Here is a 72,089-nt window from a genome sequence, read left to right on the forward strand (position 1 = left end):
ATGTTGAGTTTAATCCTGTATGTCCCATTCTTAATCTAGATATCATTACTTATTTTCTATATCTTCCAAAAAACTGTACTTTTTCCCCTACTGATTTCTCAATACTATAAAACCACCTACCTGTTCTGCTATTTTCCCATCTTTGTTGCCATTCTTGTATTAATTTCCTATTAATCTCAGATTTTATTTCACTTCTACCCAAAGGGACTTTAACTTCCACCATGTTTTTCTTTAATGCCTCTTTTGCTAATTTATCAGCTATTTCATTCCCTATTATCCCGATATGTGCTGGTACCCAAAAAAAATATACAGTTATACCTTCCATTTTCAATCTGTAAAATAAAGTATAAATTTCCATTAACAAATCTTCTCTATTACTTTTTGTAGACTTTATACTTTTAAGAGCTGATGAAGAATCTGAGCAAATTAAAATCCTGTTTGGCCTAACCTGTTCAACCCATTGTAGTCCTACTATAATTGCAGTTAGCTCAGTAGAGTACACAGACAGTTTGTTACTTAGCCTCAAGCTTATTTCTGTCTTAAAATTTGGAATATACACTCCTATGCCCACTTTTTGCTCAATTGGATCCTTAGATCCATCTGTATAAATCTGCACAAAAGAATTAAAGTTTTCTCTCATAAAAACATTAACTCTATAACTATTACTGCATATTTCGTCTGCTTTTTCCCGAGCCTCCAATAATCTCATTTCAACAACAGGTTCAGTAATATTCCACACTGCCACACCACTTAATGGCATGTTAGGACAAATTGCTTCATCCTCTATACCATAATCCTTGACCCACTGTCCATATTTCCAGCCAAAGCTATTTCCTCCATTCTTTTTGTATTTCCAACAGTCATTTAATATTACGCGTGTACAATGATTCTTCTTACCACCTTTTAAGTTAGCCCAATACATCATTGCAAGCTTTTCTCTTCTCAGGTCTAATGGCATTTCCCCCATTTCAACCCTGACAGCATCTAGAGGAGTTGATCTTATAGCTCCACAGCAGATTCTAAGTGCTCTAGATTGTATGTTCTCCAGTTTCTTTAACTGAGATTTAGCTGCATCACCATATACTGCACATCCGTAATCTATGCTAGAACATACTAGGGCTTGATATATACATAACATTGCACTTTTCCTTGCTCCCCATTCATATTTAGTTATTGAGGTCATACAATTTATTACTCTTTTGCATTTATTTTCAATTTTCTTAATATGTTGTTTCCAAGTCATCTTCTCATCAAAGATTAAACCAAGATACTTAAACTCTATCACTCTTTCTAACAGTTGATCATATAATTTCAATGTGATCTGTTCAATTTTCTTTTTCCTTGAGAAAACCATATATTGAGTTTTTGATACTGAAAACTTCATTCCCCAGTCTACTGACCATCTTTCAACTTCATTTATAGTTTCTTGTACTCCTTTAATTACATTTCCTATATTCCTACCTCTTTTCCATATAGCACCATCATCCACATACAATGCCTTCCCAATGCTTGGTTTAACTTTTTCAAATATATCATTGATCATTAAATTAAATAAAATTGGGCTAATCATGCTTCCTTGTGGGGTACCATTCAGGATACAATATGATGCTGATGTTTCTTCACCTATTCTTACCTGAAATGTACATTCAAATAAAAAATCTAATATCCAGTTGTACATTCTCCCACCTACACCAATTCTATCTAACTTAATTAACAGTCCTTCCCTCCATAGAGTGTCATACGCTTTTTCAATATCAAAGAAAACTGCGACAAGAAACGTACTCGGTTACTAGCGTAACCTCGGTTCCCTGAGATGAGGGAACGAGTACTGCGTAAGCTAGCTTACGCTATGGGAAAAGGTCCCCTTTTCTCGAGAATATGAAGCCAAAAATTATCCTTAATTTTTAAATAATGTAAAACGCAATGCTGCAGCACAGCAGACCCAAGCGAAGCGGCTCGCGCGCTTATTGGCTGTGCTGCGGCAACTGCAGCAACCTATGGTGAGGCGGCGGAGAGGAACGAACCAATGCTCTTTGAAAAATATATTGGGCAATGAGCGTTGTCTTCTGAGGCGAAGAGGTCGACCTCTGCCCTGCCGAAGATGCTCGACATCAACTGAACCGTTTGTGGGTGAAGAGACCACTCCCCAGGGGGAACATTCGCCCTGGAAAGCATGTCCGGGCCCCGGTTCAGGATGCCAGGTACATGCGCTGCCTTTAGCGAGCGCAGATTGTAATGTGCCCATGTCAGAAGACGTTCGGTCAGGGTGTGCAAGGTTTCTGACCTGACACCACCCTGGCGATTTATGTAGGCCACCACTGACATGCTCCACCACTGACATGCTGACATCTCCAGACAGTTTATGTGTAACAGTCGCTCCGGGCTCGACCAGAGGCCGGAGGCAGACCTGCCCTCGTACAGGGCGCCCCAACCGAGGTTGGATGCATCTGTCGAGACTACTTTCCATTTCGAGACAGCGCCCGTGCTTACGCCTAACTGATACCAGTTGGCTATTTTCCAAGGGGCCAGAGCTGTGATGCAGCCGTGGGTCACCCTGATGCGCGCGCGGCCGGAAATCCAGGCGCGCGCTGGAACACGGTCTCTCAGCCAGCGCTGTAGTGGGCGCATGCGCAGCAGGCCCAGTTTGAGAACCGCAGAGGCTGATGCCATCAGACCTAGCATTTCCTGAAATCGTTTGAGCGGGTAAAGAGACCCGGCTTTGAACGACACGGCTAGATGCTGAATAGTGAGAGCGCGCTGTGACGTCAGACGCGCTGTACATGTCACAGAGTCTATGTCTATCCCCAAAAAGGAAATCCTCTGGCTGGGAGACAGAGCGCTCTTGACAGTGTTGATCGTGAGACCCAGGCATTCTAAATGGCTGAGGATCCAGGATCTGTGTGTCGTCAGTAGTTCCTCGGAATGGGCTAAAACTAGCCAGTCGTCGAGGTAGTTCAATACTCGCACTCCCCGCATTCTCAGGGGTGCGAGAGCGGCATCCATGCACCGTGTAAACGTACGGGGCGCTACGGAGAGGCCGAATGGAAGAACCATGTACTGATAAGTCTGCCCCTCGAAGGCGAATCTCAAGAATGGCCTGTGATGGGGTGCTATTTGAATGTGAAAGTAAGCGTCTTTCAGATCCACTGAGAAAAACCAATCCCTCGGGCGAATTTGCGCGAGTATTTGTTTGGTAGTTAACATTTTGAACGATCGCGTCATAAGCGCTTTGTTCAAACGTCTGAGATCTAGGATGGGTCTGAGACCGCCATCCTTTTTTGGTACGAGGAAGTAGCGGCTGTAAAAGCCTGACTCGCGCTGCGCAGGGGGGACAGTTTCTATCGCCCCTTTTGCAAGAAGGTTTATCAGTTCCGCGAAGGACGTGTGTCATTTCGCTTTTCACTTTCGTTTCGACCACGGCGCGAAAGCGCGGCGGTCTGCGAGCGAACTGGAGCGAGTAGCCTCGTTTTATTATATTCAAAACCCAATTTGATATGCCGGGGATGGCCTGCCATGCAGCGGCTCGTGCGGCTATGGGTTGAATGTGCTTCGGGCACTGGCCGCCTGTTATGAGGGGACCAGTAGCTCGAGTATGCTGTGCTTGTGACACTGTGGTGACAGCGCTTATTTGTAGGGTTGCGCACTGAGAAGTGGGCACGCGCGCTACATTTAGAGCACCTCCGGCGCGAGCGGGAAGGTGGGCATGAAAGGAGACCCGAGTGTGTCTTTGTGACACTTGGGGGAGTGTGTATACATGTAGGGGTGCGTACTGTGTAGTGGGCACACTGCCTACATAGAAAAAGCTCTTTTTGTGCTCTATTGAGGTCGCCGTGAAAACGGCGTTTGTGTGCAGGCGTGCGTGCATTGTAACAGGCTCGTTTACTGCAGTATAGACATCTCCAACCGCCTTTAGTGAGGGGATTGGAGGAAGCATGTGAGGTTTCTTGTGTGGTGGTCCGGGCTGCAGCGGGATTTAACCACGGTCTTTTCAGCCCGAAGGTCAGGAGGGCTTCGGAGGCTCGGGGTTCAGCACAATCCTGGGCCGAGGTCCCCGTCTCTCTGGCGGTTTGCGGCTCGTAGAGCGAGAGCGGTGCTGGGTTTTGGTCGCTGGGCGAGACTGTAAGTCTGGCTGCGATGGCTTCGAGGTCTGAGGGGGCGGCGCATTTCTACGGCGTCCCACAGCAGAGCTAGAGCGTTTCGGCAGGAAGTGTCTCATTGCCTGTGACGTTTTCTGAGCCTCAGTGAAGCGTTCAGCGAAACCCTTAACCGACTGGCCAAAGAGGCCGGAAGGCGAGATAGGAGAGTCAAGAAAGGCGGATTTGTCGGCGTCTTTCATCTCCGTGAGCGTGAGCCAGAGGTGTCGCTCTAAAACAGCGAGGCTTGCCATGCTTCGGCCGATCGCTTGTGCTGTGGTCTTTGTCGCACGCAGGGCTAGATCAGTAGCGCTGCGGAGATCTTTAAAGTCATAGGTATCTGGGGCAAACTCGTCCAGGTTACGGAGAAGTCTGGCCTGAAAAACCTGCAGCACAGCCATGGTGTGTAGAGCCGAAGCAGCTTGACCAGCGGAGGTGTAAGCTCGGCCAGCGAGAGCTGAGGTGGTGCGGCACGGCTTGGATGGATGCACAGGCTTCGACCGCCATCCTGCGGCTGAGGGCGGGCAGAGGTGTGCAGCAATAGCCTCCTCGAGAGGGGGGAGGCTCTCGTAACCGTGGTCTCGGGCGCCGACGACAGAGGAGAGCGCTGACGAGACAGAAGTCTTCAAGCGTGCGGAGAATGGGGCTTTCCACGACTTCGTGAGTTCATCGTGAACTTCCGGGAAGAAGGGGGCGTTTCTTTGCGGAGGGGCCGAAGGGCGCCCCTGCAAGAACCATTCGTCCAGCCTGCTTTTAGCGGGCTCGTCTGGAGGAGACCAGTCGAGCTGAAGGTCGCTGACAGCCCTTGTAAGCACGCGAGTAAGCTCCGCGTCGATATCAGCGCGTTGTCCGGTGCAGCTGGGTGCTGTAGAGGGGGGGGGGGTCCGCAATGGAGCCCGACCATTCCTCACTACTGGACGCGGCGAGAGAAAGGCTGTCGTGTCTGTCCTCTTCCGCCTCAGGCGCTCCGAAGGAGAAGGGGGCGCTGGTGAGCAGGGACTGGCGCTGCTCGTCCACGAAGAGGACAGGCGAAGGAGAGAGAGCGGGCGAGGCACGCGGGGAGTGTTCCGGCGTGAGCTCGCGTGTAGCAGTGTGCTCAGGCATTCTCTGATCGCGGCGTTTCTTACGCGGCACTTGAGAGAGAAGAGGCGGAGCGGGTGGAGCATCGTGGCTGGTTTGAGCTAATCGAGCCCGCAGGGTCGATATAGCCATGTTGTCGCACTCAGGGCAGCCGCCCTTGGAGAGTGCGCTCTCAGCATGCTCGCGGCCCAGGCAGGAGACACAGATGATGTGGCGGTCCTCGCTGGGCAGAGGGCCTCGGCAGGAAGCGCAGGCCCGAGGCATTTGAAACAACGCCTCGAATTCTGGGGAAAAAAGTGTGATGTAGCGGCAAACACACTAGCTTTGTAAAGGATATAGTCACGCCAGATGGCGCAGCAGGAAGCGAGTGCTGAAGGCGGCGTCGAGATGAAGCACGAGCCGGAGTCCTCAGATCTGCGTTGCAGTGCTATCCCGCTGAGAGGCTTTTCGACGGCGTGTAGAGGCTTCTCCGGAGAAGACAGCGAAGTGCAGGTGAGATCGCTGAAGGAGATGAAATCTGATCCCTATGGTGAAGCGGTGGCTTATATAGTTCCAGCCACGCCTATTTTGGCGCGCTCTGACGTCCAATGGGCGCGAAGCGTCCCCATTGGTTCGTTCCTCTCCGCCGCCTCACCATAGGTTGCTGCAGTTGCCGCAGCACAGCCAATAAGCGCGCGAGCCGCTTCGCTTGGGTCTGCTGTGCTGCAGCACTGCGTTTTACATTATTTAAAAATTAAGGATAATTTTTGGCTTCATATTCTCGAGAAAAGGGGACCTTTTCCCATAGCGTAAGCTAGCTTACGCAGTACGAGAGTACTCTCGAAAGGGAACTCCTTCATTATTAGTGCCTTCCTAACCTCATTTTCAAACAATAAAAGAGCATCCATTGTTGTTCTTTTTTTCCTAAAACCACACTGAACTGGTGTACATCGGTTTGCTTCTTCTTCTTATTTGTTTTTAACGGCGGTTGGCAACCAGCTTTTGGTGCATTACCGCCACCTTCTGCTCCGGAGTGTGAATCAGACAATAGGCTTATAATCTAGTTTCCACATATAAAAAGAAAAAAGAAAAAAAAAATTAGACATAATCATTCATTACCCGACACACTTTCCCATATCCCTGTTTATCTTCATAATCTATTAAACAAACCTGTTTCCCTTAAGAAAGTTAACAATATTCTAACCTGTGCTCTGTCACCTATGCTCATCAATCCTATTAAAGTTAATTCCTGAACCCCTAATTCCCTCAAATTATTCTCCATTATCACTCTCTGTTCCTCATACCTCCTACATCTTATAATTATGTGCTCCACTGACTCCTCTTCTTGACACCACTCACACAAGCCTGTCTCGTGTCTTCCTATCATTTTCAGTGATTTGTTTAGCGCACCGTGCCCCAACCTTAATCTTGTCATTACAGTTTCCTCTCTCCTGTACTCCCCACATTTGGTTGTTTTTTTCCCAGATGATACTTTTGGCCTCTGCTTTACTTATATTAATTAGCATTTCTATATTTCCCTTCTTTAAAGCCTTCTTTGCCAATTCATCCACCTGCTCATTCCCTTTCACCCCTACATGTGCTGGAACCCACATAAATTGAACCTGTCCTCCTCGATTTGCTATCCAGGTAACTGATTGAAGGACTTCATATAACACATCCTGATGGCTTTTTGAGTGAAAAGACCTTAAACTCACTAGGACTGAGGATGAATCGGATAATATCAGCACTTTTTCTTGTCTTGTTTTTTCCACCCACCTTAAAGCAACTAATACCGCTACCATTTCCACTGTGTAAACTCCTAAAAAATCTGACGTTCTTCTATTAATTCCTATTCCTTTAGCAGGAATTGCCACCCCATATCCTGTCACTCCTGTCTCAGGTCTTAGAACCATCTGTATATATATGTATGAATTCTTTATAATCTTTACTTATGTGGTGCTTGAATGCACTTACCAAATCTATTTGATCTTTAACTCTAATAAATACCAGTCAATATCAGGCCAAACAAGTACCCAAGGAGCCACCATCGGATATACAACTGCAGGGCTCATCTTCATATCAAATACTCCAAATTCTTTTGCTACCTCATTGCCTACTCGACTAAAATTATCTCCGTTATATCTTGCATTCTCCCATGTCTCCTGCAACACTACTTATGTGGGGTGGAAATCATTATGTCCCTGCAAATTAGCCCAATAGTTTGTCATCAACTGCCTCCTTCTTAATGCTAACGGCATTTCTCCCATTTCTACCTGTAGTGCAGGTACTGGTGAAGTTTTAAAAGCACCACAACACACTCTTAATGTCTGTGCCTGAATCATATCTAGTTTCTTTAATAAAGATTTGGCTGCTGACCCATAAGCTACACTGCCATAATCCAACACAGATCTTATCAGTGCCACATATTGTTTTTAATGCAGAGCAACTAGCTCCCCAAAAATTTGAATGTTCCAACCCTTTCTAATTCTTTCCCATACATATTTAACTTCATCCCTTCCTTAATTTGTTTCCCGGTGAAAAAGACTGTTTGTGTTTTTTCTATTGAGAACTTAAACCCCCAATCATACCCCCACTCCACCACCTCATCAATTGCTCCTTGTACTTTCCTGATTGCATGCTCCATATTCCTTCCCCTTTTCCCCAATACTCCGTCATCCGCAAACAATGACCTCCCTATATCCATTGGCACCTTTGTGAAGACATCATCAATCAAGATGATAAAAAGTAGTGGGCTAATCACACTGCCTTGAGGCGTTCCATTGCCCACAGCGTACTGACTTGACATGTCTGACCCTATTCGTACTTCAATTTTCCTTTCAAACAGAAAATTCTTTATCCAATTAAAAACTCTTCCACCTACACCCATCAAGTGCAACTTTATTAACAATCCTTCCTTCCACATCATGTCATAAGCTTTTTCTATATCAAAAAACGCTGTAATGACTGATTCCTTATTGGCCTGAGCCTTTCTTATTTCATTTTCCAGTCTTATCACCGAATCCATTGTACTCCTTCCTTTCCTAAAACCACTTTGATAATTTGCTAGCTTTCCACTTTTTTCTAGTATATACGATATAACCTTTCTGTTATCATCCTTTCCATAATTTACATACATTTGATGTTAATGCTATTGGCCTATAACTGGAGGGTTTAGAAGGATCCTTGCCTGGTTTCCTTATTGGAACGACTACTGCCTCTTTCCATGCATTCGGTAGTCTTCCCTCCTCCCACACTCTATTATAAAGGTGCAGCAACTTTAAGAGCGCTCCTTTCCCTAGATGTTTTAGCATCACATAGCATATCTGATCTTTTCCTGGAGATGTTGGTTTAGCTCTATTTATTGCTCTCATCAACTCTGCCATATTAAAAGGTTCATCAATTTTATCATCAGTTTTTTTCCCTCCAGTCTAACACACCTGGATGCTGATCCATTGTTCTTTCCTTTCTCACTTTGCATACTTCTGACCAGAGGTGGGTAGTAACGAGTTACATTTACTTCGTTACATTAACTTGAGTAATTTTTTGGGGTAACTAATACTTTTCGGAGTATATTTAAAGATGGGTACTTTATACTCTTACTTGAGTAAATTTTTGGGGAAAAATCTGTACTTTTACTTCGTTACTGTGGGCGACGCTCCTCTCGTTACTTTATCTTAATGCAATAAATGTTATAAATGATTCAGTTTATTCCAAACGCGCCGTCTACTTTTCTCTGGGCAATGAGCGATGCCCATTCGCGAATGATTCATTCTTTTGAGTCAATTCTGTTCAAAGGCTTGATCAAACCAATTGGCAAACGAGTGAATTGGTTCATGAATCAGTTTGAATGAGTCGTTTAGTTCCCTGCCGCACGCGCTGAGCGTCTGAAGTGGTTCACTCGGAGTTGTAACGTTTAAGAACAGAAAGAGCGTTGAAAACGTGGCTGGAACTGCACTGAATTGAAAGCAAATCTGCAAAGGCTATTATTTGCTTGCGATGGAGATCCTTATTAGATGAACACCGCATGTGCTGTCTACTGTTTAACAGGTAATAACTTGGGCTACATTCAATTACAGTACACGATACCACTGTGACATTAGTTTGTTGTACGTGTGTGGCTTATAACAGAGGGGAGTCAAGTTGAATGCAGCTTCCAAAAGACAAAAAATAGCCGATTAAGATTTTATTTATTTTAATACAATCACACCGGTGCGAGTATGTTTAGCAAGTCATATCATCAGCTGCTAAATTCAGATCTGTGATTGCTTGCTGGCGCTGAGCCAGAGATAGATGTGTTTTTACAGCACTGCACATTATAACCAATCACACATGATTCTTTTGAGCTTATTAAAGCATTGGCCAATCAGAGGTGTTCAGATGAGTCATCGCGAAAATGCCGGTGCTTCCTTCACTCACTCACTGACTGAATACCTCTTTCTGGCGAATTCTCTTGTCAGAAACAACAAAGTGCAGATGTGTGTACGAATCTATAATTAAGATATTGATTTCACAGTGTTAACAGTTTCAGTGATTTTAATGGGAGTTTCTGAGAGTGATTGAAATCTAGACTGTCAGTGAAAATGATCTTTAATAATGTAAATGTTATTTGCTCTTTTTCTGAACAATGAAAGATTAGTAGCAATATTTATATCACATTAACTTTCAATGTTAAATTCACATTTAATATAAAGTCAGTCGTATTAAAAATATGTTATGGCATGACACCTATATCTGTTACTTAAGTAAACAGACAGGGTTTTATAATAAATTACATAAATTGGAGTAAAGGCTGATGAAATGTATACATTTATACACACACACATACATTACATACATTTTATCTATATATCTAAATAAAAATAGGCTCAGTATATATGACCCAAAGTAACTAGTAACTAACTACTTGAGTAGATTTTTTTATCCGATACTCTTTTACTCTTACTCAAGTAACTATTCAAGACTAGTACTTTTACTTGAGTAAATATTTCTAGAAGTACTTTTACTTTTACTTGAGTCCAGTTTTTGGGTACTCTACCCACCTCTGCTTCTGACAGGTTATCTGAACTGTGAATTTTTACAAATGCTTTTGCCATTATCTCTGCCTTATCCTTATTGGAGATTGCTATTCCTTCCTCAGTAATTATAGCTGGAATTTCCCATTCCCTCCGTACTCCTCCCATCCTTTTTATCATTCCCCACACCTCTCCCACAGGCGTTGATCTTCCTATTTCATTGCAAAATTTCTTCCAACTTGCCTTTTTTGCTTGACGTACTGTTCTTCTCACACTAGCCTGCGCCTTCTTATACTGAATCAAATGCTGCATGTTATGGGTGTTTTTTACTAGTTTAAATGCCCTATTCCTGTTTTTAACAACCTGACGACACTCTTCTGTCCACCATGGTACCAGTTTTTTATTCCTCCTTTGTTTATTCTTGGGAATAGATCCACCTGCTGCCATGACTATTGCTGATGTTATTTGTTTGTTTATTTCTTCTATATTTCCAGAAATGTCTATCCGTAATAATGATTCCTCACTTAATTGCTGGAATTTTACCCAATCTGCTCTTCTAAAACCCCATTTAGGTATTCCTTCACCTGGTCTTATTTCCACTCGCTCTCCCACTGCGCATGATACTGGGTAGTGATCGCTGCCCACTGTTGTATTGCTCCAAATATGCCAGTTACTTATTCCAGTCAAGGGATTAGACACTAAAGTAATATCTAATGCCGATTCATTTCCAGTTGTTATGTTTATTCTTGTTCCTCTTCCGTCATTCATACACACTAATTCCTTATCATCCATCAAATCTTCTATAACCCTTCCATTTACATCTGTATGTGAACCCCCCCATATTTTACTGTGAGCATTAAAATCTGCACACCATATTACTTTTTGTCTATTATTTCCTTTTATTATAACCACTTCCTCCCCTCTTTCCCACCATACTACCACAATGTATTCTAGATCCTCTCCCTTTTCTAGTACCCTATATGGAATATTTTGCTTAATAAATGTAGCACACCCTCCTCCTCCTCCCCGTCCCCCATTATCTCTGTCATTCCTTATACCTATATATCCCTGAATCACAAATTCTAAATTTGGTTTTAACCAAGTTTCATGGATACATACTACATCTGGATTTACTTTCCTGTCTTTGATGAAATGTTTGAATTCCTGGCCATTGGCCAGTAAGCTTCTAGCATTCCATTGTAAAATAAAAACCATTATTATAAACCAAGACATGTTGCTTCCTGGCTTGACTGATTGGTAAGGTTCTCCCTCACTTCTTCCCATGTCAGTCCCACTAGTCCTAAATGATTTACTGCTGCTTTGACAACCAGCTGAATTGTATCATTTTTTGATTTAACTTCAGCTGTACTGTTTATCACTCCTGCAATAAACGTCACCAAGTCCTTTTTGTCCACATAAACCTTGTCACTTGTACTTTGTTGTTGTTCTTCCACCCCCAATTCTGCTTGTTTTATGGTAATATTATCATGTATTCTTGACACTCTTGCTGCTTCTGCATAAGTGAACCTTTTTTCCACTCTTATTTTCTGGATTTTATTTTCCTGTCTCATCACCTCACACCCTCCATACGCCACATTATGGCTTCCTCCACAATTACAACATTTTGGTTGCACTCCTGTTCCACACTTTGCGTAGTCATGCTCGCCCCCACATCTTGCACATCTCTTCTTCTCTTTACAGTTATTGGCTATATGTCCAAACCTCTGACAATTAAAACACCTCATTGGTTTTGGCACATACAGTCTCACTGGGTAGCTCATATAACCGAGGTATACCTTTTTTGGCATATTCTCCCCCTCAAATTCAATCAAAACCGTTTCACTATCCCTTTTCACTCCTTCTCTTGTCGCTTTTAATCTTTGTGCACTCACTATTTCCCCCCTTTAATATGTCTCTTAAGTTCTTCCATTCCTACATTCATTGGTATCCCTGAGATCACTCCTTTGCATCCTCCACCATTTCGTGCTCCCACCCTCCTTGTGTTTATCACTTTCAGTTTTCCAATCTCTTTTACTTTGAATGCTTTCTCAAATTGAACTTCATTAGCACACTTGACCAACAAATTTCCATCATTTAGGACCTTTGCATATAATATCTCCCCTATCTTACTTGCCAGATGTTTTGTTAATGCAAATGGGTTGATAATTTTCATGTTCTCTTGATCTTTATCATTGAATCTTATTATGACTAAGATTATCATGTATTTCCTTCTTATTTTGCTCTTGTCCTTCTATCTCACTTTCCAACCCCTCATCATTTTCATTTCTTATTCTTTTATTCCCTTTTGCTTGACTGTCTTTCTTTTTTGAAAGCTCTCCCTTTAATTTTCCCTCATTTTCTTCATTTTTCCCTTCACTATAATCCATTTCTTCCCACCTACCTATGTCTGATACATTCACGAAGCAGTCGTGCTCAACCGCTCCCAATTCAGTGTTTGCAATGTTTTTTGAATTTCCCGCTTTCAGTCGATTACTATTTCCTCGATCACGTCCTGCTGATGTCGCCACCATTCTCCTCTCCTGTCTTTCCTGAGAGTCACTTCCGCTTTCACAGCCAATGAACGGAGAGCCCCTCCCATCGGTTTGCTGCTACTTCCGGGAACTATTTAGAGGCTCCACGAGCCGCCATTGCTGTAAAAAAAAAAAAAAAAAAAAGCGTTCCATTGGAGTCAATGGAGTTGTCGCAACTCTCTCTTTATATGGCTCTGGGAGCAGTTCAAGATGCTAGCGACATTTGCAAACCACCGCTCATGTATCAAACTTTTTCTTGTAGCTCTTCAGCAGCAGCAGCCACCTCTAGTACAGTTTGATGCTAACAGTGAAGACAAGGCCCAGTAACGTTACCAAGCTCCAGTCATCAGCCCAACACACCAGAATGGGCAGGTAGGATTGTCATTCAGAAGAAGAACTAATAGTAATGAAGAACCCTGCTCAATGAAAAATGCCCTGAGATAATTAATGATACCTGATGATTCAGCAATACATTAATGAAATCTTAATTTTTTATTTTGTTTTATATATTTATTTTTATTAGATTTTTTTTCTTTATTTCAATGTTTGGATATTTATGAATACTAAATCTTAAAGAAAAGAGATTCTTACACTGTCCTGTTATTTACTGTTCTAATAAATCTTCACTGTGAAAAACTTGGGCTATTGTTTTTGCACTGAATTGGAAATGATGATGTTTTTAAAAATACAATGAATTACAAGGCTGTAGGGAATTATATTCTGAGGTTTTAATTACATTATTTTAATATAGTCAGTTGTAAACTAAAGTGGGCCGGTCTAAGGCATGAAACTCCAGGGCTGAAAATTAGTCCCAATCCGGCCCTGTTCTAAACCTATTGTTTTATTAACATTTTGATAGTCTTGTTAGCGCTTGATGGACATAATTATTATATTTTACTTTAGAAATTATTAGACAGATGAATTAATAGATTATAATTCATATAAAATGTATCATTTATGTTCATCATAAATATATGCATAATAAATAAACATATATGTTGCATAAACTTTGACATTTTAAAAACATAAAAAAATGCTAAATTATTTGGATTTAATGTAGTCCTAATTTAAGAAAATTAATAAAAAAATAAAATTAATCTAATCCAAGTAACAGCTGCAGAACTGTCACACACACACACACACACACACACACACACACACACACACACACACACACACACACACACACACACAAATACTAATAAGAATTGATCATTTACATACATGAGCATGTTTACTCATGGTGTATTGTTGAGCTGTTAGTTATTCACTGATGATTTGTGTCATCAGCTCATTAGTAGAGTTTTTGCTCTAGAGTTAGCACACTTCTGCCTACTTTATCACAGGGATTACTTACTTTAATACCTAAACCTAAAGACATTCTTTTGATTGATAGCTGGCGTCCAATTTGTTTATTAAACTGTGATTATAAGATAGCAGCTTTGTTACTGGCCAAAAGACTTAATATAGCAGATAAACACATTATTATAACTCAATTAGCTGATAATACCACGCTCTTTAAAAAAAAAACTTGCAGGTCCCTATCGCTCTTGATCTTATTAAAGTGTTCTCAAAAGCTTCTGGCCTTTCTTTGAATTTAGATAAATGTGAACTTCTTCCCTTAAAGTCTTGTTCTGCTCCATTCCTGCACAATATTCCTGATAAGTCTCAAGTGAATTATTTGGGTGTTACAATTTGTAAAGATGTCAGTATGAGAGGAAAATTAAACTTTGATCCAGTAATTACTAAAGCTAAGAAAAAACTTAATTCCTGGCTCCAAAGAGATTTGTCTTTACGAGGAAAGGCTCTCCTCACCAAAGTGGAGGGTATTTCTAGATTGACCTACCCCACTCTTTCTTTGCATGTGGATAAATAATTTTCTGTAGAGGTTGACAGAATGCTTTTTTCCAGTGGAGCTATTGCACTTTTGAAAAACTCAGGTGATTCTTTACTCTCTTCTACCTCTTGGTTACATCCTTGTGAGACAGCAATATGGAAGATATGTTTTTTATCTAGTCCCTCTCTAAGGAATAGAAGGATTAGACAACTTTTTCAGAATTATATTATTACTGTCCCTTCTATAATATCATATTGGAGTAATTGTTTTAATGATATTCCTTGAAAGAAAGTGTGGTCTCTATCCAACAAGTATATAATCACTAATAAGGTTAAAGAGCTATCATTCAAGTTGCTATCGATTTTACCCATTCATTTAAAGAAAATTGTTTCCTGAGTACGATCCCCTATGCTCCTTCTGTGGAGTAAGACGAGTCTGTACCTCACCTTTTTTGGGATTGTGTTCATGTAGCTACTTTTTGGAAAGAAAATTGTCTATTTGTACGTGCTTCTTTATTAGTCAGTTTTTCTTTGGGGTTTAAGGATGTGTTATTTTTGAAGCTTTCCTAATTTGTTCCCACACAAATGATTGAAACATATTGACCCAAACAAATTTTGGTGGAAGAGAACAAATATTAACAAAGAGAGATCTAATTGATTGCTACTGCACTTATCATTAATTAAATCAAATTTATCTTTAAAAAAATGTTTGGAGACCTAAGGTCTAATAAATCAATAAATAATTGTGCATACACATATATATATATATATATATATATATATGAGCAGACTCAGACTCGAGCTCAAGTTGTTAACAACCAAATACAGAATGTGCTGTTAGCACTCCAAACGACAAGGGGGCAGTACTACAAAAAAAGAGGAGAATTCAAAACCTCATCACCGTGCGACCGGAAATAGTCACAACAGAAGCGATGGCAGATTCAGGGTGAGTGTTTGGATTCACAGAAAAATCTAAAACAATCTGTGCTTAATATCTGAAAGACTATTTCTTATTTGTCATTTTTTTGTATACATATAATGTTTTTAATATGTTTGAATAATTATTTTTCCGAATAACCGTATATAAACCGTAGTATATGGGGGATTATGTGAGCTTGTTTTCACATGGTGTGAAAAAATGAAAAATAAGAAATAATCTTTCAGATGTTAATCACAGATTGTATACTATACTATATATCTGACCAACAAACACAAAAAAATAGTAAATGTCACTTACTTGTGTACGACATGAATTATTAAAGCAGACGTACTTAGTTAGGGTTACGTCGAAGTAAAGTGAAATCATTATTTTACAAACTTAAGTAGTCAGGTTTGATACAGAATATCTATACATTTATTAAATCTTAATAAAAAATGTGTGCATGTTTGGTTTGGTTTGTTCAGAAATGAAAAGGTTATCAAGCTCGTTCCTGAAAACCTTCTCAAGAAACGGAAGGCATACCTTGCTATCAAAGCTACTCAAGCCAAACTTGCATTACAGCAGAAGAGAAAAGTGAGAATTCTTTCTTAATAACCAGCTTTTATGAATGGTCCAATAATTGTTTCTGAACAAAACTGAAATTGCCTCAACTTGACCAGGTTCAAAAAGGAATTCCCTTGAAGTTTAAGCGGTTGGAGGAGTTTTTGAAAAACAGCAAGAGGAAGAGTCGAGATGAGACACGGCTCACCAGACTAAAACACAGACCTCCACCTCCCATGCCACCAGCAAAGAAAAGCCTGGTCTTTGCTGTCCGCATCAGAGAGTAATGTCCACTTATGCATCATTCACAATGAGATTAAAGGGATGGATGACCCAAAAGTGGAAATTCTGTCATTTAATCACCTTCATGTCATTCTAAACCTGATGGAAAAAGTATATTAGACTCAACTGATATTTATTCCGTTAACAAAAACTATTTTCAAAATACTGTATCTTCTTTTATGAAATGTTTGGCAGTGAGATGAAAGAGTGGAATGATTTTCATTTTTGGTCAAACTATTCCTTTAAGATTCCTTCAAGACTATTGCTTTATTGATTGTTCCAAATCGGTTGGAACTTTTTTTTTAAAAATTTTTTTATTCTCTTTTTTTTTTTTTGCTTTGTAGGATCAAAGGTGTGAGCCACAAAGTGATCAGGGCAATTCAAATGCTAAGGGTAAGGAAGATCTTCAGTGGCACGTTTGTGAAAGTCAGCAAGGCTTCTATAAAAATGCTTAAGACTGTGGAGCCCTATGTTGCTTGGGGGTGAGTACTCATAAAATGTCCATTTTATTAAAAAAAATATCTGAACAGATTTTAAAAACACCAGATCTGCAGATTGGCTTTGACCTTCATCTACTGTTGTTGAGTCTTCCAGACTGTAGATGGGGACAAAAATTCCCATCTAGCATATTCCATCGGTTTAGGTTTATTTGGATTTAAAGGACTGGCAGCTTTTTTTTTTTTTTTTTTGTGAATTTACCTTATTTAATTTATTGATGTGATCTCTTATCAGTTATCCCAACTTGAAATCAGTCCGTGAGCTGATATTGAAAAGAGGTCTGGCAAGAGTTGATAAGAGAAAGATTCCTCTGACTGACAATACACTCATTGAACAGCATCTCGGTAAGTCTTTGACACATTTAATTCAGTGGGAGATTGGGGATTTTGGTGTACCTAACAAAATTTGAAGAATGAGCAGTACCATGTAAAAGGAATTTTGTAATCAGCTTTTTCAAAAAGGGGGCAGTGTAAATTATATTGTACCTGACAATAATCACAATGAATTGGGAAACAGTGACTATAAACGTACAGGTGCTGGTCGTATACATTCATTACACAAAGACTGATATATCAAATGTTTATTTCTTTTAATTTTAATGATTATAACTGACAACTAAGGAAAATTCCAAATTCAGTATGTCAGAAAATTAGAATATTGTGAAAAGGTTCAATATTGAAGACACCTGGTGCCACACTCTAATAAGCTAATTAACTCGAAACACCTGCAAAGTCCTTTAAATGGTCTCTCAGTCTAGTTCTGTAGGCTAGACAATCATGGGGTAGACTGCTGACTTGACAGTTGTCCAAAAGATGGCCATTGACACCTTGCACAAGGAGGGCAAGACACAAAAGGTCATTGCATAAGAGGCTGGCTGTTCACAGAGCTCTGTGTCCAAGCACATTAATAGAGAGGCGAAGGGAAGGAAAAGATGTGGTAGAAAAAAAGTGTACAAGCAATAGGGATAACCACACCCTGGAGAGGATTGAGAAACAAAACCCATTCAAAAATGTGGGGGAGATTCACAAAGAGTGGACTGCAGCTGGAGTCAGTGCTTCAAGAACCACTACGCACAGATGTCTGCAAGACATGGGTTTCAGCTGTCGCATTCCTTGTGTCAAGCCACTCTTGAACAACAGAGAGTGTCAGAAGCATCTCGCTTCAAAAAGGACTGGACTGCTGCTGAGTGGTCCAAAGTTATGTTCTCTGATGAAAGTAAATTTTGCATTTCCTTTGGAAATCAGTGTCCCAGAATCTGGAGGAAGAGAAGAGAGGCACACAATCCACGTTGCTTGAGGTCCAGTGTAAAGTTTCCACAGTCCATGATGGTTTGCGATGCCATGTCATCTGCTGGTGTTGGTCCACTGTGTTTTCTGAGGTCCAAGGTCAACACAGCCGTATACCAAGAAGTTTTAGAGCACTTCATGATTCCCGCTGCTGACCAACTTTATGGAGATGCAGGTTTCATTTTCCAGCAGGACTTGGCACCTGCACACAGTGCCAAAGCTGGAAGGACCATGGTATGCCTGTTCTTAAATGGCCAGAAAATTCGCCTAACCTTAACCCCATAGAAAATCTATGGGGTTATTGGGAAGAGGAAGATGCGATATGCCAGACCCAACAATGCAGAAGAGCTGAAGGCCACTATCAGAGCAACCTGGGATCTCATAACACCTGAGCAGTGCCACAGACTGATCGACTCCATGCCACGCCGCATTGCTGCAGTAATTCAGACAAAAGTAGCCCCCACTAAGTATTGAGTGCTGTGCATGCTCATATTTTCATGTTCATACTTTTCAGTTGGCCAAGATTTCTAAAAATCCTTTTTTTGTATTGGTCTTAAGTAATATTCTTATTTTCTGACATACTGAATTTGGGATTTTCCTTAGTTGTCGGTTATAATCATCAAAATTAAAAGAAATAAACATTTGAAATATATCAGTCTGTATGTAATGAATGAATATAATATACAAGTTTCACTTTTTGAATGGAATTAGTGAAATAAATCAACTTTTTGATGATATTCTAATTATATGACCAACACCTGTAAATGATTTAAACAGACCGTAGCAAAACAAAATCCTAGTAAATTTGTAATGACAATTATCTAATAGGCTTCATATATTTATACTACCGTTTAAAATTAAATGTATAGTCTGAATGGGTTTCTTCTGTTTGTGTCTCAAGGACAATATGGTATCATCTGTTTGGAGGACCTTATCCATGAGATTTATTCTGCTGGAAAGAACTTCAGGTTTGTCAACAACTTCCTGTATCCGTTCCGTTTATCAGTACCACGACATGCTGCTAGAGACAAAGTTGGACTCATGAAAGATATTGGTGATCCTGGACCCAGAGCTGAGGACATAAACACAGTCATCAGGAAACTCAACTGAACCAATGGACCGTTATTTTGTCACCTTTGTCAATGTCCTTTTTTGAGAATAAATGTTTATTCAGAAGCAGTGTTGGGGGTAATGCTTTACAAGTAACTCAAGTTACATAATCAGATTACATTTTTCAAGTAACTAGTAAAGTAACACATTACTTTTTAATTTACAAGATATCAGGGTTATTTTTTCAAATAAGTAACACCAGTTACTTTTTTCAGTCCCACTTTATATTAAGTGTCCCTAATACCCGTGTACTTACGTAGTAACTAGAGGTGTACGTAGTATGTAACCACAGTGTAAGTACACATTGGTACATAGTAGCTACAGCTCTAATGTCTGTGTAACTACACATATGTAACAACCCACTGAATGATTTGTGAAATATAAATGTATAACCGGACATTGGTAAGAAAACTTTTTAGTAATGAAAGTACAAATGTGTAACAGGACTAACAGCACTTTTTGATAAAGTGTTAAACTTTCTATTATACTTATCATGTTATTAATCTGATGTTACACAGCAGCGCCCACTAAGTTGGGCTCTACATATAAATTGTGGTTGGTGTCCAGAATGTTATATTTGATATTAAACCTACCCATCCCCACCCCCCTGGATCCCATTTCCACCCCTAAACCTACCCATCTCCACCCCCTGGATCCTATTTCACCCATATAACTACCCATCTCCACCCACAAATGGTTCCAATTACTCTTATACATATTGTTGTTACAAAATGTAGTTATATATGTCCTTTTAAACATTTGTACTTGCACAAACCGTTCGGAGGGTTGTTACATGTGTAGTTAGAGAAATATTACAGCTGTAGATACTTTGTACCAATGTGTACTTACACTGTGGTTACATACTACCTACACATGTAGTTACGTTGTAAGTACACAGGTATAAGGGACACTTAATATAAAGTGGGACCCTTTTTCCCATTTTTCGATTGAAAGAGCTACTGTTCCCTTGTTGAGGGAAATCAGGATTCTTAATGTAGTTCTAGACTAAATGTGAACATGCATTGATTAATCTCATGTACTCACAAAAAAAATATCAGATTTAGTTAAGTCCTCAAAATTAATAAAAACAAAAGCAATTCAGAATATTACTCAAAGTTTTAATAATTAAATATGTTAAATGATACAAATATCTTGTATATGTGTAAATATATGTAAATATCAAGTTGATTAACCATTTTGCTGCTGACCTTCAATGATCCAATTCAAACAAATTAATAAGCAAAAATTACACAAGATAAAGTAACATTTCTTCTTATATGTATTGCTGAAGTTTGTTGAACTTCTATGTTCTACTGTACAGACGTGAATTTACATTTCCTTCAGCCTGAGACTTTTGGTGTGAAAGGGCTTTTACATTTGCCAAAAATATTACTTTTTATATTAAAAGTAAACAAGCAAGCCCAGCACACGGTCACACACTTTAACTAAAATGTTACAAATTGATATCCATGCTATTTTAAGAGTTAGATTTTATATATATATATATATATATATATATATATATTATATGTGTATATATATATATATATATATATATACACACATACATATATATATATATATATATATACACATACATATATATATATATATATATACACATACATATATATATATATATATATACACATACATATATATGTATATATATATACATATATATATATATGTATATATATATAAATGCAAATTCAACGAGGATGAGAGGAAAATTTCAACATCAGATATTCATGGAGTCAACTATGGAGTTTTTTAGTTTTGTTTTGAGTTATACAGAAAATATAAATTTTTACATAACATCACGTAGTGATAACATTTACAGAGAAAATAGTTTTACATACATTGTGTTTCCTTTGTTACATCACATTATAATTTAGAAAGGATGAGAAATTTGGTTTGCAAAGTGCCCACTGATTCTATTGTATTCCTTTTAATGGAATTAAATCAACTTGATGATATTCTAATTATATGACCAGCGCCTGTATACACACACACCCACACACTCTTAAAAATAGAGGTGCTTTAAAAGGTTCTTCACAGTGATGCCATAGAAGAACCATTTTTGGTTCCACAAAGAACCGTTCAGTCATAGGTTCTTTAAAGAACCATCTTTTTCTTACCTTTTTATAATCTGTAGAAACTTCTTTCGCCACAAAAAACCTCTTGAGAAACAGAAGGGTTCTTCAGATGTTAAATGTTCTTTATGGAACCATTTAGATAAAAATTTTCTTCTATGGCATTGTGAAACACCTTTATTTTAAGAGTGTAGAGAGAGAGACATTATGTTGCACAGGTTTGTTTAAGTTGAATAAATTTTAAACTTTTGAATTTTGTGGATTGAAAAAAAAAACATTAATTTATTTGACCATTGTCTCGGTTCAAGATTAATATGGATGGTTTTAGAAACAATCAGTTTAGGGGAAGTCGTGGCCTAATGGTTAGAGAGTCGGACTCCCAATCGAAAGGTTGTGGGTTCGAGTCCCGGGCCGGCAGGAATTGTGGGTGGGGGGAGTGCATGTACAGTTCTCTCTCCACCTTCAATACCACGACTTAGGTGCCCTTGAGCAAGGCATCGAACCCCCAACTGCTCCCCGGGCGCCGCAGCATAAATGGCTGCCCACTGCTCCGGGTGTGTGCTCACAGTGTGTGTGTGTGTGTGTGTTCACTGCTCTGTGTGTGTGCATTTCGGATGGGTTAAATGCAGAGCACAAATTCTGAGTATGGGTCACCATAATATATTATTGCTTAGACAGTGGCGGTTCTACACGGAGGTCTAGGGAGGCCCGTGCCTCTGTAGACATGTCCCTGGCCACCCCCGTGCTGAAAAAAAAGTAATATGATTTTACATGCGAGCGCCAAAAGCGGAACTAATGTGACGCAACGTTCTACACGGGTAAATTAGTGCAGCGCACCCAAACACTTATGATGTGTCTGAAATCGCTCACTCATTCCCTCATTCACTAATCCCTATATGTATGGCAGTTGAGTTCACTATATCAGGAAGGAGTGAACAAATAAATAAGTGAACGGATTCAGACAGTGACGTATAGCCTACACTGCGCGTGAGACTTGGAGCTGTTGCAAAAACATTGCCATATGTACTTTTATATTACATGTACCTAATTTTAGAAAATAATACTCAAAATTACTTTATATTGCAGTTATACATACCTCCGCATCAGCTTTGTGGTTTCATCGATGGTACATTATTATTATTTTTTTTTTGTAATGCTTTATGTTCATAATCATTAAATGCTATTAAAATAAAGTACTGAGAACAAAAATAAACACACATAAACACGTTCATGTATTTATTATTTTTAGTATCTTGACACTCGCTCAAGCAGCGTTTTGAGCAAGATGGTTGTAGAGCGTCCTCATATCGTCCATTTACAGCAGGATCATGCATGGTAAAAGTCCAATATTATATACTCACATTATAATGCTTGATCTGTAGATAAAAAGGCTGTGGATTTGCATAAAATGACTTTATTTTGTGTATTTGTATTTTATGTCTGTTGCTGTTTTTAAAAGACTCGCTTCTGCCTGTTAGATCACACACGTTTTAAAAGCCGTAAACTTTGAAAATCACTTTGTGAGCTCAGTTTTGAAGCGTTTCATATTATCATGGTTTTGCGCACTGAAAGATTATTAAAAGCTTATTATATTTTTAGCCTGCACAATACATTTAAAATAAGCATAATTTAATTGTATATTATTTCTGTGTAGTGTAGTGTAGTGTAAGCATTATAAATATATACACTTCTGAATTCTTGACATTCATATATAAATATTAAATTGTGAAATGTATGATTGCCTGATTGAATTTTATAAGAGTACTAATAGTAATTTGTTTTTATTAACATGTTAAGATTGTGTACAATTACTGTGTAGGTTTTTTCAATAATTACTTTTTGTATTTATTTGCATTACATTTAAATAAAATATGTTGCCATTTTTAATGTGCCCCTCTGGTTAAACACTGGCCCCTCCTTGGCCCCCCTAGTAAAATTTATCTAGAGCCGCCACTAGAATGTTATAGGCGTTAATAACCTAATGCTCAATAAAGTTGGAAATATTTTTTTAAATGAGAAAAAAAATGGTTTGCAGGCAGATCATTTAATTTTGTGAATGTGAATGGTTACCAATAAAATAGTGATTTTTTTTTTTTTTTTATACATGACCATAGTTACTTGCATATCGACATGTATTACACTTTTCAGTTTTTCCCCCGCTTGGGAAAGGATGAATGATTACTTTATGAAAGTCATGAGTGAGGCGGCGACATTGTGACGTTCCCACAGCGTGACGTCGGAAGCACGTGTATCAACTGTGGAGCAGCAACCTCTATGTGATATCAAGGAGAGTACGTTAGGGGTGGTCTGAACCGAGACTGGTTTAAACCTTTCTCCATTCATTACGCATTTTTCATCGGAATAACTGTAACCAAGGTAAGATAATGACATGATGGCTGGGTAGAATGAATGACAAGGTAGGCTAGCTACAAAGCAGCTTCGTTCATTATAATGGGAGCGTTCTCTTCATTTGCTACACAGCGCGCACGTATTACCGTATGTTCTCGTGGGTAGCGCATATTTCGCTCTGTTGTGATGTAAATTTACATCAGCATTTCATTTCCATTAAGGCATCGTGGTATTCTACGCAGTTATTGCATGCAAGGACAGAAGTCTTCCCCAGGAAACATTAGCGCGAACACGTTGTAGCTGTCAGATGCAGTTCATAGTAGCTGTACATCGGGTTAAACCTTTAACTCATCTAACTATGAAATCAAATTTCAAAGCCGCTCTTGTCTTTCTCTCCCTGTGAGTAGTAAACTATCAATCTATTTCTTCTCGAGCTCGTGGCTCTGTTGCTCGCGAATAGCGCGTGGGCTGAAATAGTAAACCATCTTCGTTTAACTAAACGCCATTTTCTGTGATGTTACGCTCATAAAATGTATTTTTTATTAATATTGTGATGGATAAAAATTCACTTCAAAACAGTTCTGTATCCCTCTATTAAAACGAATTGGAAATATGTCATGGCGTCAGTGTTTGCAGACCGGTAACGTTATTACTTTACCTGTAAGATGTTGCATTTCAACCCTTCAATATTTTTCTTGAAACCATATTGTATTAACATTTCATTTTGGAGTCAGGGTACCTGGACTGGAGTAATGGCTGATGGAAATTCATCTTTGCATCACAGTAATATATATATTTATAAATGTCTGGCCTCAACCGAACACAAACATAGGCCTGAACTTTTGAGGAACATTGAAGCTATAAACTTTGATTAAAACGTGTCCAGGACATGAATTGTCATTCTGTATCAGTATTCCAGTAAGTGGCTGCAATAATTGTGAAGTGTTTGTCAGATCTTGTGTGAACTGATTTTAATCTTTGAACATTAATTTCTGTAGAGAATTACTGGGCAAACATTGATTTAGAAATTCAGGTTGCATAATAGCTGTTGTAAAAAGATTTACAGCTGTGATTTAATGCTTTGTAAGAAGGAGAAGTGAATGACAAGCTGCGAAAATCCACATATCAGCGTCAATTTGCACAGCTTGTCGGTTAACAACAGCTCTGTGTAGTAACAGCTGCTCTGTGTGAAATCATGCACCTGATGGATGGATACCACTAATTAGAAAACTGGCTTTACTGACGAGATAAGCATTAATTATCGGCCGATATTTATTGTGCACCCCTATAATATAGGAACATAATGTCAATTGTTATCAGCAGTTCCCTGTTATGAAAAGCAAGATAAAGATAAAAAAGAATATAGAAATATGTTTTAAGTTGTTATAACATAACATTTAACTGACGGACAGCCTTGTCATGTAGCTAGGGCTAAACATTGAAAGTGGTATTTCAAGGTAGATTTCCTCTGTTGGTAAAAATTGGGTTGGGTTTTAGAATTAATTCCTTTAAATTGGCAGTCCTATTTATAAGATAAATATTGTGCCTATTTAAAAAAAAAAAAATGAAGAAAGGCAAATTAGAGAGGCACCCAAGCTGAAGCAGCATAAATCATGGGACAGTTGGTTTGTTAGTTGATTGGATTGTTATATGGTGTAATACAGTGGGTTCTGATGCTGCTGGTGAGTCATAAGCTGTGTCTGTATGCAGGAGCAGGCCTTGATCTCATAGAGGCTAAAGAAAATCAAACAGACACTTTGCCATGCCGTTACCCCACTGTTTGATCATCAAAAGCCTTGTGACCATAGAAACTATACAAGTTTGTCCTTTTTTGCCCCTTGATAGGCTACATATAATTTGATTTCTTATCATAGATTACTTAGCTATTTTGCAGAGTAATAGGAAAGACATTTTGACAGCGTACAGTGGCTTGACAAATCTTGGCCTGTGTGTTCTTGCATTTTTCTTCACTGTTCTGCAGATAAGAACCGGTCTGTCATTTCTTTTCTTTCAAATAAGAAGTTAGATTAAATTGGTGTGAAACCCTCAATTCCAACCCAAACATATTTTGTGTGGTGTTGTTATCTGAGTTGTAAGAAAACCTTCTAGGTCAGAGTCTTTCACTGTCTTTATCATGTCACACGTGACACTTGCCCTTTAGCATACTAGCCGACACAACAGCTTTGATGACACTAAATTAATCTGATGTTCCACAGCCACAGTTTGAATAAATAAATAAATATATATGTTTGTGTGTGTGTGTATATATATATATATATATATATATATATATATATATATATATATATATATAATGTATTTTAAAGTTACACTCAACTGTTCTTGAACTCAAAATGAACAATATCTTGTTTGCTGTGATACTAAAAGCATATGTTTTCTCATTGTAGGCTGTAAGGCTGTATTGTTCCAGTGAACAGGTCAGGATTGTGTGCAGTAAATTGTGTACATTGCAACTAATTTACAGATATTGCAAGTGTAATCAATAAATGACAATTAGTGAACTCAAACAGTTGCAATAAGCTTTAGTATGATGTTTGACCATTTTACAGGATGTTATGTAACTTGTCTGCTACTAAATGTGTGTACATTAATTAACATTGTATGAAATGAAAGTCCTTTTACTTAAACTTTGCTGTTTGGGGTTGGTAAGATCTTTTAATGTTTTAGTTTTTTGTTCAGTGCATTCTTGCAATCTGTAAGGCAATCTAATGACCCCAGTTTGTCAATGTTCAAGTTTACTACTCAAGTTTACATAGAACCAAGTCTCTGCTCCACATTTATGTATTTATTTTTGATAATCAATTACACGCGTATGCACGTCACCGTATGGAAGATAAAATTTGTTGCTACTTTGGTTTGATTGTGAGTCTTAAGTTATTTTATTTTTAGGTGTATAATAGTGCTAAATTGTGATTTAAAATATATGGTCTTTTTGAGTTGTTTTGCACATATTGCACAATGCATTAGTGTATATGTTTCCTTGCTGCTAGTTTTGAAAATCTGTAAATCTAGACAATCAGTAATTATAATTTGCATATTCAGTTTGCATTTTTGCCTAATCAGCCTTTAATTTTTTTTTATAGCACGTCACCTGCAGTCCTTCATGATTCACTCCACTGACCCTTCACTTACCCTTCACTGATAATCCAGGGGTCACATCACTCTGTGTGCTCCTCCCCATACATCACGGCATTATGGGGGACGTAGTCCTAATGCACTTCAGCACAGTGGATTATGTGATTTTCGTCGTGCTGCTAGTAGCCTCAGCAGGAATCGGCCTTTACTATGCCTTCTCAGGGGGTTGTCAGAGGACCACACAGGAGTTCCTGCTGGCCGACCGCAGCATGCGCTGCCTTCCGGTGTCCCTTTCGCTGTTGGCCACCTTTCAATCAGCAGTGGCCATCCTGGGTGCCCCATCTGAGATTTACACACATGGCACGCAGTACTGGTTCCTGGGTTGCTCCTATTTCCTGGGCCTGCTCATCCCTGCGCACATTTTCATACCTGTTTTCTATCGGCTCCACCTCAGCAGCACATATCAGGTAGCACTTTAGAAATTTACTGTACAGGTGCATCTCAATAAATTACAGGGTTGTGGAAAAGCTCATTTATTTCAGTAATTCAACTCAAATTGTGAAAGAAGTAGTTAAGGTCTTTGGTTCTTTTAATTGTGAGGATTTTGGCTCACATTTAACAAAAACCTACCAATTCACTCTCAACAATTTAGAATATGATGACATGCTAATCAACTCAAAACAAAATGGTCTTTCAGTTTGGTTCACTAGTCTACACAATCATGGGAAGACTGCTGATCTGACAGTTGTCCAGAAGACAATCATTGACACACTTCACAAGGAGGGTAAGCCACAAACATTCATTGCCAAAGAAGCTGGCTGTTCACAGAGTGCTGTATCCAAGCATGTTAACAGAAAGTTGACTGAAAGGAAAAAGTGTGGAAGAAAAATATGCACAACCAACCGAGAGAACCGCAGCCTTATGAGGATTGTTGAGCAAAATCGATTCAAGAATTTGAGTGAAATTCACAAGAAATGGGCTGGGGTCAAGGCATCAAGAGCTACCACACACAGAAGTGTCAAGGAAATGCTGAACCACAGACAACGTCAGCGGCGTCTTACCTGGGCTAAGGAGAAGAACTGGACTGTTGCCCAGTGGTCAAAAGTCCTCTTTTTAGATAAGAGCAAGTTTTGTATTTCATTTGGAAACCAAGGTCCTAGAGTCTGGAGGAAGGGTGGAGAAGCTCATAGCTCAAGTTGCTTGAAGTCCAGTGTTAATTTTAACAGTCTGTGATGATTTGGGGTGCAATGTCATCTGCTGCTGTTGGTCCATTGTGTTTTTTGAAAACCAAAGTCATTGCACCCGTTTACCAAGAAATTGTGGAGCACATCATGCTTCCTTCTGCTGACCAGCTTTTTGAAGATGCTGATTAAATTTTCCAGCAGGATTTAGCACCTGCCCACACTGCCAAAAGTTGGTTAAATGAGCATGGTGTTGGTGTGCTTGACTGGCCAGCAAACTCACCAGACCTGGACCCCAGAGAGAATCTATGGGGTATTGTCAAGAGGAAAATGAGAAACAAGAGACCAAAAAATGCAGATGAGCTTAAGGCCACCATCAAAGAAACCTGGGCTTCCATACCACCTCAGCAGTGCCACAAACTGATCACCTCCATGCCACGGTGAATTGACGCAGTAATTAAAGCAAAAGGAGCTCCTACCAAGTATTGGGTACATGTACAGTAAATGAACATACTTTCCAGAACCCCAACAATTCACTAAAAATTTTTATTTTTTAATTGGTCTTATGAAGTATTCAAATTTTTTGAGATAGCGAACTGGTGGGTTTTTGTTAAATGTGAGCCAAAATCATCACAGTTAAAAGACTTAAACTACTTCAGTCTGTGTGCATTGAATTTATTTAATACACCAGTTTCACAATTTGAGTTGAATTACTGAAATAAATGAATTTTTCAATGACATTCTAATTTGAGATATACCCGTGTATGTTTGTTTGAGAGATTGTGTCACTGTTTTGGAACTGGAGTTTTTTAATGAATCAGCCAGTGAATGATTCATGGGTGAATGAGTCTAAATGTAAAAGAATAATAATAATAAAAAAAAAAATCCATATTCAGTTATCATTAAACAAATAGAAAATTAATGGGGAAAAAACATGGATATTATTTCAAAAAGAGTGGGAACCTTGTAAATGTCCCACATGGTATCATATTTATTTATTGAATGTGCATTCTTTTTCCTCTTCATAGTACTTGGAGCTTCGTTTTAGTAAAAGTGTTCGGATATGTGGCACTGTGACCTTCATCTTTCAGATGGTGAGTTGTGTTTAGCACCTGAATGTGTGCAATAGGATATTAAAACCGGTAGGAGTATAATCTAGTAATTTAAATGAATTTTGTCTTTTACTCCTGTTTTGTTAGGCACAAAGACACCCTGTTGTCAGTATAAAACTTGAACTTTCACTTAAAAACTTATTCCTACCTCCCCACTGACATGGACAATATTTTACTCAGTGTTGTTGATCTAAGTGCAATGATTCTCAGAACTATCAGTTACTAGACAGGGGGAGTTTCATAGAAAAAAGTTATGTGCTAAAACAATCTAGTGTGGTTTCAGAAAAGTATTACAGCCGTTTCATTCATCATATTCATATTTTTATGCAGGTGATCTATATGGGAGTTGTTCTGTATGCTCCAGCACTTGCACTTAATGCAGGTAATTAAGACTACTGATGCATAACAAGACATGCATGTTGATGTATATCAGATCAGTAGTTTTTTTTTTAAAATGCTTTTCTTGTTAATGTTTATTTGAATTTGTTTGTGATCACAGTAACCGGGTTTGACCTTTGGGGGGCTGTGCTGGCCATGGGATTGGTGTGCACATTTTATACAGCTTTGGTAAGTTGGAGACATGCCTCAGTTTACACAAGCATAAAAGAAAATTAATACTTTTAAGTTTGTAAAGGGAAATAAATACATTTAATCAACAGGGATGCATTCAAATTATCATAAGTGTCAGAAAAGACATTTATGATCTTACAAAGATTTATTTTTTAAGTTAATGTTATTTTGAAATATCTATTGATCATATATATATAGAATATAGAATAATATAGAAACAAAATCATTATTAACACCAAAATATTAAGCAGCATGACTGTTTTCATGCCGATAATAATAAGAAATGTTTCTTGAGAACCAAATCACTATATCAGAATGATTTTTGATGGATCAAGACGAGAAATGAATGGAAAATTTGGCTTTTCCATCATAGGAATAAATTAAATTTTAAAATGTATAAAAAGTATAAAACAGTTTTTCTAAATTGTAATACTATTTCACAAAAAAAAATTTTTTTTGATCAAATGAATGTAGCCTTGGTGTAGCCTTAGTTCTTCTTTTCTCTTCATCTCCAGGGTGGTCTGAAAGCGGTGATCTGGACAGATGTGTTCCAAACGATCGTGATGTTTGCGGGGCAGCTGGCAGTGATTATAGTGGGTACCCATCAGGCAGGTGGCATCGCTGAAGTATGGAAGAAAGCACAAAACGGCAGCCGTATCTCAGGCCTTGAGTGAGTGATGCGATTTTATATCATTTTGTTTCATTTATGAGTATCTAAACTGTTCCATTACGATTATCTAACAAACACATACCAGAACTGTAACTGAAGCTCACATTCTTTGTTTTATGGTCCCCATGGCAGCCTGAACCCTGACCCTTTAGAGAGGCACACATTCTGGACTCTGGGAGTCGGGGGGGTTTTCCTCATGCTAGCCCTGTATGGAGTGAATCAGGCTCAGGTCCAGAGATACCTTTGCTCCCGCACAGAAAAAGAGGCCATCATGTAAGAAAGAAGTTGTTTTATGCAACATTTTTGCTCTTTCTGCTGTGTTATGTTAAATTACTTAACAAAATTGGTGTTTTTTGTTCTCCAGGTCCTGTTATGCAGTGTTCCCATGCCAGCAGATTGTGCTCTCAATGGGCTGTTTAATGGGTTTGGTTATGTATGCCCGATATGGGGAGGAGAGCCCACTGGATAAGGGCTACGTCAAAAGTAATGACCAGGTCAGATACAAAAAACATTATTATTTTGATAGAAATGAATACTTTCAATGAGCAATGATGTTGAGCAATGAAGACACTGTTTCAAATGTACAGCATTTTAGAAGCTTTTGGCTTTTGTGTTGCATCACTGAATAATGAAAAAATGTATCATGGTTTCCTCAAAAATATTAAACTGATTTCGACATTGATAATAGTCAGAAATGTTTTTGAGCACCAAATCGGCATATTGGAATGATTTCTGGAGGATCATGTGACATGATCATGCTGGTAATTCAACTTTGCTTCACAGGAATAAGTTATATATTAAAATATATGGAAATATTAAAATTGTAGTAATATTTTACAATATTTTCAATGCAAAGATTAAAAACTCTTACCAACCCAAAACCCAGATATATATGATATGATTGTTTATTTTTATGCAACAGCCTATCGTTTTGAAAATCATTATTACATTTTGTTTTCTTGATAAAGTGTTATGACCTTTATCATTCTCTTCTGTACGTGTTTATCATTTCTTGTTATCCTTTGATCTCAAGATCATCACACCATTGCTGAATTGATGTTAATTTGGCAGTTATTATGGGGAAGTCATGTTCCACCTTTCTCTCCTGCAGATGGTGCTGTACTTTGTAATGGATGTGTTGCAAGATCTTCCTGGTTTGCCAGGACTTTTTGTTGCCTGCCTGTTCAGTGGAGCTCTTAGGTATTAACAAGATTTTGTGATGTGTGTGTGTGTGTGTGTGTGTATATATATATATATATATATATATATATATATATATATATATATATATATATATATATATATATATATATATATATATACACAGTACAGACCAAAAGTTTGGACACACCTTCTCATTCAAAGAGTTTTCTTTATTTTCATGACAATGAAAACTGTAGATTCACACTGAAGGCATCAAAACTATGAATTAACACATGTGGAATTATATATGGAATTATATACATAACAAAAAAGTGTGAAACAACTGAAAATGTCATATTCTAGGTTCTTCAAAGTAGCCACCTTTTGCTTTGATTACTGCTTTGCACACTCTTGGCATTCTCTTGATGAGCTTCAAGAGGTAGTCACCTGAAATGGTCTTCCAACAGTCTTGAAGGAGTTCCCCGAGAGATGCTTAGCATTTGTTGGCCCTTTTGCCTTCTGTCTGCGGTCCAGCTCACCCCTAAACCATCTCGATTGGGTTCAGGTCCGGTGACTGTGGAGGCCAGGTCATCTGGCGCAGCACCCCATCACTCTCCTTCTTGGTCAAATAGCCCTTGATGCCTTCAGTGTGACTCTACAATTTTCATAGTCATGAAAATAAAGAAAACTCTTTGAATGAGAAGGTGTGTCCAAACTTTTGGTCTGTACTGTATATATATATATATATATATATATATATATATATATATATATATATATATATATATTATTTTAGCCATTGATCTTGATTTTCTTTCTTTAAATGGGGTCCAATTTATTTTACAGCACTATCTCATCTGCTTTCAACTCCCTGGCAACAGTTACCATGGAGGACCTGATCAAACCTCACGTGTCACCCATGACAGAGGCCCGTGCCACCTTGTTATCGAAAATGTTGGGTAGGCTATTTTTCAATAACTGCCTGAAAGGCAGAGCTTATTATTTCATATATTAGTTTCTTTACGAGTTGTCCATTGGGATCATGGGGTAATCATTTTTGTCATTATATTCCCCCACAGCACTTGGCTATGGTCTTGTGTGTCTGGCTATGGCGTACATCGCCTCTTTAATGGGTTCTGTTCTGCAGGTGAGGACCATGATTATTTAATATGGAAATAATAATAATAAAGTAAATGCAGACAAATTTGAGATGTAATTTAGTATAATGTATTCATACAGTTAACAATAAACTATATTTATGTATATTTTCCTTAATGTTTAACATCTTTAGGCAGCACTCAGTATATTTGGGATGGTGGGGGGACCTCTTCTTGGTCTTTTCTGTCTCGGGATGTTTTTCCCTTGGGCCAATTCCACTGTAAGTCAAACGAACCATCCACATCTATACAAAACTGTTGAAAGGATTGGGGTCATATTTTTTGGTTTGTTTCCTAAGTCTCTTACAGTATGCTCACCAAGGCTATGTTTAGTGGAACAAAATACAGTAAATATTAGAAATACTTACTTGTCTATTTTCTTCTAATATATTTAAAAATGTAATTTATTCCTGTGATGGCAGAGCTGAATTTTCAGCAGTCATTATTGAAGTCCTCAGTGTCACATCTATTTTTTTTTTTTTTTTTTTTTTTTTTTTTTTTCTTCAGTAAATGTATTGTCACTAATGCGTCCAGTGGACTTTGCTAGATATTTTCTTGGTTTGATTTAATTTAATGGACTGGGTGTGTTTTCAGGGTGCTCTTGTTGGGCTGTTATCGGGGCTGGTCATGGCTTTCTGGATTGGTATCGGAAGCTTTCTTTCACGAATGTCTGCATCTGCACCACCTTTGATGAATGCCACCATCATACCTGATGTAGGAAACATGACAACAGCTATCATGACGACGCTCATCACATCTAAACCCAGGTGCATATTTTTAAGATAGTAGAAATTCAAGAAATTCCTGTTCTAAAATGCTTGATTACTTCAAAGCAGAAATCAATTTGTTTAGCTTCTGTGGCCAGTTGCATAAACTTCTTAGATTGTACAAATTAGTCATAACCATAAGGTAGTTGCATAAAAACAATGATTGGTCTAATTTGAGACTGAAAAGTAAGACAGTTCATAAAGGCTTTTCAACATGATAGATATATTACAGACTAAACTGGCCAATTTATTCTGTCGTCTTGTATTTTCAGGCCTTCTGGAGTTCAGGCTCTGTACTCATTATCATACATGTGGTACAGTGCTCATAATTCTGCCACAGTTGTGGTGGTTGGACTACTGGTCAGCTTTCTCACAGGTAAAGTGTGTTTTCAAACAGATCAAACACTCTACGTTTAAAGTTTTGTTTTGATGCTGATAAAGCTACCTTTGTGAATATGGCTCATTTGTAGTTTAATCTGTGAAATGTTAAGATAGGGTAAGAGTTCACTGCCCAAGTTAGATTGCACAAGGTAATCATCTTAGTTGTCCGGGAGAGGTTTTCAAATTGCAGTTCGCAAAGGGGTGCTAGTGGGTCTGAGAAAAGGAAAAAGATAAGTTGTTTTGGAATAATAAAACTAAAGTGCCATTCAAATAAATTGTTACTCGTATATTATTGGGTAGATGCACTGTTAAACTAATACGAAGTAAATATATTCAAGATAATATTTACATTTATTTTTGCTTTAATACAATGACATATAGAAGCTAATCATGTAAAAGTGAATTGATCCACATAAAAATATATTATATATTTTAGTAACAGCTTTATATAAGTGCACCTAAAATCACTCAAAAGTTTGAAAATCCTTGGTGTATGTTATACAATGACATTTATTAGCAGTTTTGTTTTAGTATTATTAATATACTATTATAGTATGTATTATTTAACAGGTTTTAGTTTTTATTTAAAAACTAAAAATGTATCAAATATTTATAGTTACTATATATTCAGTTATTTAAATTACCAGAAGCTAGTTTTAGAATTTACAATGTACAATAACAACATTGATTATTAGTCTGCATCCATTTTTATTCTAATAATATTTATTTTTCTGCTTTGTGTACACTCAGGGCCTTCGAAGGAGAAAGATTTAAACCCAGGCACGATTTACCCTGTGCTTGGCAATTTGCTGTTCTTTCTGCCCCAGAACTACAGGGAGAAACTCTGCTGTGTTACCCCACTGGATGACAAGGTAACTCACTTAAATGCTCAGCTGAGCTTCGCTTACGAATCAAAACCCAGTTTCAAATACAGCATTCTTTTTTCTATTTTGAATGGTTATGTATGTCTGTGCCTATGCTATAGTCTAAAGTCATGGACCAACAGCCTTACCAGATGGCCCAGAAAGAGAGCAATGGCATTGCTGGCACTAAAGAGGAAGACAAGCTCAGGGAAGAGGAAGTAGAACAGAAATCCGCCCAGCCTACTTGCAACCTGGCCCATACGTTGCAGGAAACAGCCTTGTGAAATGTCCCATACAGCGACAGTCTTAAATGGTCTTAGTTTCCTACAGGACGTCGGTTTTGATGCCAAAACAGCGTGCAAATTCACAATCTCACTGTTTTCCCCTCTTGAATTTGGTAAGAATCTTAAGTGCATAAGTTGTGGTTTTTATTGTGGGCCCTTTGCAATATTAGTACGCTGTGCCCTCAACTGCCAGTGATCTCGTTTATATGTGGTACTTTTTGATGTCAGTGGTCTGTCATAAAAATTAGATTACATTTAGATCTTGAGATGTATTGAGCGATACAAGTGATCACCTAAACCTAGTTTACATGTCCTAAACTGAATGTCAAGAATACTTGGTTGAATATTGCTGGTTCTTGATATACATACACACACAAATCCAAAAAATCATGCTGAACGTCAGGTTTATGGATTGTTTATCAGCAGAAAGAACTACATTTGCACAAATCTATAGTCGTTTAATGTCAGTGCCATTCGAATTTTGGGGTTTTTCTCTCCCAAAGATTTAGTTTCGTCCAAAGTTCACTACATTTGCCTGTCCATTCTGTTGGATAGATACAGTGAATCTAATGCATGCTGAATCTCTAGTTCCCTCGTTGAAGCCCATTGTTTGTGACAAGTGCCTCCTCATATGAATGTACGATGTAGTTTTGTGACTGGATCATTGCTTTAGTTTGCCGTTTCTTTGCCTAGCCCAAATGCCGAAATGGTCCTGACCTTGATGGTATCTGGAAGTATCTAGAAGTATCTGGACACCTCACTATTGAATTCCCATGATGCTTTGCATTGTGAGAGCCTGGCTAATTATAATTTAGCATCTCAGAAAAAGTTTTAAATTTGCCTGTATAATATTATTTTGGTATGGATGATTATATACCAAAAGGTCATGTTAGAAATGTTCTTGTAGACAAGTTCTAAGAATAGCCTAATCAAATATTTGATCTTAGATATAGAAGTAAAGATATGTGTTATTGTATCAAGACTAACGGCACAGAATTGAAACTTTAGTGTGTTACTGACCATAATTCTCAGTATTAGCATATGGATTGATTTGATTGCACTTGTTTTCTTGTGATTTGATATGTTTTTTTGATGTTGTAATGGCATTTTCTGTGCTTTGCTGTCTAGTCTAAATTCATACCTCAGTCTAAGCCAAACCATTTGTAGTTGCTGTAGGATTCCTAGGTCCTTGTATTGTGCCTATGACTGGAATGAAAGCTTTCTCTGAACCTGTCACAATCTTACAATCACAGGCAGTCAGTTATATTTTCAGGTTATGAACTCTGGTTCAACAGTCTCTCATCCATCATCCATTTTTTTTGTTGTTTGTTATTGTGGGTGTATCATCTTGGTCTGGTGACAGGTTTCAGTTTAACATTTGTCTCTAAAGAATCATCCTATGTGGAATCATGTTTGTCACGTGTGCAAACATAAGTCGTCGGTTTACACAGAGTGCATTTTTATATTCCACTGTGGTGTGTTTTTAAAATTATTTTCCAAGGTTAACGCACTGTTGCGCCACATCTCATTGATTTTTCAGCATCCCACTCATGAGTGATGCATTTGTACAATTTAAAAATAATTTAAAATAGAAGCTTTATTTTAAATGCAAAAATCACAACTTTTATCGCTGCGCCACTCGTTCACTACTCATTCAGATCGATTTTGTAATGCTCTTTTTGTTTTTAAGCCACTTTTTGTCCATCTGCACTTCTTTAGAATCTTACGCAATGCACACACTACATTTTATGACACTACTTCATGTTAAACAAGCTTTTTAAATGGATCTCAATGCACAATTACACATCCTGTGTAAACTTCCCCAAGGGTTTTACGTTTAGTTGAGTGATGACCACTCTACATTTCATATGAGCTTCACGCCTATATTGACAGCAATTAATTATGACATAAATCTTTAGCCTATCAAATGGTACCTAACAGTATTCGATTCAAAACTAGACAGGGAATAGAATTTGCTGTGAAATGACTGCAGTGGAGGAGATATGAGTTTAAAGAGGTCATATGATGCAATTTCAAGTTTTCCTTTCTCCTTGGAGTGTTAGAAGCTCTTGGTGCATAAAGAAGATCTGTAAAGTTGCAGAGACTTAAGTCTCAAATCCAAAGAGATCTTCTTCATAAAAGTTGTAAACCACGCCCTCCTAAAACGGCTCATTCAAACACGCCCCCCACATGTGTATATTACGATGTGGGAAGATTTGCATAATGCCACCCAAATGTTCACACAAAGAAAGAAGGCGTAACTTTGATCCTCGCTGTTGCCGCCGGCACCATGTCGTGGAGATGCTGTGTTTCATTGTGAAAACGAAACTACTTTGTTTGGTCTTCCAAAAGAGAACACGACTAGAAATAAGTGGTTAAGTTGTATTTACAACACTGTTCCAGAACAGTTCAACACAAATATTTAGATGTGTGCAAAGCATTTCACTAAGGACGATGACTGTTTTCTGAACTAGTAGCCTACAATGCTTCTGTGCACAAAGGCTGTTTTTATAAAGTGTTTTTAAAAATTCCAGTATGTATCAGAATACAGGTGCACTCAGGGCGTGTCCAAATCCACTTTTGCTATTTTAACGACGGAAAAATGGTTGGCGCGCATGGTCTAAATGGGTTGTCCCTATTCTCTTAATGAGTAATGGTTGTTTTTTGGGCATAACGTGCAATAAACCAATCAGAGTCTCATCTTCCATTCCCTTCAAGAGCCAGTTGCGCTCGTGCCATGACGGATTTGGTATTTACACGGCAGAATTTGGCAAGTGCAAAGACAGAATGCATCTCCAAAGAATACATCTCCAAGATGAAACGGAGCTGCTCGTGTGCGAACAAATAGATAGTCTAATTCTGATACATGCGATGACTATCCATTTTGACATATATATATATATATATATATACACACACAGTACAGACTGTCCTGTATATATGTTTAGCCTACAAAAAAAATCTTATGCATTGCAATACTTTAATATTTGGCACGTTTGTGTGCTGCTGTGCATCCCTGTGTTTAATAAGCAGCGTGTACGCTCTTTAAATAACAAAGAAAAACATTTCGCAAGACTTTAGACCAGGTTTAAGCTGGTCTATGGCGCAGTCTATTTTCAGCTCCTTAAAATAGCATTGCGCCTGAACACACCTCAGCAACATCATATGACCTCTTTAATGCTTCTTTAACACGCAGTGACATTTATTTTTCTTTATTCATCCAGTTCAATCTATTAGAATGTTTACATTCAGGTATGAAAATAAGAAATTGTTTGAATATTAGTAACATTCCAATCAAAGGGTCCAACACTGATAATCTCTTTATTGTAAAATGTAAACATGGCTTGATTTCTCATGTCACTATATTCATTGTTTTTTTTTTTTTTACATTATTAGTGTCATAATGTACGTGTCAGACTGCATATAGACCTGCCATTTGTCATACCTGAAATGACTTGAACTATGTGTGCAAAATGCTTTAAAACTCACATTTTTTATAGTACAGAGCATTAGCATTTATAGACTGAATATTGCATCTGAATTGCTCCACTGATCATTTCTTTTTGTCCTAAGAATGTCTTAATTCAGAATGCATTTCCCCTGTGAGCAGTCAAAGGTGGAATAAATCACATGCACATTTTAAAACTGCCTACAACAAAACAAACTGTTAAGGCACAGGCAGGGATCGACCTATGATAAACTATGCTGTCCTACAATCTAAAACTGTGTAACCCTAAGAGAATTAACCTTGGGGGCCCATGTGGGGTGGGGGGAGGTTGGGGGACTATGTGAACTGTACTGTGAGAATTGTTTTTTATGACATTTTTAAATACTCATTTGATATGATAAGCGCAACTCTCATAAGTGCAAAATAAATATTTTGATACATGATATTTATGTTTATATAAATATTATGAGAATATTTATTTTTTTATAGAAGTTTACCTATATTTTATTTTACCAATTATGCATTCCAGAAAACCATAAGCAATGGAGTCTGACCAGCTTCATTGCTTTGGTCGTGCCTTCACTTCTCTTTGTCTCTTTATTTGATTGGTCATGAAAGTTCTTGCTGAGAACTTTCCATTATGTGAAAAAGAGGCAAGTTGCATTGGCCAGCAGAGCATCTATAGCGATGATACCTTTATTTATGTAGATGAATGCAGTACAGAGGAACAGAAATACTTAGCCACTCTAGTGGGCATTACTTTGAATCACGAACACTCATTTTTCCTCTTGATGAAATGTTTGTAACTAGAAAGTGGTATAAAATTTGTCTTGATAACAATAAAAATATCTTCCCGACTGTCTTCTGTCATTTCAGTCATTGCCACATATTATCATTCAATAACTGTACTTAAAAAGTGCTTTAATAAAGAATTGACTATCATTTCATACAGTTTAACATCAGCATTAAATTGACTCCAGTGGTCCCATTCAAAAATGGTCAGAACACTTCAGCATCTCCACATAAAAAATCAGTGAAATATGAAAAAAGCAAGCTGTCATCTCTGTTTAGATGTATTTATCTATCGCTCGAAACAGAGAGTTGCCTTAGCCGATGAATATGAATAAAAGGACAGAGAACTTTTTATTTCTTCTTGCTCTTTTCCACAATCTTGACAAAGTTCTGAACATCCTCTGCCAGTAACTGCGGCTCCTCTATAGCAGCAAAATGCCCCCCGCGAGCCATCTGTGTGTAAGTCTTGAGCTTATAATATTTCTGTTCCACCCATGATTTAGGGGAGTGCTTCAGCTCATTGGGGAAACAGGCCACACCTGTTGGAACGTAAACTGGAAGCCTATTGGGTAAAAAGAGACACTGCATACTAATGTTGCGATTCTGCATTGTAATTTGGGGACAGTAAGATTATTTTTTTTTACTCCTTAAGTTAATGCATTAAATTTTGCACTGCATTCAATTTACAATAATTAAAATGTTTATAATAAATTTTTCATCAAATAAATGCATCTTTAGTGAGTCAAAAAAAGACAACACCAATCTCAGACAGTATTGTACATATTTACACATAGCCCAAATTTTTAAGCCCAAATATCTCTAAATACTTGAGGGAACACAATATTGATGAGTACTGAACAGAAATTTCAGCTTCCTGTAATGTAAATCAAAGCCTGCAGTTCTCTTACTTTGCATGGAGCTGATTCATGCCTTTGCTGAAATTCTCCTTGCAGAAATGCATGGAGGATATAATGGACCTAGAGGTCCAATAGATCATCACATTCGTCAGAAGATCATCAAGAGAAAACTTCCTGTTGGGAAATCATTATTTAACTGAAAACATACTTCACCAATCTATAAGAAAGCTGAAATCAAATATGATCGACTACCTCTCCAGTCCACCATCCTCAAGGTACTTGTATTCAGGATCAGTCCAGGTTGAAAATTTCTCCAAAATGTAGGCAGCCAAACCAACGGGAGAGTCGTTCAATGCACGGCCTGTGCAATACAGTCAAGCTTCAAATCAAAGTCTGTTGTCTATATAAAGATGCACACATTCTAAATATTTTAATACGTCTCTCACCTGCAGTGTCAGGTTTAGTGGCCTGTATGTGCATGTATCCAGTCTCCCTTATTGGGTCTACTACAAGCTTTTCCATAATGGGGAAAAGTTGTTTCACACCATACTCGGTGAAGCCAAATAGTTTGGGAAATCGGCGACCAAAAAGTAAGGACAACATCATGAGAAGGGCTCCTTTTCCTGGAGGAGCGAAGTTAATGTGGAGGCCTTTCACAGCACTGAGGAGAACAAAGATGAACAACAAAAATCCTTCAGATCTTTTAATTACTTTTAATACACATCATCTTCTCTAACCTTAAGGGTTATCTGACTTTAATTTACTTCCATCTGAGGATCTCAATGTGATGAAATACTAGAATAAAGTGGTTTTCAACCAGGGGGTCCCAGTAACTCTTAAAATTATTTAAATAGTTATATAGTTATATTATATAGTTAGAATTACATTTTTTGTAGAAAAGCTACAATGCCATTTTGCTCCAAATTGAATGCATCTAATATTGTAATTCCCAACTTGTAAACATGAACTTCCCAGGGGGACTTAAATGTTTTGGATAACGTGGGGTCGAGAACCACTACTTTATACATACTTGGGCTCCAGCTGGGCCATATTAGTGGTAATAAGCGAGCCCCAGTCTCCTCCCTGAACATAGTACCGCTCGAAACCAAGCCTCTTCATCAGTTTATTGAATATGTGTGCTGCACATAGACCATCAAAACCTGTGTAAAATACAGGTTTTGATTATTTTTTTAAATGCAAAAAAAGGAAAATATTTAATCGACTATTCCACATTAGTCTTAAACAATAAAATATCGGTTAGGCTGGGTTGTTTGCCCTTTACCTTTTTTATGTGGGGCCTCTGAGAAACCATAACCAGGTATTGAGGGACAAATGATTTCGAAGGTAATGTCAACAGGGCTGGATGGCTCTGTAAGCAGGGGGATGATGCCATAAAACTCGTAGAAGGAGCCTGGCCATCCATGTACCATCATCAGAGGCACAGCACAGGTTCCCTCAGCCAGGCTCTTTGGTTTCACGTGAACATAGTGAATATCCATACCTTTATTTAGAGAGAGAACAACATAAAATTAATAAACAAGTGATGCAATGCTAAATAGCTCCAAAACATCAAAGCATTTGCCATTACTACGGCTGTGTACCAATCTTGGCTCACCTTCGATTTTGGTTTTGAAATGAGGGTATTTGTTTAGTTTATCCACTTGTTTCCTCCAGCTGAAATCATTCCTCCAATAAGACACAATCTTCTCAAGGTATTTGGAGTTGAAGCCATAGTTAAACTGACTGTCTTCAAGAGAAGGAAAGGAGCGTGTCTGATCTAGCCTGATGTGTAGATCCTAAGGATTATAAAGGAGATTTTGCTACAGACAAAACACATACCAAAATGTATTTCCAGTGAAACCTTATTCTGATGATGACATCAGGATTTACCTCAATCTCTTCAGAAGTTGTCTCAACTTTGAAAGGGCGGATATGTCATCCTCAGGTTCTTGGGGACAAGCTCCCACACCCCACCACCCATCATGTGCTTCCAGGACAATCTTTGATTTCTTCAGGAATACCAGAGCTACCAGAGCTACCACCGCTCCAAGCCCCAACGCCACTGCCAACTCTGTATACATGGTTTAGGGCCCTAGAATGTAACAACTAACATTTTTATCTACGTGGAGTTAACTGGAGTCTTGCGCAAGGTGGAAATTATGATAGTTAGCAACCTTTTATACAACCACTAAGCAACATGCTTTTAATGCATGCATGCATGCAGGAAAATGGAGCAAAGGTTTGTTGCACAACACTCCCAGCACTGAGTTTAGGTTGGACAAAGATCTGAGGTTACAACATTTGGGCCACAATGCATGACAAAGCTCTCTTCCCAACACACACTAAATACCCTGTTAACAGGAATGTCAGGATGTGGGCTGTTCTTTTAATTATGTATTATTCACAAAAATATCATAACATCTGACACATTACTTTTCCTGCACACAAAAATTACATAAGCAGTTTTTTAAATATCTGAATAATTAATTTAATCTAAGAGGCTAAATCATTCTAGTTGAATTCTAGAAAGAGACTAATAAGGAACTTTTTTTTTTTGAAAGAAAAAAAAAATTATGAGCCACCAAGTAGCTAAATAACATGCACAGAAGTTAATTCTTAATTGTATTTACCTTAATAAACTTATTGTTGATCGTGGATGTTGCTGCATAACCAGTGATTGGATAATAATAATTACACATGTACAGACCGTGCTATAGCAACACTCTAACTGACTGATATGTTGTTGCTTCGGATTAATATTAATAAACAAAATAGCTTACTTTTGCTAAAACTATTAAAAACGCCAGACATGAAGCACAAACGTCACACCTACTGACCGTTGGCTAAACGTCTTCTGTGGGTTCTTCTTCTGTGGTTTTTTTATTTGGCGGTTTGCAAACAAAGTACATTACCGCCATCTGAAGAACTGAATTGTGAATTCATTGGGATATAACATTTCAGTCTACTCTGTGTATATAAAAATAAAATAAAAAACCCTTTCCTTCCATTATTAAATCCTGTTTACAAGCTGAGTTTCTTTGAGAAAAGTCATGACAGCCTTAATTATGTATTGTGTGCCAGGCAGACTCAATACGTTTTTTTTTTAACTCAATCCATTAATCAATGCCCTCTGTAGATCTGTCCTTTTTTCAGATTATTTCCGACATATCAGGAGAATGTTTTACACTTTCCACTTTCCACCAATGTATATACATCATCCTGTCTGGTGTTTTCCTATTAATCTTAAGCAACTATTTAACCTTGTGTGCCCTATCCTCAGTCTTGTTAAAATCGTTTCCTCCTGCCTGTACTTTTTAACAATCACTTCTTTCTGAATGCCATAAAAATGTCTTCCTTTCTCTTCCTGATCCCATGTATCCTGATCCATGTTATTTTTATATCTAGCTATATTTTCTGTCTTCAGGGCTTCTTTTGCCAATTTATCCACCTTTTCCATCGATAGGCTACCCACATGCGCTGGAACCCACGTAACGTTAAACTGTGTGTAACCTTTTTGTTGAGTTAGTCTAAAAATTAGTTGATTTATTTTTATCTAAAAGATCTTTAGACACGGAATCTGAGCATGTTACTCTCTTATGTGACCTGGGCCGTTTCCCAAAAGCTTCGTAAGCCTAAAAAGTTCGTAAAAACGATCGTACGACTGATCTTAATATTACGGTCTGTTTCCCAAAAGCATCGTAACTTAAAGGGTTAGTTCACCCAATAATGAAAATTATGTCATTAATAACTCACCCTCATGTCGTTCCAAACCCGTGAGACCTCCGTTTATCTTTGGAACACAGTTTAAGATATTTTAGATTTAGTCCGAGAGCTCTCAGTCCCTCCATTGAAACTGTGTGTACGGTATACTGTCCATGTCCAGAAACAGGGGCGTCGGACTGGGGGTAAAACCAGTACTGATTACCAGGGCCCCAAATGAAGAGAGGGCCCTTGAAAAGTCTGGAACATATATTTTCAATGGGGGTGGGGGGCCCATTAGGACTGCCTATGCATAGGGCCCGGGATCTTGTGCAGCGCTTCTGTCCAGAAAGGTAAGAAAAACATCATCAAAGTAGTCCATGTGTAGTGATATCGTTCACGAACGAATCATTTGATGTAACTGGATCTTTTTGAACCAGTTCACCAAATCAAACTGAATCGTTTGAAACGGCTCGCAAAAGCATTAATCCACAAATGACTTAAGCTGTTAACTTTTTTTAATGTGGCTTACACTCCCTCTGAGTTAAAACAAACCAATATCCCGGAGTAAATCATTCACCCAAACAGTACACTTGACTGAACTGCTGTGAAGAGAGAACTGAAGATGAACACCGAGCTGAGCCAGATAACGAACAAAAGATTGACTGTTAATATTGTATTTTGGGATAAATACAGCTGCACCTGTTTTGCCAGTTATTTGATCTTTAGATGCATCTGTGTATATTTGTATTGTATCTTCATATCTGGTTTCTATATACTGTAGAATATTTTGATATATGCCAGATATTATAATGTCTGTCTTTTATTTCCATATTTACTATAGGAAAACAGAATAACCATGGTGGGATGGCAGTCATATGTATTGTTTTACAGCATGCATTAGTGTCTATTCCCATTTCCTTTGCCTCTATTGTTCCCCTCCATCCAAAGCTACTAATATTGGTACGGCCATACTCCCAACATTCTTCAAGTACCTTTTCTGCAGGGTGTGTTGTATCATGCCCATGCAGATTTGTCCAGACATTGTTAGTTTAAGCCGTTTAATCTTTAATAGCATTTCTCCTACTTCTACTTGAAGTTGAAGCTACAGGTGACTTTCTGAGAGCTCCACAACACAACCGCAGGGCCTTAGCCTGCACCCTGTCCAAACCTGTCAATACAGTTTTTGCTGCAGAATTATACACTATGCACCCATAATCATGAATGTAGCGAATTAAGGCTATATTCATTTCATAGCTGTACCTGATGCACCCCATCTATATCCTGATTAACATTTTAGTATATTTATATCTCTCTTGTACTTATCTATCATTTTTTGAATATGGACTTTAAAAGTGAGCTTAGTTTCGAACCATACCCCTAAATACCTTATGATCCTTTCTTGTGTGATTGACGGTCCATAGTTTGATATCTAGTATAGGGTTTACCTGCTTTTTAGTGAAACATATATATTATGTCTTTTCCACAGATAATCAAAAATTTTCCAACCTGATCTATTGCTTTCTGCATTCTTGACTCCAGTATGCTAATTTTACGACCTATCACCCATAATGCCCCATCATCAGCATATAAGGGTTTACTCATTCTCTGCTCAACTCCAGAAAACACATCATCAATCATATTAAATCAATAAAGGGCTACATACACTCCCCTGAGGTGTACCGTTTTCTATAGAGTAAGTGTTTGATAATTCCACTCCTATTCAAACCTCAATATTTCTTTGTTTTAAAAAGTCTCTAATCCAATTGATCATTTTACCACCTATTCCCAATTTAGTTTAATTAAAAGCCCCTCCTTCCATAACATATCGTATGCCTTTTCCATGTCAAACTCACTATTTACTTGCACTTTCAGTATTTCATTCTCCAAGCAAATAATAGGATCCATAGTTGTTCATTCTTTACGAAAGCCGCTCTGATACTGGGAGAAAAGTCCTTTTTTTCATATACTAATCTTTTAGTTATCATTTCCTCCATGAGTCTATGTTTTAACATTTACCACAGAGGCTGTACCTCCTCACATGATTTTTGTTCTCCTGAGGAACCCAAGTTGTTATCTTATACATGACCAGTAGTTTAAGGGGATAAACTACTGGTAGGTCATCCTAAGCAGTTAGGCCAGATTTCCTGTAAACAATAAATTGCATCGATTAACCAAAAGAGAAGTTTAAATAATTCAAAAACGTCATTACAATTTCGAGAACTTGGAGTAGTTTTAATTTTAATAAAACTGACACCCTTCAGTTCACAGCTGTTCTCTCATCTTATAAAAATACAGTTTTTTTAGACAGAAGCGTATTATCAAATATTGAAATAAACAGAATTATTGATAACAATTGCTTTTCAAATGATCTTTAAAGACACTCATTATTTGTTAGTACACAGTAATGCTTGCAGAGTAAAATAAAATATGAAGGAAATTTTTTTTTTATTTAGGTTCATTGTACATCATGCATAGATAAACTTCAGGACTGGGATTTTATTCTAATCTATAAAATTAAGAAGGTCCTGCTTCAAACTGTATTCTCTTGATGTTGTCGCAGTTAAAACATACCATTTCCAAATGTTAAATAATAGGCAGACCAAATGAAAACAGCTGTTTGATCATTATGACATAGTCCGACTTCCAAACAGGAACACAGAAATCAGCCTCTTGTAGGATGTTCTCAATTCTTGCTCTCCAAACGAGCAAAATCTTGAACATTCTCAGTAAACAGTCAAACATCAACCAAACTTCATCTCCATCCTCCTGCAGATCCATGTCTCTTCACTGCCAGTAGGACTGAGAAACAAACAATTGTCCAATCCCAACAGGTCCTTAGATTTGTTCAGTCCGTCTCCATGGCCCCACTGTGGGACTCTTTGGAGACCATTAATCTCATCAGCTTCCCATGCAGTTTCTCGATCTTCTTTACATCTTGGGCTTGGTCGGTTTTGTACTGCAGACACTGAAAGAAAACAGTCAAAATAACATGACCTACACAAGACCACAAACAAAACTATATTTGCAGGAGCTTAAAACTTACCACAGCATCATCTGTGACTTTCAGACAGAGATTTCCATCACAGTGTCGATATTTCAGAACCACTCTGACCTGAATAAACAAAATTAACAGTTACGTACATTTATAGTACACGTACAGCCTTTCTCTGCCTGACAGTTGATTTAGACGCATATATACTTAACATTACATATATTTTACGCACAGACGACATATCAAATTTACTCTAAATCACATTTACACAACTGTAATAAGTTGCTTTTGACTGTAAACGTGAACATGAGCTGTGCTTGTAGCCAGTAGCCTCAAACTAAGAGGTTGTTTATCGTTTACCTTCATTGGATCCGTAAGGTAAAGTTTTTCTGCCGCTCGCGCAAACTCTTCCCACGTCTGATAATAAGGCATGATGTAATCAACCTTAAATAAAGGGTATCTTACTAAATAATTTAGCTTCGTACTAAAATACAGCTGGTTGAAGCAAAACCCAGGTGGCAGAAAATATGGCCACCTTCAGCTGTAGAAAAACCCACTCTGATTGGTCGGCAGCTGAACGGTCAAATAGAAACCATGCACACTGATGGGTGCACACTACGTAGTGTACGTGTCGGATTTGAGGATCGTGATTGGTTCATTCAGCCGAAAGACGGGAGGGAGGAGCTTAATGGCTGCATTGTCACATTGTACTTGTTTCATTTCGCGGCGCTGGTCAGGGTGGATCAATCATACTATTTGTGATGACTGTATTTAAAATCATTTTTATAGTAATTGGTAAATTGGAGTTCAGTAGTTATGTTAGTTACATGTCCCTTAGAATAACAGATAAACTATTACACGTGCTAGTTTCAAATGCATCCAACTCAAAACGTCCTGTGATTTGAATGCGGCTCAGAAAATGATTCTCGGGGTATTTTGACCCCCCATGCTTCCGCCCTCTGCTGGTACACAACTTTGTGTCTCGTCCTATCCAAATACTAGCTACAAACTTTCTGTCAAAGGGTCTGTCTGCAGACTGCAAGACGGGGGCGTAACTTGAAGTGGGCGTAACTTGAAGTAGGAGGCGTAACTTGAAGTTGTTCAAATCACACAGAACCACGCGAGACCTCAAAATGAGACTTTGTCGGGATGCGTTCGAAACCGCATACCCTTTAATTAGGCACTTAATTTCAATAAGTACTAACTTAACGAGCGCTAAAAGAGTATATATACTCTACAGCCTAAATGCATATGTATGAAGTATGAATGCAAATTGTATATCATCATCCGCTATGTTGATCATGTGACCTACAAAGTTAAAACAAGCACAAAAACGTAAAAGACATAGGTGACAAGTTTAATTAATGTATTTGTAATTATCTTGATAATGAAGAACATGTTTCAGAAACGGCTACCTTTTTATTTTGTGATTGTAGTATAGCCAATACTGTTGATTTTATTTTTTTATATTTTTAACTCCACTTATGTGATCAAGTGTTATCCTTAAAGCATTTTTTTTTATAATTTGAAAACCCAAAATCATTTCTCATCATCTCTTGAATATTTTTTCAATTATTTTACGTGGAAAATGTTTTTCTTGTATTGTATCTCATACTATGAAGAAAACATGCTTTTTTTAATTTACTGTTTTATGGCATTATGATTGTTTATTGTTAGATACAACCGTCTTACCATGATTTTTTATGAAATAATTTGGCAATAATAATAAAAAAGTGGGTCAGGTGCACAAACACCTCACAGCGACTCCGAGCAGCTGATCGAAGTACCCTTTGTGCAGATATCGCAAAGATCTCACCTTTGGAGAAGACTGTTGATTTGACACTCTAAAAATGTAAGTATTACTACTCGAAAATTAACATTACCCCATAATGAATTGCATCTTTTGCCCACCCCAACACTTACATGCAATAATAACGATAAATGCCAAACAATAATTATATAATTTTTTTTCTTAAAATGACATTTTAGTAAAAGTAGCCAAATGTATTTTATTTTGTGACACCGCTATACATGAATATATACTAGTTAAATAAATGCAGTCGATGTGAATACATCCATTTTCAGTCAAGCAATTAATACATGAATGGATAAAATATTTATATGTTATTTACTGACAACAAAAAACATGTCTAAATGATTAATGTATAAAAAATGTATGAAAATGTATAAAAAAAAGCATCACAATAAATGCATACATGTACAAGTCAACAACACGTGATACAAAGCTTCATTCAAACTTATTGTTCTAACAATCAAGTATTTACAGATGGTGAACCCAACATCCTCCTGCGATCTGAACACAGCTGATACAGTTCTGCTGCTGCACTTCACAATCTCACTCTTTTCAACGGGGATGTCGTTGAGCAACAGGATGAGGAAGACCTTGATGACGGCTCTCTGAACCACACAACCTTGAAGCTAGAGCAGGGGAACACGTGCAGGACAATCTGACTGCTGTGTCTGCTCCAAACTTTCGTGTGCCTGCTCTCCACGAGCACGACTACCTGAAAAACATTTACACAGAGTTTACAAGTACATGCATTGATTTATTACTTTTGTAGTTGGCTAAACCACTGAAGTGGTTCAAATTTATAAATAAATTATACATTTATTCAAAGTGACTTACAGTGCATAACAGTTTTTACCTAACATGTGTTCCCTGGTATTTGAACCCACAACCTTGCGCTGCTAACGCAATGCTCTACCACTTGAGCCACAGGAACACCAGTATGTCCTTGAGCAAGGCTCTGTTCTCCAGGTTGATCAGGGGATTGTAGGCCCCTGTAATAAGAGCACTGTCAATCACTTCAGATAAAAGCTCCATCACATTTTTTGATGATGCTTTTCTGAAAGTCAGCCTTCATTGTTTAAACATTAACCAGCTGAACAAACTTTACCAAAATCACATCCTCAGTGTCTTGTGGTCTTTCTCTAGATGCTCTCACTGGCTCTGGGGTCACTGAGGATGAAGACACCACAGCAACATCTGATCCTGAAGAGACAGTAAAGGGCAGGTGGAGTGAGGGAGCGTCTCATCTGTGACTCTCGATCATTTCCAGGATGATGCTGTGGTCTTCTCCATCCTCAGTGCACACACCAGTCTACAGACATTTTCATGCCCTACAAAAATACACATACACAACACAAAAAGTCATTACATTATTCTTTTGTTTCGGGTTTTCCATCTTTTTCACCTTTCCTTCCAGGTCCTGCTGCACCACAAAAGATCTGCAGCAAATGCACAGAAATCAAGAATAAGAAAGGAGGTGTAATAGTTGTTTGAAATTAAATTAATTAAAATAAAATACAACTTAAGATTTAAAATGTTTCATTTATTTCTGTAGTGTACTTACACAAATCCTTTGATGGCAGCATTCCTTCATCAGTTACTCTACAGCAGATAAACACACGTGTGTCTCATCTGTCCCTGTAACATCCAGACAAGAGTCAGTCTCCTCTGTGATTTATCTGTGATATACTGCATTTACATGTAGAGTTAATAACTGATGTAACTCACTTTTTATCCAACACAAATGTTCCTTAAATTATCAATATTGCAAATGGACAAATAAAATAGATAACTTATGTTTAGTTACTTTATGTAGATTTGTTTGTTTACATGACTCACACTAATCTATAGCAGTGTTGACAAAAGTGAATTCTACACAATATCACACACACATCACTCAGACACCTGTTTCATGTCTGTTAGATGTGCTCATCTACAATTCTTATCAAACATTATCCAGTCAGATGATAAATAGACATTTTAGTAATAGTCTTCAAGAAGTATATATGGTTTATGTAAATCCACTATTGAGTCGTGTACTTAATGGAGCTCCCATGTTAGTTATGCATTATAAAACATGTTTACAGCAAAATCACAAAGGCACAAAAAATTACGCCTTAGTTTTAATAAATTATTAACTCCAAAAACAATACCACTGTATGAAAATGACTTATACACTTCAATTTAAATAATTATCTCGGAAAAAAAATAAGATTCTCACCGTTGTCTCTCACAGCAAGCTGTCATTTTCGTCTTCTTCCCAGTTTAACGGCGGTTGGCATCCAGCTTATTGGTGCAATACCCCCTTCTTCTGTTCCAGAGTGATAATACGTCAGATAACTCTCACATTGTCCGCTAACTTTAATATCTAAACACACATCATGCATCAAATCCTGCCTAAAACCCCTGCCTCCCTTAAAACGTAATCAATATTCTACTCTGTGCCGCCATATTGCCAACAACGTATCGTTTTGAGGTCTCGCGTGGTTCTGTGTGATTTGGACAACTTCAAGTTACGCCTCCTACTTCAAGTTACGCCCACTTCAAGTTACGCCCCCGTCTTGCAGTCTGCAGACGTACACGCTTGCGTAAACGGCCGATGAGCGACTGCTAAACTGGCGTGTCATTTAAAGAGAGTCCTAGAGGAATACTGTATAAATAATATTGTATAATATTTATCTAGTAGTAGTTGTATTGCAAAGCAAGTAAGCAAATTTTAACGGTTGTTAATGCTTTCTTTTTTATAACATGCTTGAAACGACACGTGCGTTCAAAGAGATGTACTTAGAATGCATAAATTAAACACTGTATTAACAACTAAATATGGTCTAAATAGCAATGACATGACTGTGATACAGTTGTGGCACGGATAAAACTATACAGGGGTCCTGAGACTAAAGCACAAAAATGTTTTGTTAAAATATTATGTGTACAAACTGTATAATGAGTGCACCAGCAGATGGCAGTGTAAACTTTTTTAAAGTTGAATTTTACACAATTTTGAAATTGTATGCCAAATAATATCCCTTTCATTTTGCCTTCAGTCATATACCCATGCTACATATACAGTGGGTAAAGAAAAGAACCAGGCACTTTTAAAATAGTCACATTTTGTTGATTTGCAGCCTGAAATGAATAATTAATTAATTTAGCTGTATTTACTCAGTGCAACATATATCATCCAAGTGAAAGATATAACACCAACATGTCAGAAAAAAACAACAACCCGGAATCAATGTGTTGGATAGAGGATCACCCACTTTTTTGTTGAACTACATTTTGCTTTAAATACAGCCTTTAGTCTGTTGGAAATGTCTCTAACTCTGCGCATTGCAATATTTGCCCTCTCTTCTTTGCAGAACTGCTCAAGTTCAGTTTAATTTGATGGTGACTGTTTGTGGACTGCCGTCTTTAAGTCATTGCACAGATTTTCAATGAGGTTTAGGTCTGGGCTTCGACTTGGCCACGCAAGGACATTCAACTTTTTCTCCTTCAACCACTGTTTGGTCAGTTTTGCTGTGTGCTTTGGGCCAATGTCATATTGGAAAGTAACCCGTCTTCCCATTGACAACTTTCTGGCAGAATGAGCATATTTTCCTCAATACTTTGATGGTATTTTGCTCTGTCCATTTTTACATTTTATTCTGACCAATTAAATTCAATTCGAGTTTATTTGTATAGCGATTTTTACAATACAAATCATTACAAAGCAACTTTACAGAAAATTAAGTTCCACAATATTTAGTAGTAGCTTATAAGTGGTGACTCTCAGTTTGTGTGCATATGACAGGATTTTTCAGAAAAATTAATACAAGACGTAGTCAACCAGATGATGAACATTATTAACAGCAATTATTATATGATGCAGTCACACTTGTAGCAATATTTGTTAATTCTGTATGTTGTTTCAGGGTTAGCATCATCTGAGATCGTCTGAGGGGTTGGCATCATCTCTTCTCAGGTGTTTTGGATCCAGACTGGAGCTTGTGTATATCCTAGTTACCACAGGATGTGATCACAGGATGTAAATCCCGTAGCAAAACAGAGAAACAAATAGAGACATAATTAGCATAGCTGCTGTTCCAACAAAGTAAAATTAATTAGTTTAACCCAAGCTAAAGAATAAGAATGCACATTTGATCAGATGCAACTGCAGTCACAATTTAAAAGATGCATTATTTGAATGCTTGGCGAAAGAGATGCGTTTTTAATCTAGATTTAAACAGAGAGAGTGTGTCTGAACCCCGAACATTATCAGGAAGGCTATTCCAGAGTTTGGGAGTCAAATGTGATGATAATCTGTAACTGATATGGAACTTAATAGGTAGCCAGTGCAGAGACTGTAAAATTGGGGTAATATGATCATATTTTCTTGACTTGGTTAGGACTCTAGCCGCTGCATTTTGGGCTACCTGTAGCTTGTTTATTGAAGATGCAGGACAACCACCTAGAAGTGCGTTACAATAGTCCAGTCTAGAGGTCATGAATGCATGAATTAGTTTTTCTGCATCAGAAACAGGTAACGTTTCGTTGCTTGGCAATGTTTCAAAGATGGAAGAATAAAAGCACGAAAGTATAAGAAAAACTGTGAAATATAGAACAGCGGTTGCACTAGTGTAATGTATGATGAATGTGAAGTGTTGAATTTGATTCATCTTATGACGTTTTGTTTTTCATAAACTATGTTCTCTCTTTAATATGAGGAAAAGGATCTAAATATGCTCCAGTGATCTTTTATATCGATCTATATACATTTATTAATTGTATTTTGGTTATAAAATGTTTATTTGTTCAAGTTAATGTGTAAAATAGAGAGGTGAATGTCTCTGAGAGGCTCATTCTGTTGCCGCGTTTGGCGCGCTTGGTGGTCACGTGACCGGGCACTGAGGAAAGATTAGAAAAGCACACTTTGTGTTCTTCCATTATATATACTCGCCTGTGAGGGGAAAAAAATAGTGAATTGTGTTAATATTTACAACACACAATATACATTTACAATGTATAATATACATATATTGGGTAAATCTAATTCTAAGTCATATTGTCTTTATAAATATTAGTATTGATGTGTATAAAGTGTATACAGAGTATTCAGGTGTCAACAAAAGGGGCAAAAGGAAGATAAGAAAAATGATAATATGATTTTGTTGTGATGACAGTGACATTAAAGTGCTGTCTAAAAGAGACACAACAGAATGTAAAGCAAAGCTTTATAAAAACAGTTGTATGTATCTGAAATTGATTTTGCACTGAATAAACATACCAACAGAGGAGCTGTGAAGGAGCAGACGTGACTCTCCCGGTCTTTTCATTTTATCCTGTTTTTACAGTTTTTACAGTAATCTGTCTGACGGGCCTCCGGAGGCGGGCCTGCAACAGATTCTTGGGGGCTCGTCCAGGATCCACTCCATGTGACGCTTGGAGGCGGGTCCAAAGATTTCAGAACCGTAGGGACCAGGCGGCGTTGGGGCTAGAGGCCGGCGGCTGCTACATCCACGGAGCAACGAGACAAGAGGGCGTGTGCCAGGCAATCTGTGAGTACTGTATTCATCCTGAGGTCCAGGCTACCACCGAAGGGACGACAGGCGGTGACATAATGGCGGATCGTGCAAGGAAACAGTTGGTGTGGGACATCAAAAGGGAGCTAATCTCCTTACCTGCTGACGAACTGTTCCGCATCGCTAAGATTATTGGGTCAACAGCTAAACACGTCACCAGTGAACTGGATCTGGAGGACAGTGGGGTTTGTTTTGACCATATCAATGCTTTCATGTCCAGTGAACTTTTGCTAGAGACTGAGGACCAAGGTATGAGTGAACTGTTGTCATTGCAAGAGATGGTAAAATCAGCAAAACAGATTTACACAACTACATCTGATGTTGATAAAAACACTCACCCTACACCTGTTTTACACCCACTCACCTCTCATGACACTTATCAGACACCACCACATGTTACACCTGATTCAGGGGATGTTAAGGGGGGCATATCTGAAACAAACACAGAAATGCATAAAATGCTGGCAGAGTATGAAGAACTTGGCCGAAAAATCCAACAGTGCATGACACCTACCCAGAATACTAACTTGACTCACACTTTAGCACAGGCGGGCGCCACTACAGCACACGTAAACCAGACTGAGCAATCCAAACGTGTAGCTCCTGACTTTGCGTTCCCTATGGGGGGTTTTCTATATATCCAGCCCCGTGAGTTTAAAATACATGGAGGCCAGATTGGAGATCACTCATCAGACATCACGTTCAACAATGTGTGGAGGCAAATAGAAAGTGGCTTCAAAGAGAACTTCAGCAATGCCGATGTTGTTAGAGGTGTGCTGCGAATTATCAAGCCCGGCATTTTTAAAGATATGCTGATGAACAAAGATGACATGACTGTAGCTGAGCTTAAAGGGTTTTTACAATCGCATTTGGGGGACCGAAATAGCACAGAGCTGTTCCAAGAACTGATGTGCACCAAACAGAGTGAACACGAAACCCCTCAGCAGTTCCTATACAGAGTCATGGGGTTGAAACAAAAAATACTCTTTGCTGCAAAACAAGCTGACTCAGACAGGAAGTATAGTGCTGCTACTGTACAGGATGTGTTCTTACACACTGTCTACCAAGGACTAAGCCACCGGTGTAAAGATATTCGTAGTGAGCTGAAACCCTTGTTAGCCGATAGTGATGTAACTGACGATGCTATACTCAGGCACGTTATGAAGATCACAAGTGATGACAATGAGAGACTGCGGCGACTGGGTCCACCTACCAGAGCAAAACCATCTATGGCTAGTAGTGCCCAAGTTAGCGGTGAGACAGACAGAGATGTGAAAGCTGCAAAAGGTTCTGCTGCACAAAAATTTCAGGACGATCCGATTAAGCATCTTACTGCCAGGATTGATGCTCTAACCAGCATGGTAGACGCCATACAACATTCCATGCCAACACGTACTGACGGGGGCTGCCAGTGCTCTGCCAGCCAACCATCTTTTAGCCGGGTGAGCCGCTTGCGATGCTGCCCACGATGTGCAGACGAAGGGCGACAGAACTGTGGACACTGTTTCATCTGTGGAGAGGATGGACACCGGGCAGTGGGTTGCCTACGACGACCTCAGCGGCAGGGAAATGGGAGCCAGCCACTGCAAAGGGGCGACCAGTGACCGCACAGCAAATGCCTCAGTCAGACATTACTCCCCTGAAGTCAGCCAGGCCTAGCGGTGGAGTGTTGGAGACAAGAACGCCTGTATCAGAGACAAACAAACAAACCAATAAATGAGATTAAGTCCATGAGTCAAGGAGCAAGCATCCTGGGTTCCTGCAAAAACAAAAATGACAACATAATCAAACTGATCGGAAGCAAGGCACTGACCCAGTGCAACTTGAATGGCTTGACAGTAAGAGCGTTACTCGACATCGGCGCCCAAGTCAGCATGGTGGACCGTGTGTGGAGAGAGAAGTATTTGCCAAGTGTTGAAGTGAGGCCACTGCGAGAACTTCTCGGATGTCAAGATGATCTAAAAGTCTATGCTGTAAATGGAGACGTTATCCCATTTGACGGTTGGGTAGTCATCACAGTCAACCTGCTAGGAAATGAGGACCCAAGTTTATCTATCAATGTCCCATTCCTGGTGAGTAAAATGCCAATTGAGAGACCACTACTGGGTTACAATTTAATTGAAGAACTGATTCAGGGGCAGTCTGAGCAACTGATGCCAACACTTGCCTCACTACTGGCTGGAGCCATTGACATCCCTCGTGAAAAGGCACAAACCTTAGTCAAGGTGATCAAAGCTGCTGAAGATGATGATGGAGATGGGCACTTGAAGGTTGGTCCGAGAGCAGTAGTCATCCGGGCAGGACAGGTGGCTTGGGTGAAGTGCAGAATCCCTTTAAAGATGGCACAGTCTGACTCGGTGGCCCTGTTTGAGCCTCATGAAAATGGTGATCATTTAAGATTGTTGGATATTGGGGAAGGACTCTTAGAAATACAACCCCAAAGTGACCCTTGTGTTTTCATACCCATTGGAAATAACACAGTGGTAGATGTGACCCTGCCCCGTGGCACAGTGATTGGAACTCTACAAAGGATTGAGAGGATATTAGCGGAGTCTGGAAAAACAAATGAGCCGAGACAGACAGCAACAATCCAAGCTGCGTCTACTCCAGAAGATGAGGCAAAGTCATTGTGGCACCCACCTGTCAACCTGGACCATCTGAAAGAAGGGCAACGAGAGGTAGTTCAGAGAATGTTGTATGAGGAGTCTGGTGCTTTTAGCAGAGATGACAATGACATCGGATGCATACCCAGCTTGCAGATGCCAATCACACTTAAGGATGACATCCCGGTTCAGAGGGCATATTCCTCAGTACCAAAACCTTTGTTTAATGAGGTGAAGAGCTACATACAAGATCTTCTAGCAAAAGGATGGATCGTTAAATCAAAGTCGCCATACGCTGCTCCAGTAGTCTGTGTCCGCAAGAAAGATGGCAAGCTGAGGCTCTGTGTTGATTACCGTCTCCTAAACAGGAAAACCATCCCTGACCGTCATCCATTGCCTAGGATTCAGGATCTGATAGACACCCTTGGGGGCTACTCTTGGTTCAGCATTCTCGACCAAGGCAAAGCGTACCACCAGGGGTACATTGCAGAAGGATCCAGACACATGACAGCATTCATAACACCCTGGGGGCTTTATGAGTGGGTCCGGATCCCCTTTGGATTATCCAATGCGCCTGCTGCATTCCAACGCAGTATGGAAGAAATGCTTCATTCGCTCAGGGATGAGTGCTGTATCCCATATTTAGATGACGTCTTATGCTATGCGAGGTCCTTTGAAGAACATGTTGAGAGTATACGTAGAGTTTTGAGGGCCCTCCAGCATCACGGTGTAAAGCTGAAACCTGAAAAGTGAGAACTGTTCCGGAGTGAAGTCAGGTACGTTGGGCGGCTGGTGTCAGCCAAAGGGGTACGGATAGATCCTAAGGACCTGGAGGCTGTCAGATCCTTAACAACCAGGACTCCTCAGACAGTGGGTGATGTAAGGAGGCTGCTCGGGTTCCTCAGCTATTACCGTGCCTTCATTCAAGACTTCTCTAGGGTAGCAAAACCATTGTATGAGCTACTGCAGGCCAAGTCTGGGACAGCACAGAACACTCACAGCAAGAAGAGAGCTAAAGGCCCACAAATTCCCTCCAGATCTCCAGTAGAATGGACCAGGGACCACCAACAGATCCTGGAAGAACTAATTGGAATGTTAGCAAGCCCACCTATACTGGCATATCCGGACTTCAACTTACCCTTCACGCTCCACACTGACGCATCTGAAAGGGGCCTAGGGGCCATCCTATATCAGCGACAAGATGGGAGGTTGAGAGTAATAGGATATGGGGCCAGAACATTAACAATGACAGAGAGGAATTATCGATTACACAGTGGCAAACTTGAAATCCTTGCATTGAAGTGGGCGGTGTGTGAGAAGTTTCGGGACTACCTGTTCTACGCCCCACACTTCACAGTGTACACAGACAACAACCCCTTGACATACGTGATGAGCACAGCAAAGCTTAATGCAGTAGGCCATCGGTGGGTCGGAGAGCTGTCTGACTTCCGGTTCGACGTGAAGTACCGGCCAGGGAAAGTCAACATTGATGCAGATACCTTGTCTCGTCTTCCTCTGGACATCGAAGTATATGTGTCAGAGTGCACGGAAGAGCTACCTGCGGGGGCAATACATGCAGCATGGGAGGGCAGTAATGCATCAAAGATGAAGGACGTAGCCTGGGTCGCTGCCCTGTATATGTCTACTGGGGAGGATGAACCACGCCAACCTGCCACCTGGTTGCCGACAATAGGACCAGATGAACTGATTCGGGCCCAGAAAGAAGATTCCGTAATCTCTCAAGTGAGACAATGGAAGGAGGATGGTGTCACTCTCACATATGAGATGAGGGGAGGTTTGACAGGAACCAGCAGAAAGTTGATGTATGAGTGGAACAAGCTACATCTTGAGGGAGGAATCTTATATCGAAGAACGAGAGAGAGAAAACAGCTTGTCTTACCGAGCAAGTACAAAAAGCTGGCACTCGAGCACCTCCATGACAAAATGGGACATGTGGGCACCGAACGAGTGTTGAGCCTGGCCAGAGAACGGTTTTACTGGCCATACATGAAAGTTGAAGTGGAAGAATATGTGACCAGAAAGTGCCCATGTATAAAACAAAAGAAACCAGCTGTACATGTTCGAGCACCCATGGGTAGTATTACAACACACTTACCAATGGAACTGGTCTGCATTGACTACCTGCACCTTGAGCCGAGCCGTGGAGGATATGAATATATCCTGGTCGTCATGGACCATTTCACAAGGTTCGCGCAAGCTTACCCAACCAAGAACAAGTCGGGGCGGACTGCAGCTGAACGCTTGTTCCAAGATTACATTCCGCGCTTTGGGTATCCGGCCAAATTACATCACGACCAGGGCCGTGAGTTTGAGAACGAACTGTTTCGCACTCTCCAACAGTTCGCTGGAATCGGCCACTCTCGAACGTCACCATACCACCCCCAAGGAAACCCAGTGGAGAGATTCAATCGGACTCTACTACAGATGTTGAGAACACTGGCAGAAAAAGAAAAAGAAAAGTGGAAAGAGCACTTACCTCAAATCGTGCATGCCTACAACTGCACGCGGCATGAGTCTACCGGGTATTCTCCCTTTTACCTGTTGTATGGGCGGCATCCTCACCTTCCTGTGGACCTGATCTTTGGCCTGGTGGAGCCAACGGATGGAGTGACACCAAAGGGGTATGCAAATCAGTGGGCGGCACGAATGGCAGAGGCATACAAGATCGCTGAAGGAAACAGTCATCAGTCAAGTGCCAGAGGGAAGGCTCAATACGACAGAAAAGCCAGAGGAGTGGTACTGAAAGCGGGAGACCGAGTGCTGGTCAGAAACCTTGGAGAACGAGGGGGTCCAGGGAAGTTACGATCCTCCTGGGAAAAAGTGGTCTATGTGGTGAAGGGTCAAGTCTCTGATAGCCCAGTCTATGTAGTTTATCCGGAGAATGGAGACACGAATAAAACCAGAACGCTGCACCGGAACCTACTACTGCTGGTCAATGACTTACCTGTGGAAGCTCCCACGATGACAACTCCATTGCCGAAACCTGGAAAACAGAGAAAGACAAGAAGTCAGACACCCAACAAAGAAAGCATCAGGGACAGTGACACGACAGACTCAGATGAAGAAAATAGCGGAAGAGGAAACTGGTTGAGAACCCCAGTCAGCTGGATGGAACCAGGGAATAGCCGTCTACCTGAGTGCGGACCTGTAAGGGAAGAATACGATCAAATACACAGAAGGGAGGAATCAAGGGTAATGGAAGATTTGTCAGAAAGAGAACCAAATACTTACCTGATACCACCTGTGGAAGACTGTGTGGATGAGGAGAGGGAAGCAGCTGCTTTTGTGGAGCCAATGAGAGTAGCAAGTCCAAGTGAAGGGAGTGAAGCTGCAGTAAGAAGATCTACGAGGGAGAAAAGGCCAATACAGATTTACACTTATGACACCCCTGGTCAGCCTGTGCTACAGCCGTACCCTACACTTAATGCAGTGACAGTTTACCCTATCACACACATACCTGTTTGGGGCTTTAATAGTTGCTTACCACAAATTGGTTATACCAATTCACACACTCCTTACACATACTTACCTTACAATTTCACTTTACCTGTGTGTTGATTGCACAAATAGGGGGTAAGAGGTTGATCACTGGAGCTTTTCTTATTTTGTCAGGGAGAGTGTGATACACACAAAGTATGTATACAATTGTGTTTTTTTATTGTTCACTGAAATCTGTATATTGTTATAAGTTCAACGATCACCTTATTTTTTTTATGCAGTGTGCAAATTAACGTATGTATATTGGTTTACATGGATAAAGAAAAAGGACTCTTATTTTGATATTCTGGCCCGGGAGTTGCGAACGGACTGGTGAACTGCGCAGGCTTCCTCATACCAACAGAGGAGCTGTGAAGGAGCAGACGTGACTCTCCCGGTCTTTTCATTTTATCCTGTTTTTACAGGTAAAAGCACGAAAAGTATAAGAAAAACTGTGAAATATAGAACAGCGGTTGCACTAGTGTAATGTATGATGAATGTGAAGTGTTGAATTTGATTCATCTTATGACGTTTTGTTTTTCATAAACTATGTTCTCTCTTTAATATGAGGAAAATGTTCTAAATATGCTCCAGTGATCTTTTATATCGATCTATATACATTTATTAATTGTATTTTGGTTATAAAATGTTTATTTGTTCAAGTTAATGTGTAAAATAGAGAGGTGAATGTCTCTGAGAGGCTCATTCTGTTGCCGTGTTTGGCGCGCTTGGTGGTCACGTGACCGGGCACTGAGGAAAGATTAGAAAAGCACACTTTGTGTTCTTCCATTATATATACTCGCCTGTGAGGGGAAAAAAATAGTGAATTGTGTTAATATTTACAACACACAATATACATTTACAATGTATAATATACATATATTGGGTAAATCTAATTCTAAGTCATATTGTCTTTATAAATATTAGTATTGATGTGTATAAAGTGTATACAGAGTATTCAGGTGTCAACAAAAGGGGCAAAAGGAAGATAAGAAAAATGATAATATGATTTTGTTGTGATGACAGTGACATTAAAGTGCTGTCTAAAAGAGACACAACAGAATGTAAAGCAAAGCTTTATAAAAACAGTTGTATGTATCTGAAATTGATTTTGCACTGAATAAACATACCAACAGAGGAGCTGTGAAGGAGCAGACGTGACTCTCCCGGTCTTTTCATTTTATCCTGTTTTTACAGTTTTTACAGTAATCTGTCTGACGGGCCTCCGGAGGCGGGCCTGCAACAGTAGCGATCAGACAGGTAGAATCTAAACCATCTTAGAGCCTGCCCTTGAATACCTGTATAGTTTTGTAATCTATCTATGAGTATGTCATGATCTATGGTGTCGAACGCAGCACTAAGATCAAGTAAAACTAGCAATGAGATACAGCCTTGATATGGTGGGGCCTGAAACCTGACTGAAATTCTTCATACAGATCTTTTTTTTTTTTTTGGAGGATGGAGCTCAATTGAGCAGACACAACTTTTTCTAAAATCTTTGACATAAATGGAAGATTTGAAATAGGTCTATAATTTGCCAGTTCAATAGGATCTAGTTTTGGTTTCTTAATAAGAGGCTTAATAACCGCCAGATTAAATGGTTTTGGGATGTGACCTAAAGATAATGACGAGTTAATAATATTGAGAAGCGGTTCTTCGGCTAAAGGTAACAACTCTTTCAGTAATTTAGTGGGTACAGGATCTAATAAAAATGTTGTTGGTTTAGATACAGAAATAAGTTTATTTAGCTCTTCCTGTCCTATAGTTGTGAAGCACTGCAGTTTATCTTTGGGTGCGATGGATGATACTGAAGTATTAGACACTGTAGAATCTACATTCGCTATTGTATTTCTAATGTTATCTATTTTATCAGTGCAGTAATTCATGAAGTCATTACTATTAAACTTGATGGAATATTAGAATCAGGTGGCGTCTGGTTATTTGTTAATTTAGCCACTGTGCTAAATGAAAACCTTGGATTGTTTTGGTTATGTTCAATGAGTTTGTAGATATGTTTGGCTCTGGCAGTTTTTAGGGCCTGTCTATAGCTGGACATACTGTTTTTCCAATTCTAAAAACTTCCAAGTTAGTTTTTCTCCATTTGCATTTAAGACTACGAGTTTCTTTCTTGAGAGAGTGGGTATTACTGTTATACCATGGCACATTACGTTTTTCTCTAACCTTTTTCAATTTGATGGGGGCAACAGCTTCAAATGTATTAGAGAAAATAGTGCCCATGTTGCCAGTCATTTCGTCTAGTTCATGTGTATTATTGGGTACAAATAGCAGTTGAGATAAATCAGGCAGGTTATTTGCGAATCTGTCTTTGGTGGCTGGAACAATGGTTCTGCCCAGACGGTAATGCTGAGCCATAAAGTTAATATCAGTCATACGCAGCATGCACGATACAAGGAAATGGTCATCACTTAACATCATCACTGTGAGGTACGATATCTATATCAGTAAGATCGATTCCATGCAATATAATTAAATCTAGTGTATGATTAAAACAATGAGTGGGCCTGGTGACATTTTGCTTGACTCCAAAAGAGTTTATTAGGTCAAAGTCAAAGTCACCTTTATTTATATAGCGCTTTAAACAAAATACATTGCGTCAAAGCAACTGAACAACATTCATTAGGAAAACAGTGTCAATAATGAAAAAATTATAGTTAAAGGCAGTTCATCATTGAATTCAGTTATGTCATCTCTGTTCAATTAAATAGTGTCTGTGCATTTATTTGCAATCAAGTCAACGATATCGCTGTAGATGAAGTGTCCCCAACTAAGCAAGCCAGAGGCGACAGCGGCAAGGAACCGAAACTCCATCGGTGACAGAATGGAGAAAAAAACCTTGGGAGAAACCAGGCTCAGTTGGGGGGTCAGTTCTCCTCTGACCAGACGAAACCAGTAGTTCAATTCCAGGCTGCAGCAAAGTCAGATTGTGCAGAAGAATCATCTGTTTCCTGTGGTCTTGTCCTGGTGCTCCTTTGAGACAAGGTCTTTACAGGGGATCTGTATCTGGGGCTCTAGTTGTCCTGGTCTCCGCTGTCTTTAAGGGATGTAGAGGTCCTTTCTAGGTGCTGATCCAGCATCTGGTCTGGATACGTACTGGATCCGGGTGACTGCAGTGACCCTCTGGTCTGGACACAGACTGGATCTGGTGGCCCCGGTGACCTCGGAACAAGAGAGAAACAGACAAATATTAGCATAGATGCCATTCTTCTAATGATGTAGCAAGTACATAGGGTGTTATGGGAAGTGTTTCCGGTTCCGGTTTACCTAATTAATGCAGCCTAAAAATCCTTTAACGGATTTGGATAATAAAAGCATATTAGTATGTTATGTGTATGCCAGGTTAAAGAGATGGGTCTTTAATCTAGAATTAAACTGCAAGAGTGTGTCTGCCTCCCGAACAATGTTAGGTAGGTTATTCCAGAGTTTAGGCGCCAAATAGGAAAAGGATCTGCCGCCCGCAGTTGATTTTGATATTCTAGGTATTATCAAATTGCCTGAGTTTTGAGAACGTAGCGGACGTAGAGGATTATAATGTAAAAGGAGCTCATTCAAATACTGAGGTGCTAAACCATTCAGGGCTTTATAGGTAATAAGCAATATTTTAAAATCTATACGATGCTTGATAGGGAGCCAGTGCAGTGTTGACAGGACCGGGCTAATATGGTCATACTTCCTGGTTCTAGTAAGAACTCTTGCTGCTGCATTTTGGACTAGCTGTAGTTTGTTTACTAAGCGTGCAGAACAACCACCCAATAAAGCATTACAATAATCTAACCTTGAGGTCATAAAAGCATGGATTAACATTTCTGCATTTGACATTGAGAGCATAGGCCGCAATTTAGATATATTTTTGAGATGGAAAAATGCAGTTTTACAAATGCTAGAAACGTGGCTTTCTAAGGAAAGATTGCGATCAAATAGCACACCTAGGTTCCTAACTGATGACGAAGAATTGACAGAGCAACCATCAAGTCTTAGACAGTGTTCTAGGTTATTACAAGCAGAGTTTTTAGGTCCTATAATTAACACCTCTGTTTTTTCAGAATTTAGCAGTAAGAAATTACTTGTCATCCAGTTTTTTATATCGACTATGCAATCCATTAGTTTTTCAAATTGGTGTGTTTCACCGGGCTGCGAAGAAATATAGAGTTGAGTATCATCAGCATAACAGTGAAAGCTAACACCATGTTTCCTGATGATATCTCCCAAGGGTAACATATAAAGCGTGAAGAGTAGCGGCCCTAGTACTGAGCCTTGAGGTACTCCATACTGCACTTGAGATCGATAGGATACATCTTCATTCACTGCTACGAACTGATGGCGGTCATATAAGTACGATTTAAACCATGCTAATGCACTTCCATTAATGCCAACAAAGTGTTCAAGTCTATGCAAAAGAATGTTGTGGTCAATGTGTCAAACGCAGCACTAAGATCCAATAAAACTAATAGAGAGATACACCCACGATCAGATGATAAGAGCAGATCATTTGTAACTCTAAGGAGAGCAGTCTCAGAACTATGATACGGTCTAAATCCTGACTGGAAATCCTCACATATACCATTTTTCTCTAAGAAGGAATATAATTGTGAGGATACCACCTTTTCTAGTATCTTGGACAGAAAAGGGAGATTCGAGATTGGTCTATAATTAACTAGTTCTTTGGGGTCAAGCTGTGGTTTTTTGATGAGAGGCTTAATAACAGCCAGTTTGAAGGTTTTGGGGACATATCCTAAAGACAATGAGGAATTAATAATAGTTAGAAGAGGATCTATGACTTCTGGAAGCACCTCTTTTAGGAGCTTAGATGGTATAGGGTCTAACATACATGTTGTTGGTTTAGATGATTTAACAAGTTTATACAATTCTTCCTCTCCTATAGTAGAGAATGAGTGGAACTGTTCCTCATGGGGTCTATAGTGCACTGTCTGATGTGATACTGTAGCTGACGGCTGAATGGTTGCAATTTTATCTCTAATAGTATCGATTTTAGAAGTAAAGTAGTTCATAAAGTCATTACTGCTGTGATGTTGGGAAATGTCAACACTTGTTGAGGCTTTATTTTTCGTTAACTTAGCCACTGTATTGAATAAATACCTGGGGTTATGTTTGTTTTCTTCTAAAAGAGAAGAAAAGTAATCGGATCTAGCAGTTTTTAATGCTTTTCTGTAGGATATGTTACTTTCCCGCCAAGCAATACGAAATACCTCTAGTTTTGTTTTCCTCCAGCTGCGCTCCATTTTTCGGGCTGCTCTCTTTAGGGTGCGAGTATGCTCATTATACCATGGTGTCAAACTGTTTTCCTTAACCTTCCTTAAGCGTAAAGGAGCAACTGTATTTAAAGTGCTAGAAAAGAGAGAGTCCATAGTTTCTGTTACATCATCAAGTTCTGAGGTTTTGGATATGCTAAGGAACTTGGATACATCAGGAAGATAACTTAAAAAGCAGTCTTTTGTGTTAGAAGTGATGGTTCTTCCATACTTGTAACAAGAAGTAGGATTTACAATTTTGGCTATATGAAGTTTGCACAGAACTAAATAATGATCTGAGATATCATCACTTGGCTGAATAATTTCAACACCATCAACATCAATTCCATGTGACAGTATTAAATCTAGAGTAAGATTTCGACGTGTTGTCTAACACCAATAGAGTTCAGAATGTCTATAAATGCTGATCCCAATGCATCTTTTTCATTATCAACCTGGATATTAAAATCACCAACTATTAAGACTTTATCTGCAGCCAGAACTAACTCAGATGTAAAATCACCAAACTCTTTAATAAAGTCTGTATGGTGCCCTGGTGGCCTGTATACAGTAGCCAGTACAAACATAACAGAGGATTTATCATTAACATTTGTTTCTCTGGATAATGTTATATGAAGCACCATTACGTCAAATGAGTTATACTTGAAGCCTGCTCTCTGAGAGATCCTGAAAACGTTGTTATAAATTGAAGCAACACCTCCCCCTTTGCCTTTTAGACACGGCTCATGTTTATAACAGTAATCTTGGGGGGTGGACTCATTTAAAATAATGTAATCATCAGGTTTTAGCCAGGTTTCTGTCAAACAGAGTACATCTATATTATGATCAGTGATCATATTATTTACAAAAAGTGTTTTCGTAGAAAGGGATCTGATATTCAATAAGCCAAGCTTTATCATTTGTTTATCCATATTGCTTCTGTTTTTTATTTGTTGAACCTCAATTAAATTGATAATCTTAACTTGGTTTAGACGTTTTTTGTTTTTTCTAGTTCGTGGAACAGACACAGTCTCTATAGTGTGATATCTAGGTGAAAAAGTCTCTATGTGCTGAGAATTAACTGACCTCTGTGACGCGAGGCAGCTAGCAGACGGTCGGTTTAGCCAGTCTGTCTGCTTCCTGACCTGGGCCCCAATTAGTCAAGTATAAACACTAAGACTATTTGCCAAATTTCTAGAGAGAAGAGTGGCGCCACCCCAGGAGGGATGAAGACAATCTCTTTTAAGCTGGTCAGGTCTGCCCCAAAAGCTCGTCCAATTGTCTATGAAACCTATGTTATTCTGTGGGCACCACTTAGACATCCAGCCATTGAGTGATGACAATCTGCTATGCATCTCATCACCACGGTAAGCAGGGAGGGGACCAGAGCATATTACAGTGTCTGACATCGTGCTTGCAAGTTCACACACCTCTTTAATGTTATTTTTAGTGATCTCCGACTGGCGAAGTCGAACATCATTAGCACCGGCATGAATAACAATCTTACTGTATTTACGTTTAGCATTAGCCAGCACTTTTAAATTTGCCAAGATGTCAGGCGCTCTGGCTCCCGGTAAACATTTGACTATGGTGGCTGGTGTCTCTATATTCACGTTCCGTACAATAGAATCACCAATAACTAGAGCACTTTCATCAGGTTTCTCAGTGGGTGCATCACTGAGTGGGGAGAACCTGTTTAATGTTTTAATCGGAACAGAAGAGCGGTGTTTTGACCCACGACTACGCTGCCTCACCGTCACCCAGTTGCCCTGCTGCAAGGGCTCTGTTTCCGGAACCGAACAATGTACAGGAATCCCTGAGCTAGACGCATCCAAAGCCGTATCTAGAGCCCTAACATTCTTACTGTCCTCAATTAAAGTTTGGATGCGTGTCTCTAATTCTGAAATCTTCTCTGTCAGCCTAACTATTTCCCTGCATTTATCACATGTGAATCCCTCATCAGCGACAGAGATAGATAAACTATACATGTGGCAAGAGGTGCAAGAAACAACGATAGGAGAAGCCATTACTCACCGTGCTTGATGAAACTTCTATACTGCGGTTGTTTGATGAACTTGTGAAAATGTGAACTGCTCCCCTCTCCTCAGAAGATCGCTGCAGCTGCGTCCGAAAGCTTTGATGACTCTTAGTTCACGGTTTCTGCTGAAAGTGATTTGTTCCTCAGCTCTCACTGAATCCAAGACTGAAGCCGGTGAGCTCAAGCAGAACAAAAGAGAGGAGTTTCCCAATCAGTGGGCCAAGGTCAGTAAACGCAAGTCCTAATGCATCATTTGTATTATCAATGTGAATATTAAAATCTCCCATGATTAGCGCTTTATCAACTGTAACCATAAGGTCTGAGAGGAAATCTACAAATTATTTTAAGAATTCTATATACGGCCCTGGTGGTCTATACACAGTAGCCAGAGCAAGAGATACATTAGATTTCTTTTGCATATCTGACAGTGTAACATTAAGCAGAAGTATTTCGAATGAGTTAAACCTGTATTCTGTTTTGTGGGTAACACTGAGAATATCACTATATATTGTTGCAACACCTCCGCCACGACCAGTCTGACGGGGCTCATGCTTATAACAGTAGTTTGGTGGAGTAGACTCATTTAGACCAATATAATCATTTGGTTTTAGCCAGGTTTCAGTCAAGCAGAATACATCAAAACTATTATATGTGATAATTTCATTTACAATAACTGCTTTGGGTGTGAGTGATTGGGGGTTTACTTAAATTTTTTCTGGTTTAATCACGATAAGATTTACTCTATTTGGATAGTGAGCTGTATTGGATTTCCGCCAGACATGTCGTTTAGTGTTGAGGCCAAATAATTCAATTTTAGTCTCATCTGCCTCAGATTCTTCAAGATGTGTTTTAGCAAAGCTCAGTCATGACTGCATGTGGCCTTTCTTGAGGAGTGTCTTTTTTCCCTTGCAACCCTCACAGACAAGCCACATTTAAGGAGAATTTGTGATATTGTCTCATGCACACAATGACCACTCTTTGTCATAAATTCCTGCAACTCTTGGTCAACTCTCTGGCACTTTCATCCAGTTTGGAGTAATGTCCTGATCCAGGGAGGGTCTGTGTTGTACCAAAAACTTTCCACTTCTTAATAATAGACTTCTCTGTGCTTTTAGGCATTGATAAAACCTTTGATTTTTTTAAGCCGGCTTGTGCTTTTCCACAACATTATCTTGGAGATCTTTTGAAAAAAGTGCCTTGCCACCCATAATTGATTGTTTGCTTCAGTTGCACTACCAATTGAAATGCTCCAGGAAAGCTCTTTTCATGCTGAGCTAATCAAAATGACCACTGATGATTACAGTTGAAAGTCAAATTTCTTTGTGTGCCACTGAGTCTTCTAACATTTTTCTAACATTATTTTTGTTTTTTTGATTTTCACTTGGATGTTATTATGAGTAAATACAACTGGATAAAAATTTTTTGGTGTTCATCTTCATTTCAGGCTGCAAAGCCTTCAAAATGTTGGAACTCAATTGAGACAAGTGAAGCCCATTTTTAGCGATTTTAAGCACTTACGTTTCTGACGCGCAGACTCAAACTAAGCTTGATGACGTCAGCAACCTGTCTGACAGATGTAAATCTTCTAGTAGCTGTGCGTGCAAACCAGGCGGAAAGGAAGTTGACCGGAAGTTGAAGTCAGCCACGTGCCGCCATCTTTTGGCAGAACTTCACTTGCGTTAGCATCCCATTGACTCCCATTTATTTTGGCGTCACTTTGATAGCGAATAACTTTACATCTGAGGCGTTTAAAGACTCCATTTGTCCATTATTTATTTCTAAAGATACACAACAATGTATAAAGGGCTCCATTACCTTCTATGTTACATTATGGCCCCGTAGAAACAGTTTTTGTAAAAATAGGCTAACGATTGCATCATAACCACTCGACTCTCTGTCGCACAGTAGAGAAATTACCGTAGAGACAGGAGGAGAAGCTCGCAGACAATCGGGGAGACGTCAAGAGAGAAGCCCATAGATACAAGCCCTGGTGTTACATTTTAAAATACTATACAAAATAATTAATCAGAATACTTATTCCTGCTCACTCACGCCAAAGAACTCCCCGCTCAAGCTCGCCATCTCTGCAAGATTAACGATGGCAGTTTGCACGCACAGCTACTAGAAGATTTACATCTGTCAGACAGGTTGCTGACGTCATCAAGTTTAGTTTGAGTCTGCGCGTCAGAAACGGAAGTGCTAAAAATCGCTAAAAATGGGCTTCACTTGTCTCAACTGAGTTCCAATGGGGTTGCTGTGTACATTTCTTTTACTGTCTATGGACTTGATACAGCGCTGATGCCACGTGACTGTGACGTGTGCCATCAAAGTACTGCGAGAGCGATTCGAGAGTAGCCTGTACTCCACAGGCTTGACACTTGCCGTCCATGTGCTTTCCCACCAGAAACAGCCCACTTGCCAATCCACAATGACCCAGTCTTAGTCGGGCCAACTTAATCTGATCCATCCGAGGCAGGATAATTAAATTCCCAGGGTTGACTAATGGTTTTATGTCATAGAACTTTCTCCCGCTAATGTCTTTACTCCACTCGTGCTGCCATTGTTGTGTAAGTCTTTCATTAATGATGCTGTGGCACTCCAGTCTATCAAATGGCACCTCCACCTCCACATGTCCCCTAACTAAACTTGCCCTAGCAGCCTCATCAGCAGCCTCATTCCCCTCAACCCCCACATGTGCTGGAACCCACAAGAAACCCACACTACGCCCCCGCCTCTCTAATCTATAAACACTTGTTAAGATCTCCCTGACTAAATCTAAAATAGCCCCTCCTCTTTCTCCCCCTATCGCCATCAAGCCAGATAGCGAGTCAGAACAAATGATGGCTTTCTCCACCCCACCTTCTTCCACCCACCTCAGAGCCCATATGATTGCTACAAGTTCAGCCGTAAAGATTGAAAGACCATCAGGCAATCTATGACACTGTCTAACATGGAAATACGGAACATATAAACCAAAGCCCACTTTTTTACTCTCAGGGTCTCTAGATCCATCTGTATAAATATCTATGTAGCTATTCCACAAATTCCTAGGATGCCCCTGTACATAGTAAGCAACATTTCCTACACTTCCTTCCTTTACTAACTTTTTAATAGATATATCTACATCAGCCTCAGGCAATAACCAATGAGGGATAGATGGCCAATAGACAGAAGGCACCATTTTCCTTTCATTAAGCTTAAGCTCCTCTGCATATGTCTTAACAGAATGTAAAACACTAAATCTATTAAGTCTACTCTCACCCTTCCTAAACTCCCAACACTATGTTAACAAAGAAAATGAAGGAAGAGCTGACCCAAAGCTTTTAATTTTAACGAAATAATTTAATGCCAATTTTGCACGTCGCAGCCTCAGCGGAACTTCCCCTGCTTCCACCAGCAGCGACAGAATCGGCTTTGTCCGGAATGCCCCAGTACATATCCTCAAAGCCCTAGATTGTACCACATCCAACTTACTAAGTGTGGACCTAGCTGCTGATCCATATGCAAGACATCAATAATCAAAAACTGATCTTATCATAGCTTTATAAATCATCAGCATAAGATTCCTGTCTGCACCCCAAGAGCATCCCACCAAACACCTCAAAATATTAATAACTTTTCCACATTTACTCACCATTCTACTTACATGTTCTTTATACGTTAGCTTTTCATCTACCCAGACCCCAAGAAACTTGAAGACCCCAACTCTTTCAAGAGATTCCCCATACAACTTAAGACCTAGACTTTCTATATTCCTCTTCCTGTTAAAAACCATATACTTTGTTTTTGTCAATGATAGCCTAAAGCCCCACTTATCACTCCAAGCCTGCACCTTATTCAAAGCACACTGCATTTGTTTAAATAAATACCCAGTAATACGGCCTCTTTTCCACAATGCTCCATCATCTGCAAACAAAGATCGCTGAAATCCACTTCCTACCTCATCAAACATATTATTAACCATTATATTGAACAGGACTGGACTGATTACAATACCCTGCGGAGTCCCATTATCTACAAACACAGATTCAGAAAAACTCCCAACTACTCTTACCTGAATACACTGTAACCTCAGAAAGTCCTTAATACAATTAATCATTCTACCCCGAATCCCTGCATCATACAGCTTAATGATAACTCCTTCTTTCCACAGCATATCATATGCCTTCTCGATGTCAAAAAACACACCTACCACCACCTCTTTATTTACAAGGGCTTTCTTGATATCATCATCCAACACTAAAATTGAATCCATAGTACCACGACCAAGTCTGAAACCATTCTGATATGTAGAGAAAAAACCTTCCTTTTCTAATCTATATACCAACCTATCAGTAACCATCCTTTCCATAATCTTACAGATAACAGCTGTAAGGGCAATTGGTCTATATGATCCAGGGCTTTCAGCTTCCTTACCGGGTTTTAAAATCAGCACAATCACTGCATGTTTCCATTCAGCTGGAATTGATCCTTCCTCCCACACAGTATTAATCAATGCCAATACCTCCTCCAATGCAAAGTCATCCATATGCTGAAAGATCTCATATCCCAATTCATCTATCCCAGGAGTAATGTGCCTCCCTCATCTTATTGCCCTTCTTAATTCATGTAAAGAAAAGAACAAATTA

At 39.0% G+C, this 72,089-nt stretch overlaps 4 protein-coding genes and 2 long non-coding RNA genes across 9 annotated transcripts; 2 read left to right on the forward strand and 4 right to left on the reverse strand.

The window, feature by feature from the left end:
* Positions 1-301: 301 nt before the first annotated feature.
* LOC132092268 (uncharacterized) lies at positions 302-16,509 on the reverse strand. The gene is made up of 3 exons (XR_009422204.1): positions 16,346-16,509; positions 473-681; positions 302-434 (listed from the first exon to the last, which is right to left on the reverse strand). It is a non-coding gene; the product is annotated as an uncharacterized LOC132092268 (long non-coding RNA).
* On the forward strand, positions 15,469-19,293 carry rpl7l1 (ribosomal protein L7-like 1). The gene is made up of 6 exons (XM_059498434.1): positions 15,469-15,517; positions 15,976-16,084; positions 16,171-16,334; positions 16,678-16,815; positions 17,066-17,175; positions 19,019-19,293. The coding sequence occupies exons 1-6, from the start codon at positions 15,504-15,506 to the stop codon at positions 19,225-19,227; spliced, it is 744 nt and encodes a 247-aa protein (XP_059354417.1). The 5' UTR covers positions 15,469-15,503; the 3' UTR covers positions 19,228-19,293.
* A 4,239-nt stretch (positions 19,294-23,532) lies between these two features.
* slc5a6a (solute carrier family 5 member 6a) lies at positions 23,533-35,441 on the forward strand. The gene is made up of 16 exons (XM_059498435.1): positions 23,533-23,699; positions 26,777-27,235; positions 28,978-29,043; positions 29,392-29,443; positions 29,561-29,628; positions 30,147-30,301; positions 30,434-30,574; positions 30,666-30,795; positions 31,413-31,501; positions 32,291-32,403; positions 32,524-32,591; positions 32,736-32,822; positions 33,196-33,368; positions 33,641-33,744; positions 34,500-34,621; positions 34,735-35,441. The coding sequence occupies exons 2-16, from the start codon at positions 26,888-26,890 to the stop codon at positions 34,894-34,896; spliced, it is 1,878 nt and encodes a 625-aa protein (XP_059354418.1). The 5' UTR covers positions 23,533-23,699; positions 26,777-26,887; the 3' UTR covers positions 34,897-35,441.
* A 3,965-nt stretch (positions 35,442-39,406) lies between these two features.
* On the reverse strand, positions 39,407-42,368 carry ephx1 (epoxide hydrolase 1, microsomal (xenobiotic)). Its single transcript, XM_059498436.1, is given in 10 exon segments — positions 39,407-39,698; positions 40,045-40,167; positions 40,246-40,354; positions 40,440-40,654; positions 41,024-41,153; positions 41,276-41,494; positions 41,609-41,789; positions 41,884-41,927; positions 41,930-42,085; positions 42,344-42,368. Coding segments are annotated over 9 exon segments (1,377 nt in total). The 5' UTR covers positions 42,075-42,085; positions 42,344-42,368; the 3' UTR covers positions 39,407-39,487.
* A 3,538-nt stretch (positions 42,369-45,906) lies between these two features.
* srp9 (signal recognition particle 9) lies at positions 45,907-47,247 on the reverse strand. The gene is made up of 3 exons (XM_059497934.1): positions 47,048-47,247; positions 46,739-46,807; positions 45,907-46,660 (listed from the first exon to the last, which is right to left on the reverse strand). Exons 1-3 carry the CDS (start codon positions 47,117-47,119, stop codon positions 46,541-46,543), a joined length of 261 nt encoding a protein of 86 aa, XP_059353917.1. The 5' UTR covers positions 47,120-47,247; the 3' UTR covers positions 45,907-46,540.
* Positions 47,248-48,890: 1,643 nt separating this feature from the next.
* LOC132091832 (uncharacterized) lies at positions 48,891-50,821 on the reverse strand. Of its 4 annotated transcripts, none has more exons than XR_009422138.1 (5): positions 50,719-50,821; positions 50,062-50,135; positions 49,606-49,828; positions 49,354-49,489; positions 48,891-49,212 (listed from the first exon to the last, which is right to left on the reverse strand). It is a non-coding gene; the product is annotated as an uncharacterized LOC132091832 (long non-coding RNA). The 4 variants fall into 4 exon arrangements; XR_009422141.1 differs by having other exon boundaries at positions 49,606-49,936; XR_009422140.1 differs by lacking the exon at positions 49,354-49,489.
* Positions 50,822-72,089: the final 21,268 nt, after the last annotated feature.

This window comes from Carassius carassius, chromosome 18 (assembly GCF_963082965.1).
Source record: "Carassius carassius chromosome 18, fCarCar2.1, whole genome shotgun sequence".
NCBI lineage: Eukaryota > Metazoa > Chordata > Actinopteri > Cypriniformes > Cyprinidae > Carassius > Carassius carassius.

Bases quoted from the DNA above. Each gene is read 5' to 3' on its own strand.
- rpl7l1 (XM_059498434.1), top strand. The intron at 16,085-16,170 runs GTGAGAATTCTT...CAACTTGACCAG, and splicing joins CATTACAGCAGAAGAGAAAA to GTTCAAAAAGGAATTCCCTT. The intron at 16,335-16,677 runs GTAATGTCCACT...TTTGCTTTGTAG, and splicing joins TTTGCTGTCCGCATCAGAGA to GATCAAAGGTGTGAGCCACA.
- slc5a6a (XM_059498435.1), top strand. From the start codon at position 26,888: ATGGGGGACGTAGTCCTAATGCACTTCAGCACAGTGGATTATGTGATT. The intron at 32,592-32,735 runs GTGAGGACCATG...TAACATCTTTAG, and splicing joins TAATGGGTTCTGTTCTGCAG to GCAGCACTCAGTATATTTGG. The intron at 33,745-34,499 runs GTAAAGTGTGTT...GTGTACACTCAG, and splicing joins ACTGGTCAGCTTTCTCACAG to GGCCTTCGAAGGAGAAAGAT.
- srp9 (XM_059497934.1), bottom strand. From the start codon at position 47,119: ATGCCTTATTATCAGACGTGGGAAGAGTTTGCGCGAGCGGCAGAAAAA. The intron at 46,808-47,047 runs GTAAACGATAAA...TTGTTTATTCAG, and splicing joins ACCTTACGGATCCAATGAAG to GTCAGAGTGGTTCTGAAATA. The intron at 46,661-46,738 runs GTAAGTTTTAAG...GTTTTCTTTCAG, and splicing joins AAGTCACAGATGATGCTGTG to TGTCTGCAGTACAAAACCGA.